Here is a 65539-nt window from a genome sequence, read left to right on the forward strand (position 1 = left end):
CGGGCTGAACCGGTGAAGATCGAGATGTCTGTCTCCTAACAGACGCATTCAGACGTCGTGATATTGCATGTCGAGCACCAGAACCCTCGATCTACATAAAATTAAAAAATAATCCGATTTTAGTAATAACAATAACCACAATAATAATAACAACAACAATAATAACAACAACAAATACAAATTAACAACAACAAATATAACCTTAACAACAACAATAACTAACAACAACAACAACAACAAATACAAATTAACAACAACAATAACCATAATAACACTAATATCAACAACTATAATACTAATCATAATTAAAAATATTAATAATAGTACTACTAATAACACTAATAATAATATTATTATAACAACAACAACAACAAAAAAAAAAAAAAATTAATCAACAACAATAACCATGAAAACCCTAATATCAAATTAGTTTAATAATAATACTAATCATATTTTTAAAAATAATAACACTAATAATAATTATAATAATAATAATAATGATAATAATAATAATAACAATAATAACAATAATAACAATAATAATAATAATAATAATAATAATAATAATAATAATAATATCAACAATAATAATAACAACAATAATAATAATACTAACCATAACACTTCAAAATAACAAAATCCAAAAAAAAAAAAAAAAAACAAATTAACAACAACAACAATAACCTTAACATTAATAATAAAAACCTAATATCAACAAAATAATAAAAATTATCATATTTTTTAAAATATAATAAGCACAATAATAACAACAACAATAATAATAATATCAACAATAATCACCATAACACTTCAAAAAAACAAAAAAAAAAACCAAAATCCGAAAAAAAAAATTAACAATTTTATTAACGGGCCAAAAAAAAAAAAAAAATAAATAAAAAATAGGAACTTCCGCCCAAAAATTCCGGAAGTTCCATGGAGGATCCGCCTGGAATTTCCGGATCCTCCATGGAACATCCGGAAATTCTGGGCGGATGTCACACTTCCGCCCAGAATTTCCGGATGTTCCATGGAGGATCCGGAAATTCCAGGCAGATCCTCCATGGAACTTCCGGAATTTTTGGGCGGAAGTTCCTGGATCCGAAAATAAAAAAAAAACAAATACCTCGTCTCCACCATCGCCGCCGCCGCCGCCGCCCCTGCCACCAGCGCCGCCGAAGGTCCTCCCTCCGAATCTCAGCCTAATCCGCCTCGAATCACCCATTTTCTTTTGTGTTTATGATGATTGTTGTTTTTTTAAAACTTGAAGAACAATTTTGGAATTTTTTTTTTTTTAAAAAAAATTGTTTTAGAGAGTTAGAGAGTAAGAGAGTTTGAGAGTAAGAAAGTTAGAGAGAGAAGTAAAGAAGTGAGAAATGTTGGTTAGAAAGGAAAAACCGTATTTATATATTAGGGGTAAAATTGGAATTTCAAGAAAAAAGGGGAGCGTTACCCGATAAAATGGGAGCGACAAATAACAACCCCCTCTAAAAATACAGTATACCAGAAATATCTCCCCCCAAATTTCCCACCCTCCCAAAATATCAGCTCAGCTAACTCGCGAAAAACAGAAACAGCAAAGTTAGTTAAGATTTAAGCACAGAAACTACGCCGGAATTTCAATTTCCCGATGATTCATCGCCGTAAACCCTAAAAATCCGATCAGATTCACAGAAATGAGCCGTAAATCAGTCAACAAACGAGAAAAAATCGATCGAGTTACGACAACGACAACAACAACGACGACGACGATGAGAGTGAAAAAGGTGGAGAAGAGATTATTGAAGTACGATGAATTGCCGGATTATATGAAAGATAATGATTTCATCTTAGATTATTATCGTTGTGAATGGCCATTGAAAGATACATTTCTCAGCGTTTTTTGTTGGCATAATGAAACGCTCAACATTTGGACGTTAGTAATTTTGTTAATTTCGTCATTTTTGTTTTCAATTCAATTGTTTATTGTTAATTTTTGATTGTTTGATTTTTTTTTTTTTTTTTTTTTTGAACGGATTTTTGATTGTTTGATTTGTGTATTATGATGTGAATTAGGCATTTGGGAGGGTTTTTGATATTCGCGGCGATGGCGGTGGCGACATTGATGGAGAGTTCTAAGGGTGATGGAGCTTTTTCCAATTTTTTTAGGTATTTTTTTACATTTTATTTTCTTTATTGGAAGTTGAATAAAGTGTTCATTTTTATAATTTGAGTTGTTCTATGTTCATTGAGGTGAAAGAAGCTTAAGAAGTTTATAATAAGTGCTTAAATGGTTAGTTAGTTAGTTGCTTGAAATTTTTACTTTTTTGAGTGTTTTAGTTTGATCGGCACATATGTCATATGTCAATGCGGAACTTTGACTAATGATATCTTTACTTATAGGGCCTTTTAGATAGATAGAAGTGTATGTTTTTGCCAAAACTAAAACTAGTGTTTTATTGGCCTTTGTTTGCACTATGGTTTCTTACTATTTTGAAGCAAAGGATATGGGGGAAACAAGTACAAATTATTACCTAGTGATTAGAGGTAACTTTGAAATAGGTTTGTTGTAAATCTTTATTGCCTAGGGGTGTCTAATTTGATGCCGGTCTTTTAATCAAACATTAATAATGTAATCTTCATGTACTTGGAATTTATAATTTTGAGATAGGTGTATAAGATTGTATTCATATTCGTTTACAAAAGAAAAACACAGGGTTTTTAGTCTTTGACTTGTCTTCCTTAATGCAAAAATAATAATAAGATGTATATCAAAACGAAACTAATTTCTCACGACTCACAGCTACATTTTTCTTCTGCCCTCCCCTTCCTTCACTCCTTACTCTCTTTTGATCAAATGATCTAGTTTTGCGCTATTTAGGATATTTTTTACTTGCCATGTTTCCATTATTAAGCTGGTGGTGAGTTGATTACGTGTGGTTCTATAGTTCAGCAGGGTGAATCTATATTCACTTTGCCTCCTTTCACATCCTCTCCCCTTCTTTGACCCTTTACTTCTTAACTTCTTTCTTAAATGCTGACAAAAAAGCTAGCCTATATGCCAAATTCCACCAAGCAACTTATGGCAGTACTCCTAGACACATTCCATCTTCAAGAGGCTGTATCAATTGACAAATCAACCAAAATCAAACCCTTAAAGATAAAATTATAATTAAAAATTATAGCAGACATCATTCATTGTAATTTGGGGGAAATCTTGAGTAGCTATATATCAACAATTTTTTTTTACCTTGAGAACTCATCACCTCATCTCAATCCAAGTTGTTTATAAGGAGATTAAAAATGGTGCAAGGATAGTTTTTGAGTGGTAACTGGTAAGTCTATAGTTAGGAATTGAAGGAAAAGCTATAAGCCTTTTTACAACTTAAAACAACAAATTATGAAACAAGATCATGATACGTATTAATTGACCAGATAGAGGACTGAGGACAAGAGAAAGAATGATGTACCTATCAGGGAATTTCACTACGTACAGATGTATCTGCACAATACATTTAGAGAGAGAGTAGTTGCATTTTTTCGGAGAAGAATGCCTACTAATTGATTATCATGATTTATCTATCATGTTATTGCTGTAGGATAAAAAAATTGGTTCCCTTTGGCTTAATTAACGTACTTGTCTTATTTTATTAATTTTTAGTCTAAAAAATTACGATTAAACGTTGACCATATACTTACATTTTTGTACAAGAAAATACATTATCAAGTGAAATATTCTATTACATGTCACAATGTGTATGATATACAATTTGAGATACTTAGTATTAATTAAATAAAAATAAAAGCATTTGGACTAATTCTTTCTGGTGTAGTTTGATCCATTCTGATTATAGCTAAAATATGTAATAAGTTTTTGAAATGAGATGAAGAGAACATAGTCAGCATGTCCAGTTTTAAAAAATGTACGATATAATCTAAATCTTTGTTTGTCGGCCCAGGACTACTTTCATTGCAACACCATTGATGACAATGTTGACAATGAATTGGAGCAATGGCTCGAGAAATATAACTCAGGTGAGTTTCACTTATTTCCACTTCCATTTTTGTATATCGTATGTATATCAATGTGTCATTTTCATTTTGAGCCAACTTGGTTCAAAGTAAGGTCTTGTACAATATGAATTAAATTGAATCATTAAGGCCAAGTCAATTTGTTTCAACTCAATATTTTCAAGCTTATAAAGAAAAGAGACATTGAGTAGATAGATTAACGTTCGTTTCAACTCAAAGTTTTTCTGAGGAACTGATTTTGACACTCTTTAGTTTGATTCTGACATTTTTTTCTTGAGTAGAGCATTGAAAACTGTGCTCTCACAATGGGAGTGCCCAAATAGTTTCCCTTTTTTCCCTAGACTAGATAATTCCCTTAGACTCATCAAAGAAACAATGAAAATCACTATTGCTATTGATACTTCTTATAATTGATAGATACACGTCGATCTAGAAATTATCTTCATTTGTAAAAAAGAAGCTCCATGTTATGTAATGCAACATAAGGCTGAACCAAGTGTCATTTCAAGGTCAAAGGTCATGTCTTATGCACATTGGCCGAGCGTTGTGTTTTGGTTTCATCATTAGCACTTACTCAATATGGAGCCTAGAAACAGTGTAACTTTGGATTGAAACAGAGTTATTGATTCTAGGTGCAGGGACTCCTTAAGCATTAAGTCAATATACCTCTGAGGCTCTGAGTGAATATATTGATTCTTTTTTGCCTTCTCCACTGTAATGTAAAACTTGACCAGATCAATCTTTCAAACTCTTCAAGAGAATATGTCAGCCAAAGAAAACAGGCCAAAAAGGAAACTAGTTCTAGTACAAGTTTAAAAATTCATAATGGCATTTTTATTTGGTTAAGTCTTGAACTGAACTCATGGTAATGCTTATTTCTCCTGCAGGGTGGACATCATAGGAACTTCTCAGATTCCTCACTGTTGGACACCAGCGCAGAAGGCACTGAACTCGTACCATTGTGGCCTTGGTTTGTCTTTCTAGCAGGGGCTATGTGTTGCTTGGTTTTCAGCTCTGTCTCTCATCTCCTTGCCTGCCATTCAAAGCGCCTGACCCGCTTCTTCTGGAGTCTTGACTATGCCGGCATCTCAGTCATGATAGTCTGCTCTTTCTACGCCCCAGTTTACTACTGCTTCTATTGCCAACCTTTGTTTAGCCTTTTATATCTCACTTCCATCACCATTCTTGGCATTCTTGCTATCATCACTCTCTTCACTCCCTCTCTCGCTCAACCTCGTTTCCGTGCTTTTAGGGCCTGCCTCTTTCTTGGAATGGGCTTCTCTGGGGTGATTCCTTCGGTTCATGCAGCTGCACTTCATTGGGATCATCCACAGCTGTTAGTAGCCCTTGGGTATGAGGTTCTTATGGGTATCTTATATGCCACCGGAGCTTGGTTTTATGTCAGTAGGGTTCCTGAACGATGGAAACCAGGTTTCTTTGATCTTGCAGGACACAGTCACCAGATCTTTCATGCGTTTGTTGTTGGAGCAGCTCTCACTCATAGTGCAGCCATTATGATACTTCTGCACTGGCGACAGGGCATGTCTACTTGTTTTTAGTTTGCAAACAACAGATAACAGCAGCAAAAATTCAGCTGTTTGGATTGTAATCAGGAACTTGTAGCAAATATACATTCTATAAAGGATGGTGATAGAAGTACTAAATCAATTGTCACTCAAGTTTGTAAAGTAAAGGCGGAGAAGGAAATGTTGGAAGAAGCTCCATTACTAACTGGTATATATAGCTAAATAAGCTTATTGCTTCTCAGAAACCTCATTATATTTTGTAAATCTTTAATTGATGGGGTCTTGATTCTTAAAGAGGACAATGATAAATACTTTTGTTTCAAGAAACATCAATTAGCTATAGGTAAATTTCATGCTTCATTTTTTAGTGTATGAATAATGTAATATTCTGAGCTCAATGCAAGTATCATGGATATGTATACGAAGTATATGATTGCAGAAAACGTTCTATTCAATTGAAAGCACAGCATTGCATATTAACACTGTTAAAAAATCTTTTACAAAAGGACCTTCAGCCACACCCTAGGGCTGAAGAGGAAAAAATGAATGCAAAATTGCCCAAAAAAAAAAAAAAAAAAAGAAAAAAAAAAGAAGTAAAACACTTTCCCAGATCTATCTTATTCTCTACTTGTACATTAAACAATTTCTATCAGCAAAATATTACACAAATTGCACTACATTGGATTATTTGTATTGTCTAGCATAAAAATGGAGCAGTACATTGTGCCAATGGTATGGTTGAACCTCATGCTCGTGAACTTGAAACACTCGGTATACACTACTTCCAAGTATAAACCAAAAGCACCTGTATAATGTATGCTTTGCATAACCAAGTCAGATCTGAACCAAAAGCATACTGCTTTTCAAAATATGCTCCTATTGATCACTTGTTAGACTGCTGCTGCACATCACGGGGCGGCGAAATGTGTTTGCAGAATTCTCTCTATCAACAAAACTATCTTGTTAACTAGTTACCTCAACAATTTCAACGTCATTGTCACTGTAATCTCCCCAACATTTACTCGGTTTTTTCTCAACTACGGTATGCTCATTTCCTGCTTCGGCGGCCACATCAACATCATCAGATAGAGCTGCTTTTGCAACAGGAAACTCTTTAGTCCCAGTTTTACCATTTACAGCTTCAGGTTTTTCTTCCCCTACTAGCTTATTCGACGCAGCTGTTTCTAAAAAAGGGTTCCCAGAATTTTCTTCAGTCACAACCTGATCATTGTTTTCAGCAGCAGTTTCAAACGAAGTTTTCTCTGATATTTCTTCAGTCACAACCTGATCATTGGTTTCAGTAGCAGTGTCTGATGAAGTGGTCTCCAACTTTTCTTTAGTGGCAAGATTTGCAATCTGGTTGTTTACAGCAGCAGTTTCGAACGAAGATTTTTCCGATTTTCCTTCAGTCACAACCTGATCAGTGTTTTCAACAGCAGTTTCAACAGGTGCAGCATCAGTGGATTCTGAAGAACCATTAGGAGATCCAGGGAACCCATTTTGAGCCTCTGGAATGCCATTTAAGGAGGGAAGGTAAGTATTAGGCGATGCAGCAACACCATTTGGAGGCATAGTAGCATAACCACTTGGAGACACTGGCATCCCATTTGACGGACCCATATAACCATTTGGGCTTACAGGGTATCCATTTGGAAGCCATGATGGAACAGGAACAAACTCCGCCGCATGTGGGTTCATTATTAAAGGAGGATTGAAGTGGTTTACATCCCCAACATGTTCTCCATTGTGAATTCCAGGTTTTAGGCGGTTCCCCCTGTTCCCAGACCTGTTATAATTCCCAGATAACCGTGGGCCATAAGGAACTCTGGCAGTAGCTGATTGATGGGGTGATCTACGGACAGGATTAACAGCCATCATGGGTGTTATGTTTACTGGTGGGGGTAGTAGTCCACCATGGTCTTTGAAACCTTGAACTGGCACGGACCCAAAAACCGGTACTGTCGATGGAGTATAAGGAGGGGCTGATGCAGAGAGTTTCTTGGTTGATTCCTTCCCACTTTCTTCTCCTTCCTGCTTCTCCCCTTCTGTTGGAGAAGGAATTCCATCGCTTTCTACTGTTAATTCAGCGCTGATTCCACTTGAAAGAGGCTGAGAGTCCGATGAACCTGCTGCCTCTGATTCTGAGACTTGTGTTTTTTCTGTGTCTCTGTTTTCCAAAATTTCATCATCTTTCAAATCTGAGGTCAATACAGTACTCAAACTTCCAGCTTCAGCACTTGTTTGGAACTGAGATTCTGTATCCTTGATCATACCGGTCTTAACTTCACTTGGCAGTACCTTTTCTGGGCCATCTCCAGATTTTCTTTCATCAATACTGGTAGTTTCTTCCACTTTCTCATCCTTAGGCCTCTGAGCTGTCTCTTCATCTGTAACCTCAACTGATGCTTTTTCTTCAGATTGAGTTGATTCTGGACCAGTGATCTCCTCCTTAGTTGATTGTTCTGCAACTGCCTTAACTATTGTTCCAGGTGGGGCAAGAGCAACTTCTTTATACGAGAAAAGTTTCCCACCTGTCTGAATATTAATTGAACTTGCAAGAGGAGGTGACTTGGGAACTTGCTCAACCAAAGCTGGACTAACTGGTGCAGGCTTGGCATTTACCACTTTCTCAGTTGCAGCAACTGAGGTGGCCGTGTTATTTTGCTTTGGACTAAAGCTTGTACTCTTGGTAAATTTTTTGGGGACTGATGGACTTATGACAGAAGACTCATTTGATGGAGTTTTCGGGGATGTAAAATTTGCACCTTTCCCTCGAAATCGAGTGTGTTGTTGGTTCACAAAATTTGTATTGAGTTTTGCTAAGCTTGGTCTCCGTGAAGTAGAAGGCTTGCGGCTTGTAGTTGACCTGCTTTTAGGAACAGCTTCTTGCCATCCTTCATCTGAAGTGTCATCTTGTGACTGATCATCATTCAGGATGGTTACGGTTTGGACACTCAGATTGTCTTCTTTTTCATGTGCAGGCTCAGAAAGATTAGGTTCGGATTTATTTTCCTTGTCATTGCTGCTCTCAGCTTGATAAATGGGTGATATGTTTTCATCTTTGGGTGACTCATCTTCAACTATTTCCCCGGTTTGCCCAGTTTTGCTCTTGACCTGTAAGTTTATTGTGTACTCTGTCAGTATCTAGCATTAATACTGAGACAATTTTGGTAGAAACAAATAATACTATAATCACCTTTGCACGAGCTTGTTTCCTTTGGGCTTCTCTCGCTCTTAGTTCTGCTTCTGGGGTTATATAGTCCAGAAGATCCGATACACTGTTTTGGAGTTCATAAACCCAAACATGATACTTTAGATGAAAAGATGAGCCTCAAAATAATCTGACAATACAAATTATTCATTTCTGGAAGTCATACTCAAACTTCCTGTGGCCCGTGAAAATACTATACAGATACTCCTTCCAGTTTTAATAGGCCAGATTTAATCCAAAGATACTTTTAAAACACTGAATTGAGATTCCATGTATACTCTTCTCGACATAAGTTTTTACATATTCACCAGGCCACAGCCCACAAGTAGTATGGGCAGGTACCGCAGGTTAAAAGTTTAACTTGCTTAATTAGAAAGGGCATACCAAAATATAAACCAGCCCTATAATTAAGGGATATATCCATGGAAGTATCAGATAAAGTAATAAAGGGCAATAACATCAAACTGAAAACAAATTGCTATCATTCTTCATTAATTTATATTTGCAAGGCAACAAATGATGAAGACTTGTGCACTTATTATGCAATTAGTTTTGAGATAAGATATTGGAAAGTTAGGAATCATTGAAATATTGAATACCTCAGGTGGCCTTTGCTAGAAATGGAGGCATCAGGCTTTGGGGTGCCATTACGAGCAGCTTCCTGCTGCTCTAGCGCCTTGGATTCAAAATATTCAAGCCATGCAGCCGCATCCTACAAAAAAATTTATGGATTGAGTCTATGCTCTGAGGGCTGTGATGACAAATCTTGAAGATTTCAAATATATTCACCTGAGTTCGTAGGTCTTCTGATCCAAGTTTTGCCTGCAGAATTTGTAGAGTAGTCTGCTCGTGCTGAACACTTAAGGAGTAAGCCTCCATCAAAGAAAGAGCAATAGCAATGGCATGATAACTCGCTGCAGTCTGTATGACAGAGATGGAAACAATGGTTTAAAGTATGTTTGAGTACAAGATGAGTTGAGTCTGTTGACTAAAGAATAATAATTGAAACAAGAGAGGGAGATGAGAAAGAAGACCTGGATATGATCAGCTCCAAGCAGTCTCTGGTTACACTTTAGAGCCTCATGAAGATATCTCAATGCAACATGAACATTCCCCAAACCTTCTTCCATCATCGCCACATTAATATATGTGGCAGCAGTGTTTGGATGTGAAGGACCACAGGTTAGATGCAACAGATATAGTGCACGATTGACATATCTGGATCAGCAAAATATGATGAACAGTTAGGTGTATTCAGCAACTTTCGGAAAAAAGCTATATGAATCATGCACAACAGTAGAATACGGCAATGGATGCACAACAGTAATATAGGATTAATCATAGTTTTGGTACTATATGCAGCAGACTCAAAATGATTGAATAGTAACAAGAAAAGACACCACTTCAGACTATCTTAAGAAGATGCCCCCAAAACTAGAGATTATTTCTGTATTTCTAAAAGGTCATTTTCTTTTTTTCCAAAAGTTTATATATTACTCTAGTGAATTTTATTTCTTTTTTTTACAGGGAACATCCTCAAAACATTTCAAGGCATATGCCAAGCCAATCATATAACACACCACCCATGAAAGATTGGATATTGCCCCAGGTTCAATAAGACTAGGAAGTTAACCCAGGCTGCAATCAGAGACGAGACAGGGGATGTTGAAATTATAATGGAGATAAAAGGGGAAAGGATAATATAAACTTGTATTCAATCCAATTCATAAAAGATACAAACTAGCCTTAAATAGAGAGTAAATCAACTTAATAAAGCTAATAATCCTACAAACAAACAACTAATACAATTACTACTAATAATGTGGAGGTTACTCCCCATTAGTCCATCACCACACTAACTTAATAAATGCAAAACTAGTAGTAACTAAAAATAAGAAAGTACTATCTTCCACTAACCACCATTTTGAAGCAGTACATCCAACAAGGGCTGCAGGTGTGCATCAGGTCAGCGAGAGGTTGTGTGCTGAGTGTACAGAACCTACTGCTGCCAGCTTTGGTGTAAGGATTGTGAAAAGGCTTGGGTTCAAGAATTACTTAGAGAGCCATGCAGTGAATGTAGGGCAAGTAATTCACAATGGTTGTATGGTTCACTCCTTTAGACTTTTTTTTCAATGATGTTACCAAAGATAGGCTACACTTTGATTTGTTAGTTACTTCTCGTGTGAAAAGGGTCGGGAATGCTGAATATGGTAGCCCACCTAGTGGAAGGATGGGACGCTAGTATTAACTTGGTACAGTGAATCTCCCCAACGTGACGTATTTGGTGGAGCTTAATAATTTTTCCATTAGGAGAAGAGAAAAATAAATAAATAAATAAAAAATAAAATAAAAAATTGATCACAGTTGTGTTCAGCATTCTTGTTTGAAAAAAAATTCCGAGTAATAACTAATCTCCTTTTCTCATTTAATATTAGAAATAAGAAACTACTTGCAATAAATCTAGAGTTTGAACATTGCATAAACTGAAGCCTATGTAAAAGCTCTTAAACAACAACAATAATAATAGGAAAAAAAATAAATAATAATAAATGCTCACTTCAGGGCTAGTTCTGTATGCTGAAGACGGTAGTAAAACACAGCTAAATCTCCATAACTCTTCATTGTGTCAGGATGATCAAGTCCAAGCTCTCTTTCATTGATGTCCAATGCTTTTTGCTGGTAAATTGTAGCCTACATAATATCACGTAGATCAATTAAAGCCAAATATTAGTAGTGAGAAAATGGAAGATGTTGGTACTTTTTTCAGTCATGTTATTCATGAGGATGCTGCTACTAGGAATACTATTTACAGGAAATGTTCCGGTCCCTATTCATCGCATTTAGAAGATGCTTCAGTGTTTGAAGCTGAAGTATTCTCTGATAAATTCAAGTTCTCTAATTTGTATGGCTTATTTAGAGGAATTGTTCAGGAGCTTCTCATAGCAGTTAGCACTTAGCAGATGCTTCAGTGTTTCATGCTAAAGTAAACTTTGATACATTAAAATTCTCTAATTCATACAGCTCAGAATAGTTCAATGCTAGTGCTACAAGCTTAATTTGAGCAGGAACAACAAACTTTGATATGTAAAGAACCTAATCCCTTGGTAACATTTAGTACAAATTGCCCCAAAAGTTGAATGAGGGTCAACACTCAAATGCCTGAATTTGTTATATACATATATAAAGTTCCTTAAAACTAGACTTAAGTTCACAAGTCACATACCTGATTGAAATCTCCAGTATGGTAGAGCACAACCGCTAAAAGACTATATGCTCCGGCAGTCATGCGATGATAAGGACCACAAACTGAAACAAGCTTGGAGAGTGCCTTCACATAAAAATAGGAATTAGGACTATCAGGTTTAGTAAAAGCTTTTCTTAACTTAATTTGCATGAAAAAGAAATTATCAAAACCTTAGTCCCATAGTTGACAGCATCTTCCAATTTGCCTTTGTCCAAGGAAGTTTTTGATGACTCTAGCAGGGTACGCCCATCAGCAGAAGAACAAGCGACATGCTGCAGAATCGAACTTATAAGTAAATACAACAAAAGGATATCTTTAAAAAATTAAGTAATTTTTTGCGACCTTCATTGTACCTTATATACAGGAATCATGCTTATGATGTCCGACTTCCTAAATGGGCAGTTGGTGTCCACTTCATAGTCTCTTGGAACAAGCTCAAGTCCAACCTGCCAAAAATGACTCCAATATGGTTTAGTGGTAAAATTCTTCTAACTACTCTCTTTTGAAAAGTTGTCACCTTTCACAATAATTATTTATGCTTGGATTTCTGAATATGCCTTAGTTAAATTCAGAGGCGGGAAAACATGTCCGAAATCAGTCAGTCAATCACAGCGATCTTAGAGAGTAAGACATTGAAAGTTTGGGACAAAGTGACAACAAATTCAGGACGGAGGGAGTATATGACATGGTTAGCAAAATGAACCTTGTGGCTAAGCCCACGGAGGATGGCAAATTTTCTAAGATCTTGGCAGGTTTCTTGTTTCCACTGCCAACCAAACCTCTTCAAAAGAAATGTTTCCACCCATTTCTGTTTCAGGTTATCATCATTGACAGTTTCTTCATCAGCACTCTCAGAACATGGTGATCCAAGCAATACATTTAAGCATGCTGCTACTGCACTCGATAATTCAGAAGCATCATTAACTGCCGCAACAACAGCTTGCAATACATGTTTATAGGCTCGAACAATCATTTCATGCACACACAGAGACTGTACATGTGGGAGTTTGTCTGCAAGTTCAACCTGGAAAAGGAAGCAAAAACAATAAGATATGGTGTTGAAAATCATGCTAATCATTAAGCATAAAAAAGTCAGACTGAATATAATGAAGATAACCAAAAAAGAAAACTCCTTTAATTGTCCAGAATTAAAGAGGATGCTATATGCAGACAATGAAAAGCATGGACTGAATTGTGGACTGTTGACAGTAGATGATCTTGCATCTCATTCATAATTCGCTTAATCAGTCACTAGAATATATTGGAAAAGGATCAAAATAAGGTGAAAACAATGTGCAGATGCAAAATAGAACAAAATCATTTATAATCTCTGCCCTTGCTTAATTTATCATTAGTGGAAGTTCCATCCAGAATAAAAATTACACACATGGCTCTAATTCCATATACAGGCAGAATAATAGCTTCACCACTCCCTGACTGCTCTTTCTGTACACTTCAGGTAACGTCTTACAGATCAGTCAGCAGACAAATTTTCTATTATTCTCATATCTAAACATATTGTAAGTAAACTACTAGTATTATCAATAAGCTGTACGATATAAATACAAACATCCAAGAAAATTCTGTTTTGACCTCAATATAGGCACAAACATGTAAGCAAATCATGTCCAGTTCATTTAATTGTATATTTGGGATGGCTTAAGTGAAAGTCACATCCAAGGAAATTCTAAAGCACTGTAGCATTATTCTAAGTATCCAACAGTCAAACGCCAGAGCAGCCCTGGATCAAGTAACTCATCCAGGAGACCAGGACAACTATTAGTCCTACATGCGGAAAATGGAAACAATACTAAACATAGAGCTCCTACCAGAAAGGACTAGAAATAACTAGAAAAACATGGAGGAATTACCACTCGTCCTAGAGAGCACATCTTCAAGCCCCTTGTATGCATAAAATCAGTTAGTGTCCTTCCATCAACTGGAGATAATTCCAGAGAGGCAAAATCTGCCACCTAAACAAATGGAAGTCATAATACGCATATTAAGCAGTTGAACTTAGATCAAGTGAAATTAGGAAAACAATAAAGAGAGAAAGACCAACCAGTTTCGGAAGGGCTGTATCAGCATAGTATTTATGTGCCATTTCAATAAGTTCATCAGGTGCCTGACAGTGTAAATGGTATAACATCAGTATGGATCATCACCACACTAGTCTTTTAGGTTATCAACTGAGTCAAATGAACCATGAGAACTTCCCATGCACTTAAAGCAACACAAGAAAGAAGCAAAACTGAATTTTATAATGATTCATATGGAGATGACCTTCAAATGAAGACCAGTCTCTGATTCTTTCAAACGTAAATATGCTGTCTCTGAAATTAATTTTTTCCACAGGCTTTCTCTCTCCGCAGCAAGTTTCTCCAGCTCCTTCTGATCAGACCCATCTGATTTTTTGCTCATGTCTAGTCCATTTTCTGCAGTAACTTCTTTACCGTGCTCATTTTTGTTGTGCTTTTCATCAATTCTCTTTTTAATTTCCTTCAATAGCACCCCTTGCTTTCCAAGACCCTTTACAACTGGCTCAACCTTAGCCTCCTCAGTCTTCTTGGACTCTGCTTTTCCTGATGCCTGATTTTGCAAATGCTGCACCCAACAAGCACCAAGCTCCCACCTTATTGGCTTCACAGTTCTAGTACTTTCTGCCTCTAACTTTGATATACTCTCAGCCATCACTTTTCTGACCAAAAACCTACCAGAACGCAGTTCTTCTTGGTCGGTACTTTGTGATCGCTGAGGAGAAGTAGATGATGGTGATAGTGGCTTATGCAACAGCATTCTCAAACTGGTAAAACAGCCAAGTTTAGAATGAATTATTAATCATTATGCCACAGCTGCCGAGATGTTTGAAGAAACATAGCTACTATGCAAAATTTATGCACTAACCTATTTACATTCAAAGCATTGGCACCACCTTCAGGTTGGTCCTCAATCTCAATGTCTTGGGGAATAGGTTTTCCCTCCCAATTTACCTCAGAAGAAACTTTCACAACAGCTGTATAGCCACAATGTCTAACAACAACAACAGCTAGTGTAGGAGTGTCCTGGCATAATAAACAGACATTTTGATCATTTAAGCATTATTACAAAGAAAATAATAGAACTCTTAAATCGGAATATCATAGCTTCAGATGATTGGAAAATACTAACATGAACTGTAGCACTCTCATCAGCAGTTATTCCTTTGATTAAATTTCTACGGGCAAGCTCTTCTTGGGGCAATCCAAGAACTTGACTACCATCATTCTTGCAGTCTAACTTTGTACTAGCATCAGGTACATCTTTTGAAATCGTAATTAGCAAATCTCCAATTTGTTCCTCATGTACATCAACAGGAATGGTGGGATTGCTTTGGATGATATTCTTAATAGCAGCAACAGCTTTAAAGACTGAAACGTCGACAAATAAACTATGGAGGAGAAATGCTTTCCTGTCTCGGATTTGCCTTTCCTCTGCTGTTTTGCAAGGCATTGCTGCCAAGATTGCAAACTCTTTTGCCCATTTTCTGTGGTCATGCTTCCCGTCTCTTCCTTGGCCCCCTCCATTCCCTCCCCAGTTTTCATCTTCCACAGGAAGAGGTGGGAAAATAGAAGGGTTATCAGCAACCACTGGAGGGACAACCCATGTATTTGCGCGAAAACCATAAGGTAGGTTTCCAAACTGAGAGGAAATATTCAAATTATACACTTATCTCCTCTTAAAGTCTAATTTGGCAATGATATTGAAGTCTAATTACCTTGTTATGTTCCGTAAAAGCTTTCATAAGAGCCTTGTATGCCTGCATAAAAGGAAGCAATTGAGGTAAAGAAAGTCGACAGTGCAACTAAACAATAACCTATCAGCAGGTGGTAACATCACATTACCGCATCAAATACACGGCTTATTTGCTGCAATAGGCCAACCACTGAGTGACAGCTAAGGTGTCGTCGCCCTGAAGGATAGAATCCTTGTCGAGAAGCCACAATTGTCATAGGTTTTCCACTACAAACGCGGACCTAAAGATATACATGGCACATAAACTCAGCTATATTAGGCTATAAAGAAACTCTTAATGAAAGAAAGAAACCTGCAGGTGTTTCAATCAAATAGTAAAGACTAATCAGAAAATGCTTACATCAATTTGAAAAAAATCGTCTTCTGTTTTGTCCTCAAGGAACGGGCGATTAGATCTCCTAATATCTACAAGAGATATAAATATATATAATATAGGTCTTCGATCAAGATGTGAGTGGAAAATGTAGCTAACAAAAACATATTCAAACAATGTTGATGGAAAAAATTGTTGTTTGACATTAATTTGGAGGTGCACAAATGATAAATTCCTACCCATTTTACAAGAATGCTATTGCTTGTTCATCCTGCTATTATTTTTTTTTTCTTTTTCCATCCAAAATTAGTTCCTTCTTAGGAAAACAATGATCAAACATGCACCTTAACACCCAATAGAAAAAGACAAAAAGATTGGTTTGTGAGTACATTCATGGGCACTAGGCACTCCCATGGCCAATTTTGAGGCAATCATAATGTTTGTTCCTTGAGGTTCTCTTCAGAAGCTTACAGGAGCCTCAACATGGACTTTAAAGAGTGCAATTATATATTCTAAATGAGGAGCATCCTAAGCTATCCCACAAATGAACCTTGAATTTGATCTCAAATAATACTTCTCTAAAAGTAAATTGGCTACAAGCCTACAAATCTCTCAAAACACAGAATAATCCCAACTATTTGAAGTAGAGGGAAAATAAAAACCTAAAATATCATATTGAGATTATTAGGCCTTATTATAAGGTATTATTAGACCTTATCATCTTATGTGAACTTATTAGCCCTTATCTTATTAACATATTAACCCTTATTAATATAGAAAAATACTCCATTTGCTCCAAATTAGTTTTTAGACTTCACCTTTCCATTTGTCCCAAATTAATTTGACACTTGTATTTTGGAAAAGATCCCACTATTACATTAATCCATTACTCTTCCACTAAATAAAAGTTTAACCATACCTTTCATAGCTATCTAATTTTTAATACTGTACTCAGAGTCTCAGACTACTCACTACGGAGTATCTTCTTTCATAGCTACTTTTTCAATGAATTAACCATTGATAATCAAAGAATCTATCACTTAAAACTATGTGTCATAAAAAGTGTCTAAGCTCGAAACTAATTTGGAATGTATGCCGTACATCAATCTTTCCTCTTTTATTGAAGAAAATTAATCAACTTACACTTAAACCCTACATATTTTACCCCAAAAATCTTCATTGCATGTGTACTTCATAGCTTGCAAAATGCAAGCAAGAATATTTTTTTTTTTTTTTTTGTGGCTAATTTGCTCATATGAAACTTCCAAAAGAGCAAATGATTAGATCAAGGTACAACTAGTTGTAAATAAAATCCCAACTTACTACTACTGAGACATATAACAAGTGTGTTCTTTTTCATTACTTTCGATTATTACATTTTTTAATATATAATACATGAGCATTGAATATTTATTTTTATATAAGCATTGTACTTAGAGCAGCTACAACTGTTTACGATTAGTATGTTTAGTATTTTCAATTAGATGGCTCCGGGGCATGCCTCGGGTCGAGCCCACGTGTTTTGGGATTAGTTAGGCCCATCCCTTGGCCCGACCCATGAGTTACGTGTTGGGATGAAATTTTCAAAAGATTGGCCAGTCCCCAAGCCGTGCCTATGCAAAATTTCATTGATTTCAGTGTGCTTTTTCATGTCAGGCTAGGTCATGCCGTGTCTTGTCGTGCTTCTCCCAAATAAAGGTGGCTCAGGCTAACATAGTAATGTGCTGTGCTGGGCCCACATCATGCCCGTGCCATGCTTTTTTCGTGCTGGGCTTTGTGCCGGCCCGGCCTAACCAATGTCATTTTTAGTTGTAGCTAGAGACATGCTTATAACTTTGAAAATCCCCTATCTACTAGCTTAATCATTAAAGCTAAAAAAAATATGAATCTAGTTCTTTTTTATATATAGGATAAAAAAAATAGCTTGACTAAGCTAATTTGCTAGAATAATTACTAGGGTCCGTTCACTTCAGCTTAATTTCACTTCAGTTCAACTCCAATCACTTCAGTTCAGTTTAGTTCACTTCAATTCAGCTCATTTAAGTAAATATGAACAGACTCTAGTCAAAATAAAGGGTTGATACATCAATAAAAGTAAACTTAAAAAGCTAATTAGGATATTAAGGCTCCTTTAAATTACAAGTTACATAGTAGTAACTAACCACTGACACAAACTAGCTTAATTGCTAATTAGCTTATCATTGGAATTGCTCTAAGTTGTAACGAAATAATTAATTAAGCTTGAAATAAATGATTAAAGAAAAAGAGAGTAAAGAGAACTAACATTGAATAGGAGGAGTGAAATTAGAGAAAGAGAAGAAATCGTAAAACTGTCCCAACCGCGGCGGCGGACACATGTTCACCTCTCCGGCCGCCGCCGCATCATCTTTCTTCTCATTTTCCTCGCTTTTTGGGCCGGGTTCTTTCTCTTTCCGGCCCGATTTCGGCCCGAATGCTGTGGTGCATGCCACGATATCCAGTAGTCGTCTGACATGTACAACGGCGTCGTTTTCGGTATAATCCTCTGTTGAAAAAAAAAAAAAGAAAAAGAGTATTAGGTGTTAGATTAACTGATTAAGGAATGAAATGGAGCTATTAAGAGAGGATTAGATTAGAAATTACCTTCGGTGATGGTGAGATGACAAGGTTTGAGAGAAACAATTTCCACCGTATCCTTCAGTTTGGGTCCCCTCACCTGTTTTTAAAAAGGGTATAATTGGAAATTAAAAAATTTTCCTTTACAGCGTCTTGTGCGCTTGTAACCGCTTGTAAAACAACAACGTAACCCCTTTAAAACTGACTGAGTAACTCCTTTAACAACGTAACTCCTATAATACTGACCGAGTAACTCCTTTAACACTAATTGAGTAACGCTATAACGCTGATGAAATAACCCTTGTGAATTATGATGACTAGGCCACAAGATGTGACCATGCTAATTTTTACAATATTTTTATTATTTTTTTTTTTTTGATGTAAATGAGGGTCAAGCCTATTTATTAAAGCAAGGAAATAGATCAAACTATAAGTCGTGGCCAAGCCACTCCAACAACATCTTCCTAAGAAGATTATTTATTTTGATCGGAAGAACGTTAAAATGATTAATATCCACTTCTAGAATGACCCTCATATTAGCACATTGTTGCGACCTCTCATAATTAAAAGAATTAATTTGAAAAAATAAATAAATTTAGTGTCAGTTCCAAATTTAATACTTCCTCCGTTTTTATTTAGTTGCAACACACCCCTTTGGCACGCATGTTAAGGAAGATATTAGACTAGGTAAACGGATAAATTAATTTTCAAAATTCTAACACCTATAAAAAGAAAGAGATAAGTTACTACGGTTTAAATTTCATAGCTTAATTCATTCTTTTACCTAGTTTAATCACCTCATCGTTAAGCGTGATAAAAGGTGTGTTGCAAGTATAAAAAAAACAGAGGAAGTATGTAGTACTCCACAGCTAATCAATAGTTTAATACTCCTAGTAGCGAGTGTGCCACATTGCTAATGCTAAGAGCATACTAGGCCATCAAGATGCTAAGCATGTCGTGCACAAGTTATACCAACCTTACACATTCTGAATCACAATATTTAGACACAACAAGCAACCACTAGGGTAGGTGGTGTGAGGGATGGCAATTTAATCCGAGTTCGATTCGAATTCAATCCGATTTGAAGAAAAAAATCCGCAAATCCGTTTAAAATAAGTCCGAATCCGAATAAGAGGCTAATCGGACTTAGACCCTACGCAAAGGCTAACGGACTCCGATCCGAGTCCGAATCCGAGAGTATGAGCATATGCTTTATAACTTGGACAACTGTTTGTTTGTTTTGTAGCAAAATTTTGTTATGTAACTTAGTTTATAATTTAAATATATTATGTTTATACTTTACTTGGTATGAGAATACAAGCAATTATAGGTACATGACATTACAAAATTTTTTTAAAAAAAATAGGATTATTTCGAAGGTTCGTATAAATAGACCGGATTCGAATCCGAAATCACGAGTCGGATCGGATTCGAACTCGAATTTTTCAAACTCGGATTCGAATCAGAGTTTAGGGTCCGTTTACTAAACGGATGAGATTCTGATTTAGCCACATCCAACCCGAATCCGATCCGTTGCCATTCCTAGTCCGATGGGCGGATGGCTTTGGTCTTGTGATTTTGTGAGTACGTGACAAGTTATGTTAACGTGTGCATCGTGTGACATGATTCCCTATAATTTCTATTTGACTATTTTAAATGTAATAGTTAAGTAGAATTTTTCTAGAAAATGAAATATTATGGAGTCATTTAATAAGAAAAAACATAGGATTATAAGAACATGTAAAATTGCGAAAGATTTTTATCAAATGCTCCCATATGTAAGGTTGTGTACTCTTTATACAAATTGATTAGACATGACTATCCTTATATTTGATGTTGTATTTACACCTTATTAAACCTGATTTTTCTTTACTAGCTTTGAAACTAATTTTTAACATGAACATAATACACCTTGATTGAGTAGAATCACGTGAAGATTTTTACTTTCTACAATCAACCTAATTATATGCATTTACTATTTTAATTTTTCAAATATTGGTTTCATTTATTTAACCAAACAACTACCATACACGGAGTATAATCTTATAGAAAAGGAAAATTTTAAATGATATTATTTTATTAGAGCTTACATTACTTTCTTTACTTTTTCAGATTATGCATGTTTATTAAAAGCAAAGGTACTCAAGTCACACATAAAATTATGAAAAAATAGGTAATTAAAAAAAATTATGAAAATATGTTGCATATTATTTAGCTAATTATTTAATTTAGTTCTGTTGGACATTTATAGGTAAAAAAAAAAAAAAGTACTATTTTCCTTTTTTTTCCTCCAATACAGGCATAATAAATTTCGTAATTCAATGAACAATATAATAATAATAATCTCAAATTACATGCAATTACCCGAGCGTCATCCAAGTCAATAACTAGTTAATTATGTAAATTCCCAAAAATAGAATATATAGTATGCACAATACACTGATCAAAATTTTGTGAAAATAATTTAATGGGTAGGACAAAGTTTAATCATATATTTTAAATGTTGTCTTTATTTTGAAATAAATGGAGTTTAATTGTTAGCTATTGGAGATCTAATAGCATAATTGCACTCATTTCATTTCCACACAATCACATCCATTTTCATTCTTATTGCCCTTATGATGGACAATTTTTAAATGATTGTTCAAGATGGAGTTATTAATTATTAGTCATTTAGTGATCTACATATTAACAACTAACCCACATTTGACCTACTATGGTCTCTGGAGTATATCATATTTATGCATTCATCAATAAATATTTTGTCACACCAAAAGATATACTAACGTGTTTAAAAAAACTTCATATAATGAGAAGGTACTGTTCCTTTACATATAGTAGCTAGGAGGTTAAATGGCCTTATTTAATGGCCAAATTATTATGTGATAAGCTATCACACGATATATATTAATTCGTACAAAATAGTAATTGTTTTTTGTGAAAAAATTGTAAAATTAGGGTATTGTCATTATCGTGTATAATAAAGCTAGTCATGCCCAAAATTCACAAAAGCCAACTTCAATTCGCAAAGAGTGTTTATTTTGTTCTGTACAAAGTCTTATAAAACGAGTGCATTGTATAGTTAGTTTAATCATGCCCCAAATTGCATAACAATTAACTTCACATAGAGCGACTTTTATGTAATTTGAGATAATTAAATTACCCGGTAATCAATTACGACGACTATTGAAGAACAAATGAAAGGAAAAAAAGAAATTAAAAACAAGAAGCATGGTCCAATAAGGAGAATGTAAGTAGAAAAAAACGAACCTCGTGAGATAGGGAATAATTGGTTAAATGACATGTCTCAACATGCACTGCTAACAGCTTTCGCACATCCAAAATCTTATCAGTAGATATCCCCTACATCCAAAAGTGCCCACACAAAACTTAGCGAAAATCTCATCCTCTAAACAACTATTTATTTTTCCAAATTCTTTTAACAAATCTTTTTAATTTCAATATATGTTGTGTATATAATTAACGAGTTTATTGTATTGCAATAAAAATAGAGCGAGTACGTACCTTGAGGGTAACTCGACTGTCATTTGGAGTGTCAACTGTTACTTCAATTACCGTCGGTAAAACTGTATAATTTTTTTTTTTTAAAAAAAAAAAATTTAAACTAGTTACGTTCAAACTTAATATCGAGTAGTAATAACGAACCCAAATGAAAATGAATACATTTTAACTGCTATGATTATACGTGTAATGCCACTCACGTAATACTTGAAAATTGAACAAAATCTTGATTATTTACGGAGTATATTTCAACTATAACAAAATAGATTCATTTTTAGCGTTCAAACATTATACGAAAGAATATTTTTTACGTGATGCAACCAATTAATGTTCAACCAAACGTGACTTTTAATATATTAATATTTTAATTTGATTCTCTACAACCTTCGATTTTTTTCTAAGGTCGTGAGAGAGTTTTTAAAATTTTGCTGACGTGATAAAACTGTTGAATTATGAAAAATCCGTTCGGATATAGAAGAAATAAAAAATTTCAATAATAAGCTAACTAAAACTTATAAAGTTATAATGAAAACATCAATACCTTTTTCTTCCTTCTTCTTCTTTTCTCCTTTAGCCTTATTTTGCTTAGCCTTACTAGCCTTTGGAGCCATATCTTACAACCTCTCTTATCTCTTCAAACTCTCTCAATTCAACAAATACTCGAGTTCATAAAACAAAAAACACAAGACTTTTTAATTTGGAAGTTTATCAACAAAAACCATGCATTGAAGCAAATATAGCTAGCTCGATTCTTGGAGGCGAATTTTCGAGGATAACAAATGTATTTATGAACAACAATATAGTGATGAAAAAGATATCATAGAAAGAGTAACATATATAAGCAAGACATGAAGCAATAAAAGGAAGAGAGAAGGCTAAAGATAGAAGCTAAGATAGGAAGATAAGGTAAGAGTATGTAACGAGAGAGCTAGCACTTTGAAGTTTAAGGGTGGTGTTGTTTTAATTGGAAGAACAAACAAAACTAATAAAATGGTGGGAGGATGTAGAGAAGGCCAAATTATTAAGGACCATACAATATAATTTTATATTTTCTAGTTACTTATATACTTAGAAATAAATAGGTGACACAAAGTTGAGACAACATTCACATTCTATCTTTTATAATGGCTATCATTTTCATGTATGTTGTAGTTGGATGGGTCACAGTTTTTTGGGTGAAGAAAGTTTTGTCCAAATTTGGGAGTGGTACTTTGGTCTTGGGGTGATTGGGTCATTGGGAGCTGCGGCTTATCAAAAAGGATTATCTGGATAGTTTCTAGCCTGTGGCCTCTTAAGTGTGGATGCCATGTGGCGACGAAATTTTAATTAGTGGTCGTGAGAGGATTATTAGTTACAGAGTAATATCGCTTCTTTAGTTTATAACAATAGGTAATGTTGCATATATTTTATGTTTGAATCTATTAAAACTTTGCTTACGAACAATTTTTCTGTTACATTTTTGTGAAACTCCTCAAATTGGAGTGATTTCCATAAACCTATAACCTATATGGAAAATCCTTACAAGGACATAGGAGATCGATGGAGGGAATGTCCCTCCATCTCCCCCCACAAGTGGTTGGGGGCTCGATCCTCATCCCCCCATTCCCGTAATAGGGTGAGGAAACCCCCCCCCCCCACATATCTTAATGTTTTAATTTTTTTTTTCTGGAAAATCCTTACTCATGAGTCTTACAATCTTACTGCAGTATCTGTTTTGTCTGCTTGTGGACGTAATTAATACATTATTAGTGACCTTATCATTTGTGTATGTTCTTTATTGTTGCTCTTTATTAATATCTATTGCAAATGTCATAATAATATACCAAAGGTTCTTGAAAGAGCATATACAACACTACAACATTCACCTTTTATATTTAGGATAGGACTTTGATTACTCATTTACCTAAGTTTAATTTACTCCACTTTTATTTCAATTATCTATCCCTTAACTGTTTTTAGGGTTGTTCACCCCTCCAAAACTGAACCTGACCAAACCAATTTGGACTAGATCGAAAATAGGAATTTTGAATTTCAAGAAACGGATACCAGACCATTCAAGCTAGGACTAGACTGGAAAAACCGGTCCAAAACCCAAACCGGACAAAATTTAATTAATATTATGAACAACCAGGAAAAAGAATAAAGGATAAATTCAAAAAACTAAAAATTTTCTAACTTTTTCAAGGACAATCTTAATCATTTATAAAGATTTTATGCATAATTTAAAGCAAAAAAACCGATCCGGTCCAAGACCATTTTTTTATGGTTTATTTTGGACCGAATCGATTATAGGTTAATTTGAGGACATGGACACATGGTGTGTTAGTGAGACAATACATTTTTAAACGTTAACTCGCGCTTCTTTAATATTTGTGCAAGTAGCTGCACTGATCCACAGTTCGTCAGTGAGGAAACAAAGTATATACTTCCTCCGTTTTCTTTTGGATGCAACACACCCTTTAGCGCGGTAATTAAGAAAGGTGGGGTTTATATGATATAATAAACTTTAAAATAGGTGAGTGGTTGTTAGGAGTGTAATTTAATGGGCCATGTGCTTTAAAATAAGGGATATTGTATAGTTTCCCTAAAGTAATTTTCCTTTTATAGTGTGTTGCAAGTATTATGACATTTCCTTTTTAGCGAAGTGTTGCAAGTAAAAGAAAACGGAGGAAGTATGTAACTACTACTCAACATTTAATATCTTTTGTAATCACTAAAAAAAAAATGTGATTACAGGATTATTACATGTCATATTTTGAAAATTCTAACATGAGTTCTCTTTAATGAAAATTCTCAAAAACTTATCTTTGAAAAGTTCCATTGTTAAGAATTTAGACAAATACATACGACACGCCAAATCAACTAGACATAACTAAAACATTTGCGTTAATTATTATGCAAAAGTTTTTGTTGATAATGACAAATTATACAAAGAAGAAAAATGTTTATGTTTAAATTACCACCTCATTTGCTAGATAGTTTAATAAATATAGTTTAAATCAAGTCTATATTTTCTTCACAAAACACAAACTTATGATGAAGAATAGATATCAACATATAGTTTTCAAAAAAAAATAGATATCAACATATATACTTATTAGTTTTCACTTGAACTTAGCTTCCTTTGATATACTTTCAAGAAGGCACTGTTGAGAGAGCCTAACCCACCTCAAATTTGACCCGATGCGACTCATTTATCATATTGTGATACTCTGTTTTCACACTATTTGAGAATTTTTATTTTTTATTTTTTACACAATCCAAAATATAACCAAAACTAACCAATTGACCCAAATTTGTTTCAAAAAAAAAAAAAAAAAACCAATTGACCCAAATTAACAAGTCTAAATTTAGGTAGGTTGAATGATTAAACAATAAGGATTTCCCAAGTTAAACTATAATGATAGTCTTACCTTTTCGGCTTTACCCCATCAAAGTTGAGTTTATAACTAATCAAGAGCCTTATATAAACAATCAAATCCACCTAGAATCATCAAACTTATATTTGTTTCAAAAATAAAATTATAAACCACTTAAACGAAAGTGTCCATTATACATTCGGGTGTATCTAAAATTAAAAAACACTCAGATTTATAATTAAATTGTAATATTAGGCTATTATATCATCCAATCGTAAAATGCATTCCTATTATTCCGTAATTCAATTCGAAAATTTTGATCTTATACTCAAAATCATAAATCTTGATTTAAAACATGAACAAACTCAAGATAGTCAAGAACAACTAGACACTAAAAAGTGTTGGTGTATATTGCTTCAAATTATTAGGGATGTTGTGGTTTCCTATCTTTTAGTTAGTTAGTTATCACTAGTTGCTTAATATTAGGAGTCAATAATAGTAGTTATTATTTTAGTCAATGTTAATGGTCATAGTGTAGTAGTACGTGGAGTTTGTTTCTCCACTTTGAGAATCATGTTAGTTAGTGGGGCTAAATAGTACTCCCTCCGTCCCTAAATTACATTCCTCCTTTCTATTTTTGGTATTCCAAAATTACATTCCTCCTTTCTATTTTTGGTATGTTTTTTTTAGTAAATCAACTCTCTTTTTCTGTTTTATATTTAATGCTTTCTCACTCATCCTTACCTAATCTCACTCATAATACTTGTGCCAAATTACAATGAATATGATTAGTTAAAATTTTTCAATTAGGAACATGTGATTGGTCCTTTTTTTTTGCAAAGGATTGATGACATGTCATGAATAATAACTACTCTATCTTTGTACTTCCCATTGCACTATCTAATTATTGTATTTGTCTTATTCTTCCCTCCTTAATTCCCGTGTAAATTTCCAAAGAGAATGTAATTTAGGAACGGAGGGAGTAGGGATTAGTTGGGGTTAAGGTTAGCTTATATAAGTCGTAGAATGCTTTGTACTTTGTCAAGTTAATTATGCAGTATTATTATTATGAGTGGTTTCATATGTTTTCATTATTGTTTTCTCCTTCTCTAATTTACACAAATAGCACTAACAAAAAGAGTAAAAACCATCACCCCTAAATTAACCAACACTTTGCTAAAACCTCAAAAACCCTAACAATGGCGGTTCTCCAATCCCAAACCCAGCAACACCAAAACCTTCAAATTCATCGTCTTCCTCAATCCAAATTCATCGATGCAGTACGATGGTTACCCCCATTTTCCGCCTTTGACAAATTTGTCGTATTCTCTTTGTTCGACCCCAATTCTTCATCTTCAACAATTGAACTTCACTCTCTCGATTTCCCCAATTCCGAAAACCCTAAACCCATTCTCTCTCCTCTCTCTTCTTCCTCCCCTTCTCTCTCTAGAACTTCCTCTCTGAAAACCTCACAATCCCTAATTGCATTCTCCACATTCTCAGGTTCCCTCGATTTTCTCACTCCTAATTACTCCTCTTCTGGGGAGGTAACCCTTGATTCATCGCTTTCTTTGCAGGATGATGGGTTTCATGTTGGACCCATTTCGTGTATTGATGTTTTGGAGAGAGAATGTGTGAGTGTTGGGGAAGATGGGAGGGTGAATATGGTGGGTTTCGGGGGTGGGAAGGCGAGTTATCGCCGGGTTTTCGATAGCGATGGGCTGGTTTCGTATACCGCGGTGAAATGGGCGTCTCCCATGGAGTTTGCTACTGGTGGGTTGGGGTGTAGTCTTCAATGGTGGGATCAGAGGAGGAAGCCTGGTGAACCTGCATTGCAGTTTAAGGGTAAATGGTAAGAGAATTCAATGCTATTCAATTCTAATTTTTGGATTATACTTTTAAAGTTGTTTTTAGCTTGATTGTTGTTTGTAGTTTAGTGTTGATCATTATTGGGATTTTGGTTGTTTGAAGTGCTCTCGCTATCCATGTAGTTACTAAATTATAATTAGTTGTTTCGTCTTCAGAAATTCTATGACTTTCGATTGGAATGGTGATACTTTTTTCGGACATTCTATGATAGTGTATGTTACTAATGCTATAAGCAGGAGGAAGTATTATGGATTGTTTCGTTTGGAGTGTTGGACCCTTTTTATGTAATTCATAAGTTAGCTAGGAATTTGGATGTGGTTTCTCATCAGATTTTAGTGTAAAAGGGTTGTACTATGTACTTGCAATGGAGCAATGATCAAGAATAAGACTTGAAGTATTTTTTGGATTTTGATGATAAATTTGGACTGATTTTGATGATAAATTTGTACTATGTACTTGCAATGGAGCAATGATCAAGAATAAGACTTGAAGTATTTTTTGGATTTTGATGATAAATTTGGACTATGTACTTGCAATGGAGCAATGATCAAGAATAAGACTTGAAGTATTTTTTGGATTTTGATGATAAATTTGGACTGATTGTCTATCACTGGTGAGGCTTCTACAGTTCAAATGATCTAAAAAGGAAGAAAATATGCAATGTAGTTGGAATTAGAATGTTCTCGTGAAGGGCAAGTTACTCAATATTTATGGATAAGATTCGTTATTAGCTTTTTAATGGTAAAGTGGTGTGTTCAATGTCTTGTATGGACTTATCCTTGGATTGTGGGGGAAAAAAAAATAGCCGCTATTGTTAAATACACATGGAGGGTTCCTATCCTTCCTGGCTTATCTAGTTTAAAAAAATTTCCTTATCTGAATCAGGAGAAAATTTTGGATTGACTTCGTATTTCTTAGAGTACAAGCTGAAGTGACTGAATCATCATATAGTGAGTAGGCCTGGAGATCCTGTTAGCAAATACTTTCTCTTGATATACATGATTATACTTTTGGTTATGATGGGTGATTTTTAACTCTAAAGAAGTGTATATGTTGAAGTGTTTATTATGTTCATATTTTGGAAGCAAGGCTCAGTTGGGTGTGCTGAAAAGTTATCTAAGTGATAGTAAAATAAATTAAAATAAGGTGAAAAGAACAAAAAGAAGCTTGTTACTGCCATGGACTGCTGGATTAGTGACTGGTAACCTTCATATTCTGATGAAGTACGAAGTGACACAGAATGTATGTGATGATTATGGCGTGGATTGTATATGCGCATTGATTTCACATTTTGGTTTAAAATATAGAAGTGGCATGCTACTAGTAGAAATACAATGGGTGTCACTTTTATCTAGGAAAAAAAAACTTTTTTAATTTTTATTTACTTGGCAGTTGGCACACACTTTAAGACTAAACGGACAAGTTAATTGAAAATTTTTTAGCAACGATAAGACAAAAGTGTTTTTGCACTTAAAAATACAAAGGTACGAGTCTATAGAACAGATCCTGTCTAGACAAAAGTTTTAAGTTGTTATGGTTTAAATTTTATAGCCTAGTATGTCTGTTTACCTTTTCAAATCACTTCTTCAAATAGCGTGCCAAATGACGTATTACAAATAATAATAAAAAAAAAAAGAAAAAGAAAAAAGAGAAGTGTATAAATCCTTATGAGCTAAAATTACGAGTGTTCGAAAAATTTACTAACACATAATATTGTAGGTCTCAGAAAACTGCTTCCGGAGTTGTGCATTCCATCGATATTCATCCATCAAGGAAGCACACCTGTATGGTAAGATGAACTTTTAATCTGTTGCTGGTGTAGTAGAGTTTTCTTGTTATCTTCCCCTGTGTATACTATAGCCTATTATATATGTCATATAATGACATACTATTAAGCTGGAACCTTTATTTATGACTTTGATTGGTGTGGTTTCTTTTTTTGGTCAGAGGGGAGGAGTGCCACAATTTATGCTTCTTTGCCTCTCTTCTGTAGTCTAAAATTTTCTTTGAATCTTGTTCTATACTTCTATATGATCTTGATCTAGAAGGCACTCAATAGCTAGTAACAAAACAATTTTGAAGCTTTGATTTCTTATAAATGCTGAAAGTTATAGCATGCTTTTAGTTTATTGAGTTTTTGTTACGATAGAACTTTGTAATTAGGTTATAGTACATTCCTGCAATTGGAGATGGATACTGTTGAATATTCTGGTTAACAGCTTATGAGGTTCACTATGATGGCTTGTGACTAGGGGTCTAGGGGGAGGCATTGATGGGAAGGTGAGAAGATGGGAAGGTGAGAAGATGGGAACTGTGAGAAGTAGAGAGATTTTATTTTGGTTTTTAATTTTTTTGGTAAGAAATTTCAAGAAAAAGTAGTCAGGTTAATACTTGTATAAATTAAATAAGGAAACAGCGAAGGCCATAATTTGCTGCCTTTTTGAGCCTTAAGATTAGACCTCCATTGACACTATGCACTGAATTCTTGGAGTTAAAAAATTTGTGACAAATTATTAAGATTGTGGAAAAAAGTTCTTACTCTTTTGCTTTACCGTATTAACCTGAATAAAACCACTTATTGATTTTTATTTGTTCATATGCATATAGTAATTCAAGCATACCTTTATTGTTCTGCCTTTTTTGGTTTCTTATCACGTAATGTTTGAAGGCAGGAGGCTCCTCTGGTACTGTTTTTGCTTGGGATTTGAGGTGGCCACAACAGCCAATTATTCTCTCTGGAGTTGGGATTGGCGAGAGACCGTCCCAGTCAATTTCAGAAAGTGAAGTGTGGGAGGTACAGTTTGACTGTCACTTGCAGTCTTCAAATACTGCCAGTGTGTCCTCATCAATGTTGCCTGTAATGATGTGCTCTGAAGAGGGGATACTTGCTGTCCTTGAGCCAGGTATAAAATTAATCTCCTGATATTTGGTCATTGATGTGGTATTCTGGCCTATTACTTCATTCCTTCCAGTCTCAAATTCCAGACTTCATCTTCAATCAGCTTAAAATTCTTTTACAAGTTCTAAAAACTTTGTAAGTAGAAGTCAGACGTCCAGTTTGATGCTAAGGGATATATGATAAATAAAACTTCTTACAGGCCACATTTCCATTTTGTGCAGTCCAAAAAAAAAAAACAAGCCACTATAAATTCATCAATTAAGATTTTAAAGAAGGATTGCTTTAGCATGGTGTTGTTAAAATGTCATAGTGAAGGTATTAATTTAAACCACTTTATGAAATTTCCAATTAAACGTGATCTTTTATTTAGGGATGTAATTCAGCTTAATTTTAAGTTGATAATTCTCTTGAACTTAAACCAAGGTCTGATTTTCTGCTCCGCATGTTTAATAGGTGCAGAACCAATTGAACTGTTGGAAGAACCCTGTGCCATCAACAGCTTTGACATTGACAAACAAAATTACTCTGTAAGTGGGAGCATAATATGCGGTTGAAAGTGATAACGCATTGAATTATATATTGAACTAAAATTTCTCACTGTAACCATCTTTTTATTGTCCTGCAGGATATCATATGCAGTTTGGAATGGGAATCTGTTGCCATAATTTCAAGATCATAATGTATGGTAGAGTTTTGTAGAGCACTTGATCACAGTTGAATTTTGCTACAATTATATGTAACTCAAGTACCAGCATGTTCCTTAGTATGTAAGGTTGTATTCTATTGATCCTCGCTTGATCTGTTCGATTTGTCTGTATAGATTTTGACTAGCTGTATTCAATGAGCTCTCCTGGAGTGCCTGTTATCTTGATTCTTCTGCATAACTCAGCTATTGTGAAAGTTGGGAGGCATGTATGAAGTAGCTTGACCGATCTCTTTCCCAAGCTCTTTAGAGTTTAATAGTATTGGGGTTTGAGAAGATCTTGACCTTAGAATAAGTCTTATGTCTCATATCCAAATAGCCTAAGGAAATGGCAATGAAAACTAACAACGCATTGTCAAATAATCCACTTGTAAATAAATTGATATACAATGTAGAAAATTTAAGTAATATGTACCATGGATAATTGGATATGGTAGTCTAACCAACAGAGGAGTGTATACCTATTAACCTAATCAAGTAAACATTAATATGTAAATCAAAGTTTATAAAATGGCATTAGACTTGTGTCCAAAAAAATAAATGTCATTAGACAATCATCTCTAACAAGAAGAAATTTAGGCACACAATTGAAGTAAACATAATGTGTAAATCGAAGTTTATAGAATGGCATTAGACAATCATCTCTAACAAGAAGAAATTTAGGCACACTGAAATAAGATTATGTATATTATTCAAAAAATAAAAAAAAGAAAAGATTATGTATATGTAGCTTTAATCCTTTAAGGGGCTAGTTATAACAATTAAATACATTTTTGGAAATTTTTAATCGTATTTCACTATTTATATACTTGTATTTTCTTTTAAAAGTCATTGATTGTTAAGTACTCCTTCCATCCCTTAAAGATTGTCCCATATATTTTTTGAAGCGTCCCTTTGATTTGGCCCTTAACATTTATGGTATGTTTTACCACTTGCTCTCTCTCTCTCTATATATCTTTCTCCCTAGATCTCTACTCATGTGCATAATTTTACCAAACCACCTACACAACTTTGTCCAAATCCAAATAAAGCACTCGTAAAAGCTTATATATGATACAATCTTTAAGGGATGAAGAGAGTAGTCACTTTATTGTATAATTATATGTAATTTAGTTTTAAGACTTTCAACTATCAACATGTAGTAACTAGTAAGTTCCCACACCCGCCTATATCATTATGTCTTGCATTCACAAAATAAACTTGGATCTTGCATTCACTAACAAATTTTTAACACTCTATTTTTCATTTTTGATGAGATGAGTCAAAAAAAATCCGTGTTGTATAGATGCTAAGTTGTGTAGTATGGTTATTCTGTTGTGAATTTATCATTACAAAGTTTAGTTCAATTCACTTTAACTTCGTTCAATTCATTTTTATTTAATTCAGTTTAATTCAACTACATTCAATCTAATTGTTTCGTTCAATTCAACTCACAGCTCAACTTCGTGTTATTTTTAATACAATTCAGCTACAATTTATATAATTGTTTCGTTTAATTCAGCACAACTCAAATTCATGAATATTATTTTCAAAGGCCTAACTTGAAATTTTTTATTTCGATTTTAATTTTCTAATATATGACGTGGACACACAAATAACACGTAAGCATCATCATATCATCACATATCATCAATCTATCCTGTAACCACAACCTCAACCTCCATTACTCTCTTCAACCTCAAACTCTCTCACTTTCTCTCTCCTCTCGAAACCACTGTGACTGGCACAACGATAATGGCAATGGCTTCCGCAACAACAACAACAATTCTCTCACTCAAAACCCCATCTCTCTCTTCTTCCCCAACTCGAAGCTCTGTTGCTCAAGGCATTTCTCTTACGCATTTCAACAAACACTTTAAGAGCACTCTCAATCTCTCTTCTTCCCACAGCATTTCATCTTCTAAGCTTCAACCCATTATCCTCCAGAATAAGAGAATCTCCACCGTTGATTCTTCTGTGTCTACTTCTTTCACTGTTTTCGCTGCTAAAGGGTACAAGATGAAGACCCACAAGGTAAATTCTTTATCATTTTTTAATATTTTTTCTGGGTTTGGTTAGTTGGGTGATTTGGGGTAGTGGGGTTCTTTTTAATTCATTAATTGTGTGTTTTATTTGGTTAATTTTGAATTATTTTTCTGGAATTTGGGGAATTGGGTGATTTGGGGTGGTTGATTTCTTGTTTCATTGATTAAATTTAGGTTTATTTTTGGTATTTTTTGAATAATTGTAGGCCTCAGCGAAGAGATTTAGGGTGACTGGAAAAGGGAAGATTGTGAGGAGGAGAGCTGGGAAACAGCATCTTCTTGCTAAGAAGAACACTAAGAGGAAGAACCGTCTCTCCAAATTGGTATTCATCTCTCTCTTAATATTTTGTTAAAATACATTACATTAAGGGTATCTGAAATTTTAGTAATTTAGATGAAATTGGTTCTCTGGTACTACTGAAATTGTGGTTGGTATATTGTTGTGGAACTTGAATTATGGCTAATTTGAACATAATCTGACCTCTATACTGGAAGCGTGTCCATTTTACACTCGGGTGTGCTTAGTGCTCTAGGTTCTCGCAAGTTTAATAAACTATGCTAATTGGATGTGTAGTGAATTTTGCATCATTGTTGTGCAAAAGCTCTATGCAACTAGGGTGCATCGAAAGCAGTCAGTTAAGCATAAGGGCAAGAAATGATGGCCGTTTTTCATTATTTGTGACTCTTTTGTAGTTTTGTATGCTTGCTGCTTAGAAGCTGAGTGAAGAGAGATAGGCTGAGTGAAGAAAGATAAGAGTGATATATAATGACTTTCTGTGTATAATTGGTGCTCCGTTTTCAAGCTTTACATGGGATAACAGAGAGCTAATTATCTTGGTGGCCTTTTCAAGTTGATATACCCTTTATTTTTTATGAACGAAGTATATTTTTTCTTTGGAGGGAAAATTTAGCTTGAAGGTTAAGTGTGTGCATAAGTTAAAGCTTGATAAAAAGTTAAGGACCTTTAGTATTTGAGACTTGCTTCCTAGGAGGCAGGGAAATGGTAATGAAACATTGCACTAACACCAAGGAGTCTTACAAATGAAATCATGTCTTTATAACCATGGAGTTTGGTATAGAATGACTGAAGAAAGATGACATATTTTTTTCTTGTGACGCCTTATAATGGACATTTATATGCTTCATGTAAGGTCTTTGATCGCAAGATTATATTATTCATTACCATTACAATTATTTGTACCTCAAACCATATACTACTAGGTTGAATGAAAGAATGGATAATATCAACTTGGGTAGGGATAAAAAGTATCAACTGATTTCTGTAATTCTATACCTGAGTCCTGAGGAATGATCACTTTGGTGGCTCTTTGAAAATGTCTTACTTTGATATCTGCCCTCTACATTAATCATCGTTTTTTTATTGTTTCCAAGGTTGCATCTCTCTTGACAAAAATTTACTGTAACTGTTGTGAACTTCGGATATCTTTCCATATACAATTTCCATGCAGAGTTGTTGAAACTATTAAAACAAATTTCAACCTTTATTTATATAAAGTGGATTTTTCCAATTGAATAATACAGTCTCTCGCAAATTTATTGTGAGTCGTTATAAGATATCCCTCGAAAAAAAATTAGAATTCACCCAGGAGTTATTGTGAGTCTGTCTTGTACAACATATATTCATGGAATGTTGATATTGGTTTTCTCTACCGAGTTGCTGAAACTAGTAATATTTCCCAACACTTGCCCTTTTATTTTTTCAATTCATACACCATAGTTAAATTGTTTAGTTGCATGCTGATTTTGCTTTCTCTTTTTGCTTAAATCTGACTCGTTCTTTTCGCTGAATTAATGCTCAGGTTCAAGTTGATCGGAGTGATTATGACAATGTGATCGGCGCTTTGCCATACCTGAAGGTAAACCGGAAAGTATAGTGGAAGCAACATTTCCATCCCCTGATGAAAGACCAGCAATTTTCTTTCCCTCTTTTGTAATATTCCAATCTATTTAGCAGCAAGCTTTTGTTCTAGCTAGTCAATTACATTCAAGTGTTTTTGTTTTCCTGTTCTTCTTCGGCATATTCTTGTAAGTTATAACTAAATGATTATTCCAGGAGCAAGTTTGTGGCTAGTACAAGATGAAAATGTTTAAGCTTATATCAAAATGAGTTAAAGAACATGAACAGCTCCCCCATATCAGAGAATACATCGTTTTTACTCTCTCAAACCTCTCCTTTTTCTGTGATGTGTTGAAAATCCCTCTTCATATCTAAACTACCTAAATTGCCAGTGTGCCATCCTAAAAGATAACAGACCTTGGTCCTCCCTATGCGACTGTTCTTTGAGAAATATGTTTATTTTTAAATTTTCTCCTTAAATAGGCAGTATAAGATCAAATATCGATTATCTTTTTATTAATTTTGTCTCTAAATAACAGTCCGATATTATTATGGTGTAGAGATAGACAAAATTATAGTCATAATTGACTCTAAATAATTGCCCTGTATTATTATGGTGTAGAGATAGACTGAATAATCGACAAACAATTTAAATTAGACTTGATCTAAGATTTTGTTACGACTCCCAAAATTTAACCTACTGATCTAGTTGTGAACATATAGTGTCTCGTGCATATATGGTAGATCATGCATGTACTGTCATGTCATTGTTAATATTAGCCCACTTGAATTCCATCTTTAGATGTAATTAATCATTCAAATCATCAAATATAACATATAAACTTATTTTGACAATGATCTAGATGAGTAGCAATTCTAGCAAACATGCAAAAAATAACTTTATGGTATTTGAAAAAAGGCAACTTAACATTTCTCACACAAAACTTTTTTCTTAAAGACATCTCTTATAAACAATAATATTTTGCCACATGTTTCACATTTGACATGACATGACATACAATTTGTGTGCTCCTTATCAATATACAAATAAGAAAAATAATGTAAACAAGGATTCAACAATAACTTCATTTGATTAACCCTAGTTCAAATTTAGCTCAACTCCAAATTAATTGAAGCACACCTTAGTTCTTTTGTTTAATTGTTCCAATCTATTTGCAATAACTCATCATATTTTTCAATGCATAGTTTGAATGTCCTATGATTAAAATGTAGTCAAATTCGACAAATATGGCAACTAATACAAAAATGCTTATTTTTTTAGCCATTATTTGATGAGTTTATATTAAGCTAATACTTCTCCTTTTCAATTTTCCATATTAATTAAGGGCCTTTTTTGATTGACTGAATTGAGTTGAACTGAACTTATTGGAGCTGAACTGAACTGAATATTTTACGAGAGAGGGAAATTAAGATAAGAACTGAACTGAACTAATTGGAGCTGAACTGAACTGAATATTTTACGAGAGAGGGAAATTAAGATAAGAACTGAACTGAACTAATTGGAGCTGAACTGAAATGAAAATAAGCTGAAGAAAACAGGCCTTAAAAGGGCCAAGTATATATTAGCTTACTCTATTGATCATTTCTCTCGGATTAATGGGGATGAGCAAGATTTTATTTCTTCTTTTTCGCAAAGTATTTTAACCCAAAAGAAATTGGATGTATGATAGTACACGCTTATGAATAAAAATTAAAATAAAATTATCTTCTTCCCTTGAGAAAAAAAAAAGACTTACAAGAGTTACAACACGATAGAATTATAATTAACGTATTAAGTGTTTGAAATATTAGAAACAAATAATGAAATATTTATATGGTTAGGTAATACGAAGTACTACGTATATATTAACGAAAGATTTATTAATTTCCATGATACCCTCATAGAACTAATGGAAATCTGTAATACCTAAGTGTTTTTATTATGGAGTACCTTCAATGCATGAATGCATGATGCCTATATACCTAATTAAAGGAGGAAATGAGGCATATGGCTTATGACATCATCCTTACCTCACAAGTCGGAGTTTTTTGGCTTGTATTCATCAACACTAAAAATATTCATACATTGCAAAAAAAAAAAAAAAAAAAAAAAAAGGCATAAACATAGAAATTTAATTTAGCTATATTTGGTTACTTCTCAGTTTCTCATGATTACCAATTTACCATATCTAGCTTCCATAACCCGTATGAATTAAAAAGTTACTAACTAAAGATCGCCTAACTTCTCCAACCTCACAAATCACAAACTCCTTCTACTCCATTCTATTCATATGGAAAGAAATTCTAGTGTCTACAACACAAGAAGCATTAATCTAAAACATTCAAAAAGGTGAATTACAAGCTCAAAAAATATAACAATAAAAGAGTATAATGAAGTCTTAGAATTAATTCTATTGTGGCAACCAGTCTCTCCATGTCCAACCCAACTATTCCATTGAAACATCCCAAAATCGAAATGCTTTCCAAGTACTTTGGGATAGGCCAGTCTATTCCCTCTAGCCTCGGCTCGTTGCATATTTTTGGATCAAATTCTACAAACTTTGATCATAAACTACTATAGTATTAATAATCTTGGATCATAAACTACTACAGTATTAATAATCTATCTATAATAAAAGAGTTACAAAATCACGTGACATGTTAGATTCTTTTCAACGTACATCTATTAATATCAAATTATTACGGATATCAATTTCACATATGCGAAAATAAAGATAACCGCAATTTCAAAAATCTCAATTATTAATTTAGTCAAATAGAAATAAATCATTGCAAAACCAATAAATCCAAGTAAATTGTACTTCCATTGTTTCCCATTTATCCAACCATTTGACAACTAAAACAAAAATAACTGATCTGTCACCTCATTTTTCTTCTCACATTCCAATAATACTAAGGGTCCCACAATTATCCAAATTACAACTATCACAAAATCCCCAAAATACCCTTCCATCACCCAAAACCATACCCTAAAATCTTAATCCCAATAAAGGGTATACTAGTAATTTCACCCTCATACCCACCTTCACACGTGCCTAACATCACCGATCAAACACCCACTGAAATTCCCAAAATACCCCTGCCACTACCCACCTGACTTTCCGTGATGGATAACGCCACCCCATATATAAATAACTAAAAAAAAAATTAAAAATGAAATATAAAAAATCTAGGGTTTACAGATTCTCTCACCTAATTTTAATTTTCCCCCAAATTTTCGACGATTTTGTTTTGTTATCTCTCAGATTCCTTTCGATTCTTGGAACTCGCCGGAGATTTCGAATTGATTGGATTTTGATTTCTTCAATTTGAATCTGATTTTCAATTTTTGTAGATTTTTTTTTTTCATTTCAATGGTGCATTTCGAGAGTTCCGAGGATCGTCAACGGCTGTCGCCGCCGTATGCGGCGGCGGTGGGTGTCGGAGAAAAGTCTCAGGGGGTGAAGTTGGAGATCGAGGATTTTTTGGAAGAAGAAAATGGACCCTTTAATAAGAAGCAGAAACAGCCTCAATCTTCGTGTTCTGATCAGGTTGAAATTTTGGTTTTTATAATTCATTTTGAGATAGGATAGATTTTCTTGAATTGGGAAGTATTAATTAAGGTTAAATTGAATGAATTTGGTCAGTGTTGTAGTTGATTTGGATATGTTTGTGTTTTTTGTTATATTGGGTATGATTTGTATGAATAATTAATTCATTGATTTGAGTGTTTTATTGTGATTGATGATGTGGTATCGGTGATTTGGCGAAATGATAGAGCTAATCCGATAGAATTTGTTGATTTTTCGTGTTTCGGGTTTGAGTGGAGGAGGCGGGAAGATCAGATAAGAGGATATTCCACATTGTCATATAAGTATTTGATATGATTAGTCAGGTATAAAATCATGTTGTTTATGGGGAAGATTGTTATTAGCTAATTATGAAATGGTATACTTTGATGATGAGTCACTTGATCAGCCAAGTGATCTAAAGATTGAGCTAATCCGGTAGAATTAGTTGATTTTTCGTGTTTGGAGTCTGAGGGGGAGGAGTTGGGAAGGATAGAAAAGACGATATTCCACGTCATATTTTTTGTTATTATTATTAATTTATTAGTCAGGGGTAAAACCACATTGTCTATGTGGAAGATTGTGTTTGAAATGATTTACTATGATGAGTCACTGGATCAGCCAAGTGATACAATGACCTTTGCCCTTCGATTAAGACATTGAATGCTACCTTCTGTGGATGTTTCGGAGGAGACATAATTTGGGATTATTGAGTAGTTGAATTGAGATGGAACAAGGATGCCTTTATCATCATGCTAATGCACTTAATTTGGCTTTCACAAATCCTCTACTCGGACATAGATATCCCCGGTTTTATCATGATTGTTCGTTTTGTTGGGGTAAGGTGAATATAGTCATTAGTTTAGTACTACGTATTACACATGTTGGCTGCTTTTGTGAACCTTTACCTGAAAAGGATGTCTCTGCTCAAGGTTAATGTTCTACTTCTGTTCACTTTTTTCTCTGAAGCTTGGCCCACTCCTACCCACCCTCACTCACTTTCTCTCTCTCTGAAAATATTATCCGGGATGTAGGGAATATCTCATTAGAAATTGAACAAAGTCGGTATCTTTAAGTGGCTAATGATGGTATTTAAGTGGAAGTGGTGATTGCTGGCATTTTTTATCTTCTAATTTTTTGTAATTGATTGGAATGTGAAATGGAAGATTGGGTAGGAATGTAATATGCTGCATTGTCGTGCTTATAATTGAGAATCAAACATAATTTAATTTGAAGAATTGAGAGGAAAGTACAACAGTTGCATGTCAACATGCTCACTGTTTTCCTCTTCTTTTTCAAGCTAACATGTATCATATCAGGAATGAAAACTTAAGATAAATTACAATTATAATGAGAAGCTGGAAACTTGTGGAGGGAAGTACAGTATTTACTGTTTTAATGGTGAATAAGGTTGCTTGTGAGTTGTAATGCCAAGGATGTCATCATATGTCCAAGAATAGTTTCTTGCTTAATGCTTCTAACAATTGATTAATGATTATGGCCTTTAAAATTTTGAATTGCTTTAGATTTATTTTGAAGGGTAGTTGTGTAATTTTTCTGTATCATTGTGTGTGTGAGAGATAAATTATACACGTTAGATCCAGTCATTTATGTTTCAAAGTTAGGGTTTTGCCAGAATATTTAATGGAAATATCATGCCACATGTAGGAGATAATTATAGGGACCTAATTGCCAGACCATGAACAATGTAGTAAAGATATTGCTTTGAGCCATGAACAATGTAGAGAAGATATTTCCTTGTGCCATGAACAATGTAAGGTAGGAGGAGAGGGAAATAAAATGTATGTTGATTTTTCATGAGAAAAAAGAATTTTTTTTTTTTTCCTTTTTTTTTTTTTTTTTTTTTTTAAATTTAATTTAAATGAGATGGAACAGAAAAAGAGGATATGAAAGGTCTCTATTTATATTTATGTATTTTAAGAATCTTTAAGGATAGAATATGGAAGATCTATATAAGTTAATAATTTGAACTTCGCTACATTATTAATTTATATTGAACGATTTGTTTTCCTTTTAAAACAACTAATCTATTCTCATCCTATTCTTGGGGTGCATAGGTTAGAGAAAACACTAATAGAATGATAGGTGGTCACAATTTATATGAATAATGTCTTCTTATTCTTGAATATTTCAAGTGTAGGCCTGTGGTTGGGGGGGGGGGGGTGGAGGGGGATTAGGAATCATACTACCAGATGATCTTTCACCTTAAATTGCAACGTTGATATGCCTTTGGGATGTACTTTGGTTTTGGTGAGAACATATGTATCACTACTCATTGTAGTACGTTTTACTCCGTAATTCATTTGATTTCTTTACCATTGAGCAGGAGGTTGAGTATACCACGTACGTAATAATTGAATAATGGAGTGCTTCCAAGGATTGCTTATTAATTCTTGCTAAGTGGTCTGTTTAATATTCCTGTTCGTTATCTTATGCAGTTCTCTTCTGGAAATGATACATTTCCTGCCCCATCTTCACAATACAATCCACTAGAGGAACCTAGTCCATTGGGTTTGCGGCTGAGAAAAAGCCCGTCACTTCTTGAGTTGATTCAGATGAGGCTCTCTCAAGGTAAAACTTCCACTTTGGGATCTGCACCCAGTGATGATTCCAAGTCTCGAGAGAAAAATAACACCAAAGGCAGTGCCCTTCCTTCGGACAAGCTTAAGGCTTCAAATTTTCCAGCTTGCTTTCTGAAGATAGGCAATTGGGAGGTAAATGAATTTTCCTATTTTCTTCTTCTTCTTCTTCTTCTTCTTCTTCTTCTTCTTCTTCTTCTTCTTCTTCTTCTTCTTAGTAACTATATATTTTTGTTTTACATGTGATAGTAGCTAAAAGTTTTATTTTATGGCAGTATACTTCTCGATATGAAGGAGATCTTGTTGCAAAATGTTATTTTGCTAAGCATAAGCTTGTCTGGGAAATTCTTGAGGGAGGCCTTAAGAGCAAAATTGAAGTTCAGTGGTCTGATATAATGGGTTTGAAAGCAGACTTTCCGGACGAAGCACCTGCTACCTTGATTGTTGTGGTATGAATATAAAAAAACTTTTTATCTCCATGTGTATTATGTAATCTATCTATCCGGGATTCCATAATTTAGCCTCTAGTTTCTGAAGAAGGCTTCTGTTGTTCTTACTCAGCTGGCACGTCAACCTCTTTTCTTTAGAGAGACAAATCCTCAGCCAAGAAAACATACACTATGGCAGGCTACTTCAGATTTTACTGACGGACAGGCTAGCTTGCATAGGTTAGCCATTGTGTTACTTTAATTGAAGCGTTGTTGGTCACTTGGTCTTAAGTCTTTGATATAGCGGTTTTTGAGTGATTGGATTTTGTTTCATGAGTCAACTAACTAGTATATACTTTGTCTGTTTATTTTTATTTGCTTACTTAGAGTAATCAAATACTCTAATTTGACTAGATTTGATGATTTATGCTGAAGAAAATACTCTTATAGTCGTGTGATTTTGTTATATTCGCACCATTCGCCTCAATTTATTATACTTTAATATAATAAAATATTTTAAGTGATTGAAGTAATGCATTGACAAGCTTGAAATGATAAGTGTTGCAATTAAAAAGAAACAAAGGAGTAATATTTATCTAGAACTAGAATTGCTTGAATGTTTTGGTGATCCATTACTTCCAACAGAATCTGTTGCTTCAGAGTAATGTGTGTGTCTGTTCTTTCTTTGCTGTATAAATATTTATGATGTGTCAGTTTTGGGCTTTGTGGTTGGTATTTTGAAATGAAACTTAGATTAAATGGGGATAGACCTGTTGTAATTGAAGAAATAAGACTGTAGTAGGGAATTAGAGTGGAAGGTAAAAGAAAAAAAAACCATAGTTTGCACTTAATAGCCGTTGGTAAAATATTCTGTTGTGCTCATGTGTTTGCTACTAACAAAAACAACAATTGAATGAATTTCTGAGGTGTTAAGAGGTCTGGACATTATGCTGTATTATGCAGAAAGATACTGAAAAATCCACTGCCATTGCTGGTCAGGGATCTTAGAAACTGATTGACCACATTAATGAGACTTCTGACCCGATTATTAGTTTGTGAAAAGCTGAATATTATCTTCAAGCTTTGCTCTGACCAGTAGATTATGGGCTTCTTTGTAATCATATATGGGAATACATTTAAAATAGATCTTTACATCTTTGTTGGAATAACACTACGGACCTTTACTGCTCTTAGTTTCCGATCATTGCTCAAAGCCTGATGTATTTATGTGCAAGGAAATGATGCTTCTGCAATTAGACAGTATCTTCTGTACCTGTCAAAAGTCACAGTTATCCTAGTGTATAGTTTCCAGTTTTGTTCCTGATTTGCTTGATGATAATATTGTTTTAGTATAACAATCTGATGAATAAGACTATCTATTACGAAGTATATTGTAATATGCATTTTCTTAAAATTGTGTAACTTTTTAGGTTTATTTATTTTATATACTAACTTAATAAGTATTTCAGCTAGGGAAGATTTGTTTATTTATTTTTTTATTTATTTATTTTTTATTTATTTATTTATTTATTTTTTTTGCGACTGTAATGTTTCAGGAAGCATTTCCTTAAGGTGCCCTTTGGTCTATTAAACAAGCATTTCGAGAAATTGATTCAGTGTGATGTGCGTCTTAATTTCCTGAGCCGGCAGCCAGAATTAAGTCTAGATTCTCCGTACTTTGATTCTCAGCCTCCTGTTTTTGACGACTCGAATGAATCTAAAAGCCATAGTTTGGATCAGATAGAAACCAGCAGAGGACCTAGCGTCTCAATCTTCGAAGATGTTGGAACACCTTTATCCCAGTCATCATCTCTCTCAGTCAAACAAGATGATGCTCTTCATGGAGCATCTGAGACTCTGTCACGTGAGGCTACTTCCCCAAGCTCAGGTATCCTTTATTACCGCAATGTATGCTGAGATTTAGAACACCCTTGATGATGATGAATTGATGATGTGTTTGTCTGAGTTTGGAGATGATGTCTGGAAATTTGACATGGATTCCTCAATAATTTTCCTGCTAGAATTTCTTTTTTCCCCCTTTCTTTATACATTTGTATGTCGAATTATAGTAGGACCTGCCATTATATTTTACCGGATGAGGATTTATTTTTCCAGGGTGGGGGGAGGGGAGGGTGGGGGAAGGGGAGATAGACCTGGCAAACTGAGTCATACCGATATGAACTGATCTATGATTTAATTTGTTTAATGTGATTGATTTGACGTAATAAGGATTATTGGCAATAGAATTAAACATGATTTGGCCTGATTCGACTTGAAACATATGCAAACATGATTTGGTATGATCCATATTGGACCAGATCTGAACAACCCGTTTTCCACTTCTTGGCGTGCATATTAACCAATTTGTGGTTATGGTTCCTGTTTTAAATGCTCTTTACCATTTAAATCCTCTGTTTTAATCTGTGGAAGTGCAGCTCTATTTGTATGTCTTATAGTCTCAGCATTCTCTTACTGGCTTCCCAATTGCCTGTGGCATTGTGCTGATCCATGGAAATTTTTAAATATTGCAAGGTTGCAATTGACTGTGTTTGTGTCTTCTCTGTTTTATAATTCTAACTGTCATTATTAGTCTTGGAAATTATTTTCCTTATGTTATTAATTTTCATTGTGATCATATATATTCCATTTCAGTGATGGATGTGTGCGTGATGGAAGTTAGTTCGAGTAGCCAATCAGGCAAACCAGAGGGATCAAAAAGCGTTGAACAGCTAATTATGCAAGGAATCCGCCCATCTATGTCAATGACTGACCTTGTGAATCATATTGGAAATTGCATTACGGAACAGCGGAGTTCTGAGGATTCTAAGTTCACAGAAGAAGGATCTAAATCCCATAATAAAATGATTGAGGAAATTACCCAGCACCTGCTCGGTGACATTCAAAATACACCATGTTCTGATGAAAAATTTCTTATGTCAAGGGTCAACTCTTGGTACTCCCTCATTCAGAAAGATGGCACCCCTGTTCAGAGTTCTGTTGTAACTGAAGAGGGAATGGACAGAAAAGCCAATGACCATGAACCTGAGTTATTGGATCAGAATAATAAAGGTAACACAACTGCTGCTGAGGGCTCTGTTGGAGATGGCAGCCAGCAGATACCAAGTATTCCAAGAATTGATTCTTTTGGGGATTTGCTCCACCATCTTCCGCGGATTGCTTCACTACCAAAGTTCTTGTTTGACATATCTGAAGATGGGGATAATCAAGGGAGATAAACAAATGAGAAGTGTTATCTTATACTATCATTGTTTATGGGTATTGCAGATTTCTTACGGGGTTTGACAAATGAAGTGATTTCCTGTTATCTGGAATCTGAATTCTAGATTGCACCCCAGAATTTATTGGGATTCAGAGATTTGGGTTGATGATGAATCCTGGTATATAACTGTATAAAATGAACCACAGATGGGATAGGCTATAGTTTCTTTCTTATGTTTCTTGTCTGCAAATGTTTATGTAGTTCATCTTAGTACTTTATTTATTGGAATCTCAATTGTGATTCTTGGTTTAATGAGCATTAAAAGTTCTTGAATATTATGCTAGCTTTCTCTCTTGATTGTGTAGTTTCCGATCCTTATTTCGTATGTCAATCCACAGTATTTACTTTTTTTTAAAGGTAAGAAAAAGAAACATTAGGAAGCCCTCTTTACTAGGGGAAACACACATGATTTGTGTTCGAAACATCTGCCAAATGCAGCAAGCATTATGCAATCCCTTGGGAATTTCATCTTCTTTGCAAAATTTTTAACGTATTAAATCTTACAAATTAAAAGTTGATAACTAGAACAATCACGTAAACTGAATAATACTGAACAAGGTTGAATGAAGAGCACATATTATTTCATATATCTTATTTATTGTAACATTCAAGTGAGATCAAGTCATCAAACAATACCCAATATGAAAATATTGCTGTTTCTGGTTGAGTTTTGATGAGCCTGGGCCTACACTGCCTCTTCTAAAAAAGACTATAAACAAATTTTACCAAGATTGACAAAAATGGCGCAAAAGATCCATACTAAGACATGAAACTTTCGCAAAAAACACACGGGGGATCTCCCTGCTGCCCTTCAAGTTCACCGAGATTTAGGCAAACATAATGGAAGGAATGCCCACAAGCCAGGATTGCTACAACAGGTATCGTGGAGAACTCACCCTCACCATCGTAGTCACCCACACTGTCTGGTGCAACCCCCAGGTCTTCCTCACACAGAGAGCAACAAACTCCAATTTGGATATCAGGTTCGTTATAACCTGTACATGCAGGAAAAAAAATCATCATTAAAATTCCAATTACATGCCAAAACCAAGAAGCTTTGGGGATATGATACAAATTTGAAGTAAGATTAGAGGTTTAAGTTTTATTGCTTAGCTAATACAGAGTATAAGTTTTATTGCTTTTGCTCAACTTAAAGCCAGACTTGGTTTTTTCTAACCTCCTAGTTCAACTACAATACCACACAAGGCACACATTATTCCTCGGAAGCATAAGAGTAAGAACAACAAACAAACTTAGGTTATTTCACAATCCCTGTATATTTATTCTGACAATGAAAGAAGGGAGTAGACATACCATTCCATTGTATATGATACCGGTAACTCTCTGATTCCAAATGTAATTTGCTGGTAGAAGCTTTATGTTCAGTCTTCTTTTTCTGAACTTGTTTCCCTTTAGAAGATCGTTCTTTAGGTGAAGGTGGAGGTTCCTTTCCTTCAACCTGTTTTTGAATTGCAGACTTCTTCGACTTGCTAGTGGAAGGACTCGAACCAGTCAATTTTGAAGACTGTCTAGTGGTAACACCAGGAGGCTGCGATTGCTGTCTTTTTGCTGAAAGCTTCTTCCTATCAGTGGACTCCGGTTGAGCTTTTTCTCTCCAAACCTGCTGAGGGGATATGATCTTTTCTTCTGTTTTCTTAGCAGGCGTGCTAGGCTGTTTACCAATCCTAGGAGTCCGAGTCACCTGGGCTGTTTCCTGTCCACCTGCTAATACACAATCTAAATGCATCAGTGTGAAGAACCACAAATAGTTAAAGAAAATAACCAAACACTACCATTGATAAAGGGTAGCTTCTTGTGAGCTAAAATTACAGATACTGTCGCATTAGACTGAAGAAATCAAGTGTAAAACATTAATTAATTGATTAAAGAAGCAAAATTGCCATCATATACTACGGATTTTCCAACACAATATAATAATATATCTAGTTATATTGTAGACTTTGGCAACCTAAACATCCATATTAAAGGGAAATTTTAAAGCAAAACAAGCAAAAAATGTTAGATTACTACCTCCTGCATCTTTCTTTGCTAAACTAGCTGCAGTGCGTTTAAGGTCTCTCGCTTTCCAGACAGTGGAGTTAACTGTTTTCGTTCCAGATTTCCTGGGTTCAGTCTCAGTAACACCACAAATAGCAGCTTTTTTGGCAGCCCCTGAAGACTCCTCTGACTTCTTATTTTTATTTGAACTGCATGACACAGGAGTGGCACAACTTTTTATTGCTGCATTTTCAGATAATCGTCCTGAGCATGTTTGTCTAGCAGTACCAAGAACACGAGCAGCAGACTGTCTTTCTTTTGCAGCTTCTTTCTCTCCCTTGTTGGACATGGTATCCTGAGATCCTACGAATGCAGGGCCTTCGCCACAACGGGGAGAAAATATCACCCGAAGCAACAGTTTCCTCAATGCTCACTCATTTTTAAATTCTGACAAACTGCAACAATAAAAATTTGCAATAACATTAACATTTGTTCCATACATCCATTCCAATATCACCAAGAATGCTCTCGGTTGCATTTAATAATTACCCTTCACACGTTTTTTCAATCAATCATTGATTGTTGATTATAATCATCTTTTCATGAATCACAAAGTAATTTACAGAACATTATTCTGTCAGAAATTGTATATTCTGCGACATAAATGATAATTTCTTCATTACTTTACGCCCTGACAATCAGAACTTTTCAAGAAACTCGTCTTTCTAATGATTAGACATAATAATAATACTATAAAATTCTACTCGATATTAATTACCAATCATTAATTAACCTAATAATTTAGAAGAAAAAAAAAAAAAAACCCAGAAAAATTCAGTAAAAATTTCAATAACCCAGATAACATAATAATCCAAATAGTCTAAATTCAATTCAAAAACAATTAAAAAAAAAGGATTTTATTAATACCTAGATAATTAAATCGTAACAAAAGCTACAAAATTGATGATTTAAACCAAGAAAACAGTAAGCAAGAAATCAAATTCAAGGAAATCCAAAATGAAACTAAAAATTAATACCTGATTAACGAGTAAGAAAGCGATTGATTGAAGAGAAAAAGAAAGTAAAAGCGGGTTAAGGGAGTCAGCGGAGGCGTTGAAATTGAAAAGGGCGAAATTGGGGATGGAGGGAACCTTTTTAAAGGTATCGGTTAAGTCGGTTAGTCCTCAACTTTTTTTTTTTTTTTTTTTTTTTTTTTTTTTTTTTTTTGGCATACATAGGTTTACTTCTCAATCATGTGGGGTTGGGTACATTGGTACATACATCCTGGTTGTCGATGTACGCTTGCACGTAAATTTGTATTTAAAGGTGAAAACCGACATGATTCGAAAGATTTTTTAGTCAAAATTAATTCTAATTTGGTTTGACTTGAGAAATTTCATATCGTGGTGTAATGTGAAATCAACCCAAAATCAATCTGAAATCGTTTTAGTCCAATAATCTATTATATCACATTGACCTCTTACAAAGTAGTTACAAATTACAATCCAAATAATCAAGCCTGTTAAGGAAATTGTTTCCAACCCGAAATTGAAGTATAACAATTTTTTAGTACACTAACGTCTAGTCGTCTATAATGCATTTTATACGAATTTGAAAAGGAAAAAAATTGTCTAAATAAGTAAATATATATGCATGAACACGCTTTTCACTCTTGAAAGAAAGGGGATAACGTTTTGCTTCAATGCTTAAGGAAATATCACTATTCTTTGGTTTAGGTTGATAGTGTTGTTAAGATAGATTTTTCTAGGAATATATGAGTTTTAGGAAAGTTAGAAGATGAAGCTTTCAAAATAAATATGGTATTTGGAATGAAATAGCTCATCTTTTCACTTTAATTTCATCACAGTAATCAAGCCCTAAACAGAAAATCTTACTCTAGAAGTATTAGCAACAAGTAAAAAAGTTAGCAAATTTAAAAGTTCTATAAAGCACTATTATTAGGGGTGAGCAAAAATTCAGGGTACCCTAATATGGAACCGGGACCTGTTCGAAACCGCAGGTTCCAAACCCGGAACCTGTTGATCAGGTTCCGGTTCCGGGTAATAAAATTAGGAACCTGTTGCAACAGGTTCCGGTTCTGGGTAATAAAATTTTGAACCTAGATACTGTAGGGTACCCTGTTAGTACAGGTTCCCTATAGGGTACATGAAACCGGAACCTATATGGTATTAAATATTCTAGACAATCAGTGTTGGTTTGTTATATTTGAAGTACTAAATTAAGGGCCTGTTCACATTTACTTAATTTCAGTTCAGTTCAGCTCCAATCAGTTCAGTTCAGTTCAGTTCAGTTCCAATCAGTTCAGTTCAGTTCGCTTCAGCTCTTAATTTCCCTCTCACATAAAATATTCATTTCAGCTCAATTCAGTTCAGTTCAGTTCCAATCAGTTCAGTTCAGTTCCAATCAGTTCAGTTCAGTTCAGTTCAGTTCAGCTCCAATCAGTTCAGTTCAGTTCAGTTCAGCTTAGTTCAGTAAATATGAACAGGCCCTAAGTCGTAAGCTTTTATTGTGATCATCTATTTTAAAAAAAAAAAAAAAATTGTCACAATTTATCAAGTAACTATTAAGCTTACTTTGATAGACAGGGTACCCTGTTTAGGAACCGGAACCTGCAGGTTCTAGTTCCTGTTCCCAATTCTTAGGAACCTGTTGCAACAGGTTCCGGTTCCGGGTCCTGATAGTTTTACAGGGTACCCTGCTACGCTCACCCCTAACTATTATTATGGCTAGTACAAACGTGTGCAACAAATAAATTGTAGATAATCTTACTTTTGCAAGAAAAGGTGAGACCAAATCTTAATAATAAACCAATTTGAGAATTATTGAAGTCTGAAAGCTTGGCTATCATCATAGACTACTACGAGTACTTAGAGGAAACATACTTTTTGTCAAAATTTGGAGAAGCCTTTTTTTTCTTCTTGTGTACAAGTTCATCCTAGTTTATGCAGACATCACCCTAAACACATCTTTAGTTTATGACCTGAATTCTGAAATATGGAGTTACACAGACGATAATGATAGTTACAGCAACTTCGTAGCAGCTTACCCAAAAAGCACTTAAATAAACTTATCTGAACTTGTTTTTTTATTTATTTTTCGGATGTATTAACAGTTATATGTATTTCTTTCTAGTAGAAGAAAAAAATATAATCTTGAGCCTGATGGAAATAAAGACCATTGAAAAAAAACTAACACTTCGTACTTCGTACTTTGGTTGATTCAGTGCACAGCTGACAGTTCTATGCTAAGTAACATTATTTACAAAGGGAAAAGTCTAGACCAAAGTCACCATTCAACTGTACAGGAAACCTCTGATAAAGACGAGGGATCTAAATATTTAAAGTTTCATAATATGATACACAATTTACAGTTTCTATTTTTTTTCTTTTTTTCTTTTATTATCCCTACTTCCATCATGTCTGTTAGGATTATTGCCAGAGATCAGGAAGGCACTGGCGAATGAATGGTTGTATCAGGTAGCATAGCAACTGTTACGATGAAGTATTCACATCCCACAGGGAGATGAGTAGCTAAGGTATCAGATGATGATGATGATGATTTTTTCAAGCAGTCAGCTTGATCTCCTCCACTGTTTTGTTCATGCCTTGGTACACCTGAATGTGGCTTCACAACACGTCGCTCTATATGGACAATCTGTCCGATAATATAGGCAGGTCGATTAGGAAGATGATCAGTGAACAAGGCAACAGATTCTGGAGATAGAAAATAATTGGGGCAGTTACGGCTTATTGCCTCGTAATACCCTGATGAATTGAGGATGAAGGCAGCAATCTCATGAACCTCAAAACGACAAAAAGAGATTTTTTCCTTATTTGCCTGTTGAAAAAAAAAAAAAAAAAAAAAGGTTCAAGTCACACTGTAAATGGAAAATTCAACAAATAAAACTCACTGCCACAAGATTCAAGAATAGTGTATCTGATTATCTGATAACCATGATTGATTTTCAAGGGAACTCCAGATAACCATGATAAATTTGCCTATCTTAAATCTTACAAAAAATATATAAATAAATAATAACCTTAGAATAAGCTAGGCATGTAACATGGAGAAGGCAGAGTGCCAGACGCTCAACCTGGGTAACTAATGAAGCAAAAAGGATAGTGTACGCAATGAAACTATGAAAGTAATCAGAAGGCATGTCTGATTTCTCTATGTTTCAGAATTATATAACCTGTCAGCAGTCAACTTTTCAGAGTAGACGAAGGAAAGCACTTGATGGTGCAACATTCAAAATTGCTAACTTGTCACAAACACCAAAAAGACACAATAGCAATAGGCAGGTCAAAATTTGGTAATAGTAAAATGGTTGGGGAGACTCAATTTGACAAGCATCACAGTTCACTATATAAAGTATGGAGAAAAATCTTATACCCAGTAATTGCTTTGTAGTTTATATCTCACATGCATTGCAAGGAAAGGGAAAAATGGGAAAACATTTTTTTTTTTCTTTAGGAATGATCATCAATCTCTTTTAAATGGATTTGAAAGTCAGCAATGTTTAGTTTAGAACATTTGATTGCAATGCAACGGATCATTCTCTCATTTTAGTAATCCTACTTCTAAGTTGTAATTGTGGAACATTAGGTTGAGGCGTTGAGCCCATGCCAACTCGGTCAAGGGGATAAAGAAACAGCCTCTCTACAACTACATAGGTCTTCAATTTTGTGCATCCAGATGTCAACCAATCTAACTTGATGCAAGGAGTCTAGAGAGAGACAATGAGTAAATGGTATATAGTATGGCTGTATGGAGTCTAGAAAGAGGCAATGGATAAATGGTATGTGGTGGTATGATAAAGTCATGATCAGGAAAATATATACCTGTTTCTCATGTTGATGCTTTGTGTATAATGTCTTGACCAATTCTTTCCTCTCTTCCAAATCTTTTGAGAGCTGTTTGTTTGCAGCTTCAGCTTTCGAATACCTATCGAGCAGCTCAGCACGCTGCCTCGATAAAATACCAACTTTATCAGCGAGGACCCTTATACATGCACGGAACTCAACATTACCGTCATCTTCACCATCACTTACAGAACTGTGATATTGCAATTAAAAACTAGTCAGCCAAGGATGAATTCGATAGGATGTTAGAAAATATGTATCTAGCAGAACATGTAAAAATAAATAACAATGCACATATAAACAGAAAAACAGACTCCCTCTCAATTGGTTCTCACCTGGCAAGAGATTGAGCTAAAGAACGCAGTGAATCGGCAAAACCAGCAACTCCTCCAGAAGCATTGACACAGGACTTGAGTCTTTCAAAAAGGCCACGCATTTTCACAGCAGATGCACGCAGGGTATTGTATTCTGAAGCTCTCCGGTCAGCAGCGCAAAGATGAGTTTGGGCTTCTTGCCTAGCTTCATGCAGGCAGTTCTCTAGGTGAGCACAATTCATCTGTGGACAAATCCAAGAGAATGAGAAAAAAGTTTAAACAACAACATTAATTGTCGGGGCTTTGATGCATGTTGGAACAGTATGTCTCATATTATTTGGAGTGAAAGTAACCTGGATTAAGCCACAAAGGAGCTTAAAGAAAATTCCTAGTAAACAAGAAATAATGTTGTATGTAATTGAATTGAATTAACAAGCAGAGTAAAGAACAAGTAAATATACACGCATAATTGAGAAGATCAGGCAATTGTAAATATTGTAATAGCTGTACCTGTGATTCATCTAGAAGCTTCCTGCTATTCTCCAACTCTACACCAAGCTTGGATACATCCTCCAAAGCAGATTTAAGCCTGTTTTCAGTTTCCGTCAGTTGATTTGCCTTGTCCTCAAGTGCACTTTGCAGTTCCAGCACAAGATCAGTATTGACCTTAGCAGCACTCAGACTAAGGTCAGCAGGAGCCTCCGAAGGCAAGACGCCTACAGAACTACTAGTGGCAAGCAGCTGCTCATCTCGCTGTGGATCCATCATAGACGAATCTAAATGAGGATTCTGGATTCCAGAAGAGTCAGTCATATTCTCGTCTACTTCTTGGGCTTTGCTAGTCATCCTAGGGAAAAGTTCATCTTTTGCATCAGCTGGGTTAGATGTACAAGATATCTCATCCATGAGATCACCAGATCTACAAGCAAGTTGTCTCTCCCCATGATCCGAAATTCCTGACCTGCAATCATCTGATTTTGACGAGTAGGTCCCATCATTATTGCCCAAACCTTTCCGAGCCTGCATATACTGGTCGGACAGTTGCTGAGCCAACTCTTCAATCCGTTTTTCATATGATTGACACTGCTGGTGTTTGGCCTTCAACATTGATTCAAGATGTTTTATGTATTCGTCTTTTTGATGCAATGCTTCAGCTGTTTTCTCAGCAGCATTTTTCAGCAAATTATCTATTGTACCATCATCTAGTGAATCATATTCCACTTCAGGGCTGAAAGAGCAAATTTGTGCAATTGCTGAAGCAAGGTCAGCTCTCAATTTAGCATTTTCAACTTCCATTTTACTGGTTCCAGCAACATCTACCAAGTCACACACGTCAATGTCTTCATACTTTTCATGGGAAACTACGGCATTTCCTTCAACATCTCCAGAATAAGAACTGTTGTTGGACATAGAAAGTGAGGTCCTAGAAGATCCTGATTTTTCACTCTTGAATGGTAGTCCAACCAAAGACTCGGGTGCATAATAGTCAATATCCCTGATGTCAATATCAAGCAAGCTAGTGTCAAAGGGAACAATATTCACATCACATTGGCTAGGAGTATCAAACAATCCCATGGCAGCTAATACATCCCTTGGTATGAATGAGCTTTGTGCCTTTAAAAATTCCTCTCGTCTCCTCACCTCATCCTCCCTCTTTGTAGCAAGTTTTTCAGCCAATTGTCCTGCCATGCCCATGTAAAGCTTCATTGAAGCCTTTCTTCTCACTACTTCCGCTAGACATGATCTATAAGCAGGGCCGATACCACGAACTATCTTTAAGCCCTCAAAAACAGCATCCTGACGTTTTATTGCCTCTGAGAAAGCATTAAATTGCAAACGAACATCTTTTATGGTATGTTGAATATATGCAATCTTTTGCATATAACTGTGAACAAAATTGTTCATTTCATTCTTTTTAGTTGTGCAGTAATCAAGCAGGTCCGAAATTGAACTGTCACAAGCTGTCATCTTTGGAAGATGATTTTTATCATGCACATCATACATAGGACCCAAAGCTGAAACTGCATCATGAGGACGGAGAGAAGAGGACATCTGGCTTGATAGACAATCATCCACCAATTTCTTGACTGTGCTAACATCCTTGCTGCAAAGGGGAAAAAAAACATCATTTGGAATCAGAAATCCCTTAGCATAGCAAAGGGATACCAAAAAAAAATTAAAAATTAAAAAAAAAATTAAAATTAAGATTAAAATTAAAATTAAAATTTTTAAAAATTAAAATTAAGATTAAATTTAAAAAATTAGGCTTAAGACATGCAAGAGACTGTAACAAAATGTACATCAGTCAAATTCAAGAAAGACAATATTCACAAATAATGCACACAATAAAAAAAAAATAAAAAAATAAACCATTTGAAAGCCATGAAGCATACGAACAACAATCTCATGTAACGATAGCAAACTTAAACTTTAAAATGGCAGAACTTACAACAGACAATAATGATAGATAACTTAATGAATAAATAAAAAGAATAAAATAAAATTAAAAAAACAGGTTTCAATTCCAAAGGGAAGCAACATGGCAAAGCTAAACAAACCATCATATGACCAAGCGTCCAAGCCTAATCATCAGCCAACCACAAGAAACTCCTAACAGCAGAACATTCTGAAAAGGAACACATGTAAACAATCTTGACAAGGCAATTATATAGAGGGACTTTCTGTAAGACCCTGGAATGAACTAAAGGCAATTGGGCTGCCCTTTTGTGACATAAAAAGTATAAAACAATATGATGTGACTTTCAGCTCATCTATGGACGGGGGTAACAAAAAAAAGTGCACTAGTGACTGCCTGTTAACTTGAAATTGAATCCTAGGGTCTACCAAAGTAGTATTCTAAGACTAATGAAAGCTGCAACACCCAAGTAAAAAAAAAACGTGAGTTATATAGCTGGTTCTGAGTGAATAAATAAATCCCTTAAGGCAATACTCTGAACACTGCATAACCAACACAGTAACACCCAACCATTGTTATTCCTTTATCCGAAAAACCTCCTCCCAAGTTCCAATGCACCAAGATTTTCTAGAACAATTCCTAGCTAAACCCTTACACACACACACCCCTTTTATCCTCTGCAACATTTAGCCAACCTATCGAGCATCATAAGCAAAACTTTACACAAGTAAAGGAGATGGAAAAGGTGTGGAATACTAAATTCAGAAGCTGCAAAAAAGAGATTATTAGATGGTTGTGGTCAGGACTTCAGAAGATTCATGTGGTGCAATCGCGCAATGCATATGTTGATATGGAATTGAGGTAACAAGAGAAAGGAATAAGTCCACAATGAAGGGTCACCAACAAGGATGAAATGACAATTTTCAAATTGAGGATAAGGAGAACAGCAGACTGCAATTGTTTGGCCATGTGTCCGACACTGACTTTACAAGTTTACATAGCACCAGTTCATAGAATCAAAAAGTGCAATATAAAAATATTAAAAAGTTGTAGGGGACAAAAGAAGACCAAAACAGGAGGAGTAAAGAAGGACATGAAACAAACAGGTCTTCAGAATGATAGTCCACAGGATAGAAGGTAAGGGAATGAGGAAGGATACATATGTAGAAACTCACAAGGATGAAAAGCCATCTTAGTACATACAGCCAAACCCATCCATTGGCGAATAAGGCTCTAATATTGTTGTAGTTATTTACATGTAATAAAAATTGTGAATTCACATTATGAAAATCATAATGGAAACATCTACAAGAAGAAAGATAAGATAAAATAAAAACTCAATGTCTAGCACTCACAGTAGTGGCATACCCACAGATTGCAAAACACCTAATCACTTGCACCACACAATCACACATGACTAAACCCTCAATTTTTTATTTCAACCAGGAATCGCCAATAAACCTTATCACAGTAACACCACAAGCAAATGACTTAGCTTACCCAGAACATGAAATCACCAACATCACACAAGACTAGATGATCTTTAGTTTGACACTTCTTTAAGAAACTACTCACAACCTTATCAAGTTATCTCAAAATCTAGACTTTAAAATAACAAATGAACACATCTCTTGATGTTTCTGGATATCCTGCACTTACAAATTTTCAAGGGAAAAGTCAAAGTTGTCTTGTAAAGTAGGTGAACGAATAAACACGAAATTCCAAACTCTCACAAAATCCTCCTTCCTTGCTACAAGGATGACAATAGAATAACACTCTTAAGAGTATGAACATCGAGGGGTATAATCCTCCTCTTAGCACTCTCTCTCCTCAAAAAGTGCATCCTACTTATTTAGAAACAATACAGAGAATCCTCTAGCAAAGAGGGTCAGGAAATATCCTCCTCCTAGCAAAGGACTGCACTTCTGCTCTAGTGCTTCCCCTCCATCACATACACGTGGTGACATAGTCCCAAAGCAAAAACAATTTATGGTGCCCTTTTGAAACAACGCCTTCATATTTTTCATCCTAAAGTGCCATTATATTTGGCATCAGTTACCTTGTATCAAAAATAAAATCCTAGGTTGCACTGATACGGATACGGGGACAAAAACGGGTACGGATACGGGGACGGGATACGGCAAATTTTTTTTTTCAAAATACGGGTACGGCTCGGATACGGAAAAAAAAAATCAGCAAAATATAAATCCAATAAAAAAAAAAAAAAATATTACCATACCCACTACCAACATTTTGAGACTCCATTCAACTGCACAATGTAAAAAAAAAAAAAATTACCTACTGACATTCTCATTTAATGTCACTACAATTCACTATATTATCAACAACAAATAAAACAATTAAAAAAGAAAACAAAAGACTTACAGAAAGAAAGAAAGAAGAGAGTCAGAAAGAAAGAAAGAACTCAGAAAAGCAGGATGCCTCGCAGGTGGGTCTCCAGCGAAGAAGAAGGTGGGTCTCCGGCGCCGCCTTGAACCAGGCGTCGGTTGTTGCAGCCTCCATGTGAGTCTCCGGGTCGCCGCCGTCAATCAAATCGCACAGGGAAGGAGAAGATGAAGGAGTTCGAAGTTTTAGGGTTTGTGAGAATTGGGGGAAATCGAGTATGAGATAAGTTTTGTTCTGATTTGGGGTTTTTTTTAAAAAAAAAATTGGGCTGGGCTTCTTGGGTACGGCGGAATTTTGGATTTCCTGTACCCGAAACGTATCCGATCAAGACCCTAGCCGTCCCCAAAATGACGTGCCGTACCACTTTTGATGGGGATGGATTGGGGACGTATCCTAGCCGTCCCCGTCGCGTACCCGTCTCCGAGACGTTTCGGGTACGGGAGACGGCAGCCCAGAGCCGTACCCGTGCATCATTGAATTAAAATCCCTCATTTCTCCCAAGTTAATATAACTTCACCAACCGGGGACAACCTATTCACCTCACAGTAAGAAGTTACATATAAATGCACTATTGTAGCCAAACATGGTTGGATTGATTCCACTTGCGATTTGGTCTCAAACTTTTTTTTTGTGGGGGGAGAAATTTATTTGAACCTTCACCTTAAACCATCCCACAACTCCAAAATGCAATCATTATAAAAATTAAAGACTGAACTCATCAGCTCAACTCAAAAAGGAGGACCTAATTACTTTAAGCAGACACAAATATTAAAGAATGATAATCCTTATTTAGGAAAATCCTTCTTAGCTAGAGGTAGTAAGAAAATACTCCGTAACATATATATACTTCCCATATATAGAGCAATTAAATCCCTCTCATAAGAGCTGGATAGAAGCAAAGTTTAGCATTTAGGATCCCACCCTAAATAAGGTCCACAAAAAAGTATCAAGAGACAAGACTTCACAGTGCCTAAACATCTCAAAGTAAAAAAAACAAAACAAAACAAAACAAAAAAATAAATAATTATTATCCACATGGTTCAGCAGCCAAAAGAGAGGCTACTGGGTATACCACCCCCACTATACCAAAAAAACAAAGTGAGAAGGACCCACAACTTGGTAATACCTGAGATCATGGTAAAGAGTCTGAATGAAGAACTTCCAACCAATGGCAAGAACTAAAATGACTCCTAATAAGAAAATGATTTGCCTCCTACATTCACCATTCCTCTAACTAACCTCACCTCACAAGAATTTAAAATGCCAATGAGGAGCCTCATTCCATCTTGTTCCTTGCTAGCAAAAGCTCTCTCAAACTCTACTACCACTCATATATCATAGGAAAAAATAGAGCACCCTTGCAAACCCTTTTGGTTAGAAGGAAGGGGTTAGATGAAATTAGTTTTAGTTAGGGATAAGACTAAAATTCTATCCATGAGTAAACAAAAAAAAAATTCTGCAAATAAGTTAGATCTGCCCGTCTCAAGCAGAGAAATCAATGAGCTTGTAGGAAGTAAGTTAAGTAAAATGAGTTCTTCAAAAACTACTCGTCTTAGTGATTAAATTACAATGCTGCCTTTCTATTTATACTGCATCTATATGAATTCAAATCTGCATACTTGTACAAACAAACTTCAGGCTCATAGTCATTCATTTAAAGTAAATAAAAATCGAGTAATCAACTAAATCAACAAGAACCAATAAATAAGCAGAGAAAAGAATAATCAGAATTGTACTAATGTAGTATGGCAAACATATAAATCATAGGGTATAAAAATATAAATGATATCATCATCCTATGAACAACAATTGACCAAGAACTAACCTCAAAGATTGCATAATACTCCGCTGTTCATTGATGTGGCAACATTGTTCCTTGATCATCAACTCTAGATCCCTGATTGGCAATGAAGCTTTGCTTGAAAATAGTTCTTCAACATCATGTTTCAATTTTCCAAACACGTGCTTGAATTGTGAAACCTTGTTCTCAAACTGCTTGTGAGAACTGTTACAGTTATCCACCCATTTCTTCAAGTTTTCTTCCTTCACAAGGTCCAAGAGACACTTGCGAGAGGAAGTTTGCAGAGCTGGGATAAGTTTGCAAGATCTCAATTTTTCGATTTCCCTAGTAAAATTCGCTAACAGATCAGAATGTGTACGATGCTGCTGCGAGTAACACTTCAGAAAATCCATGTAGTTTTGATTAAGTATCCTAAAAAAGTAATCCAAGTTACGCCTCGCAATCTCTATTGCCCTTTCCTGCACCTTCTGCTCTCTCAGAAGCCGCTCACAGATTTCAAATTTCTCAATTGTCCGAGAGTATATGACATGCCCACAATGGTAATGGTATCGAAACTGCCGCTCATAGGAAGGCAACGCTTTGAGTGCAGGATCAACAGCATTATCCAAAGGGTGAGCATCATGGTTTGAAGATGGTGGAGTTGGCTCAGGAATGACATGGATTTCAATTTGTTCTTGTGGAGGGCGAGCCGCATTGGCTTGCAATCTCGCTTTGTTGAAACAGAACACTTCTTGTTCATCAGATGGTAGTTTATATGCCCCAAGCACCTCATTAGACTCTAACTTCATATCCCCACACAGAAGAAGCTGATCACCACATTGAATCCCTGCCACTGATTCAACAAACCTTTGAACTGCCTCAACAACAGTGGAATCATCACAATCGAGCTCATACGAATGCCCATTTTCGGCAATGTGGATCAATAGCTTCCCCTTAGCTACATATCCACCGGTGACATTCGAGCTCATCTTACCCTCACAACAGCGAGAACCCTCTATAAATCTATTCAGCCCCAAATTGCCAAGCTAATTGGCACCAACCTCTATATAGAAACCTTGCAAATGTTCACAATAACTTATCAGATAACCCGATGGAACGAATCGCAAATCGATCAAACAACTAATTGCAACTCCAAAATCACCTAAATTCTTAAACTAAAACTTATCCAACCCTAAAATTGGGTAGACAAAACACAAATCTATAAGCAGAAACCTAGCTACAACTACAAGCAATTCGAACTCCGATTCTCAAGCAAACCAACAATCAGCAAACAAAAACCAGCAAATTTTCAGCGCAACAAAGAAGCTTTCACCAATATAGTTCAGAATTCTCAATACCCACCAGATAAAATCAAGAAAACAAACACACCCATCAACAATTTCATAAATAAAACCCTAAATCATCAAACACCCACCAACGAATTCGTCAAAAAAACCCCAAAATCTTAAACACCCATGAACCAATTCAGCAATTAAATGTCAATTTCACAGTCAAACAAACAATTAATGAACTCAGATCGTCAATTTCCTACCAAATTAAGCAGAGAAAATATCTGAAAACAGAATAACAGAATTCTGGGAATTTAGAGAAGAAAACGAACAAACAAGAAAAAGGAACTTGCCCCAAAAGATAAAAGTTATAGAGGAGAGAGAAAGAGATGTACAACAAGGGTTTCACGTAACCTGGGAATTAGGGTTAAATAATTGAAGGAATCATGAAGATTTTGAAGGGTAATTTGATTAGGTCTTCTGTAATTCTACGTGTGATAGGAATAGGAGTAACAAGATAATAATTTGAATAAAAAAAAGAATTTAAAATTATAAAAATTCCACTCTTTCTGGAAATACCGAAGCTTCGGCCATAAGTAAGAAACAATAACTGTGTATGTGAATGTAGGAGAAGAACTTCTCACTCCTCTTTCTCTCTCCTCTCTGAAAATTGATGAGAGAATACAAACAAAGTATCAGCTTTATCCATTTCAATCATTTCCTTTTTCCTATTTAACAATTATTTTTCCGAAAAGGGATATCGGGAAAATAGAATTAGAAACGTTAATAACATTGATCGATACATGATTATTGATGAAATTTTAAATAATAGTACTTGTTCATCTTGTGAAATTTATGTAATGTCTTGGACTTGAGAGGATGAGTTGTTACTTGTTAGTATGATTGATCATTTAATATAATCATCTTAGTAGGACAAATTGTCATGTGCTTAAAGACGTTTTCCGTTTCAGATGTAACAACAATTACATAAGAAGAAGTAGGGCAATTTCACAAATTGTGTATCTTATAAGTTTTTTTGACAGGGTGTATCTTATAAGTTAATCCAATATGTTTAGAGAGCTACAAGGGCGAGATGAGAATCGGTCTCAGATCTTCTGGGTATACACATTGTATATATGATATATTAATATACACTTATTCACTTGAATTTCGTGGGTGATCGTACATGCTATTGTGGTCTTTTAATAATAAATTCATACAATTTCTTAGATTTATGTCTCTTTCCTTCCCCCATGTTGCAATATGTTGTATCTAGAACAAAGGAAATTACGATTTTATTGGAATAACAACCACTGAAGTCTAAAATGAAACATTTTTCATAGAAGTTATCTCTTTAGCTAGTAGTTATATTGTATGAATTAAATTATGATTGTTCTTGTTGTAATAAAGGTTCAGCAACATGATAATTTTTTTTATTTTATTTTTTCAATTAGGAACTCCCTAATTCCTATTAGTTGATATTACTCTTCACAATGGTCTACAAATTGCAATCACAAATAAGCCTTACTAATTTTTAGGTTAATTATGTAAATCAATATATTGCTTACATACTTAATGATGAATTTTTCAAGTTGTCCATTAATTAATACAATACTACATATCTTTTACTAGTATATTTCATTTTCATATTTTTTTTTTACCCTTTTTCCCCCAACTCTTCAAAATCTCAAGAAAACTTTTTTTAAAAAATAAAACTTCTTATTTTACTTTTAACGCAGTAGTGTATGCATTGCATAAATCAAAAGACTAGTTCTTATTACCTTTCAATATTAATTGTAACTCTTCAAGAGTTTTGTCGTTTACACCATAACTCTTTTTATTTTTTTGCTTATCATTGTTGGAAAGATGGCTAATAGGGAAAGAATTAATTTTGCAAACCAAAAGGAGGACAAAAATAAAACTAAAAATCATGCAAATGTAAATATGTGTAGGTAAATAAGGAAATCAAACGTATGAATTATGAAGAAATCCACATGCACGAGAAGTCCAATTATTGAAGAGGACCACGTAGAGTAGCATGACAATTATACACATACAACTATACAAGAACATGTGATTACAGATATTAATTTGTGTTTTAGTGAAAAAATTGTCATTGTCTTTTTTATAACTTTCCGCAAATGTTTGTTTGATTTTATACCCCACTTGAATCCCAATTGATAGCAATTTAGGAATCTCATAATAATGTAGATTCCTAGCTAGCCTTACGTTTTAATGTTTCATGCATGTTCTTCTACTTTAAGATTTGTTACATATCATGCTAAATACATGGTGTATGTGATATTCAAAATATACATCATCGTGATTGTATTTGTGTTTTGATTTTATGAAATTAATTAACCATATTCAAAATTCTATTTTGATGAAAGCACTTTAAGTAGTAGTTCGAGGTTCCAGTTACCCCTAATTAAGCCAATTGAATTAAGGGTAGATAAAGTATTAACAGTTAAAAAAATAAAAATAAAATAAAAAAAGACGCTTTTAGTGATAGGTTTAACCAATTCAAACCACTGAGCTAATTAGTAAAAGAAAAAAAAAATAAAGGTAATGTAGTGGTTGATGTAGTGTTTAGTGGAGAAAGTAACTTTTGTCAAAAGCTAGAACTACTAGCTTTTAATTGAAAAGTAGAGATGATTACGATGTTAGTTTTTTTTCCCCCCCCCCCCCCCATATTTTTAAAGATAACAAGTAGTCAACCACTATTTTATACCATACACACGTATACTTAATCATCTATCTTCACAATTAACAACTTGTTGACAGTTAATAATTACTCCCCACAACTAACAACCACCTCCACAGTTACATTTTGTCGAACACCCCGGCCCCTAAGTACTTCCACCATTTAAGGGGGTGTGTTGTTCATAAATTTTGGCATAAGGTCTAGATTTGGAATAGTTAAAAGCCTTAAAACTCATGCCTAGTATTTATCTAAGAAAATTTCAAAGACTAAACTCATACTTAATTCAAATTCAAAAGGCCATGTGTAAGGTTCGTTTATAAACCCATAAAGTCTTAAAAACAACAATTAAATTCAATGTATTAAGAATCTAGTTCAATCTAATCACGTATTCTAATTTCATTTCTATAATTTCAAACTCATACCATTTGTGAACTAATGGCACCCACTAAAATTTTTGGCTGATTAAAAGGGTAACTACTCCGTATCTCCTACCCTTTCCTCTCCCACAAACCATTTCTTATACTCCTTATGAGGAAAGATAAATCCAACACTTTCTCTTCCCTCCCTTTGCATTCAAAATACACTATCCAATCATACAACTCATATGGTATAGTAGTAAGTATACCGTGGTAAAAAAAAGTTTAGGCTCCACTGATATAGTAGCTTAGGTTTGTGTTCATTAATAATGACTTATATCAAGCCGAGTCTATAAATTTCTTTTAAAAAAATGAGCAATTAATAAATGGACCTAACTCATAGGGCCTGTTCTGATTTACTGAACTGAACTGAACTAAATAGAGCTGAAATGAATTGTTTATGAGAGAAGGGAATTAGGAACTGAACTGAACTGAACTAATTGGAGCTGAATTGAACTGAACTGAAATTAAACTGAAGAGAACAGGCCCTAAGTAGTAATTTGACTAAGGATTGTTATCTCACAAGTCACAACCATAATGTTGTGAGAATGTTGCGTGACATCAATCCCCACTAGAGACAATTTGGATGTGTAGATTCTTTTACCTTTCCCATTTTTTAAGGGTCTTGCCTGCTAACTTAAGTCGGATTGACCTGTGAGAGGTTTTGATCATCTAATAGAGACTTAGCCTGACAAACCATTCATTGGTAAAATCAATAATTGTGTATAAACCCTCTTTTACTTCTTTGTATATAACTCCATCTATATAACTTTACTTCTTGTGAGTAGCATCATTTTAGTATAGTTGTAATCTTATTAGTTACTCCATGTATACATTATTAATAATCTCATTTGAACTAGTACATTTGTCAATTGTTATCATTGGGTAGAGCCACATTGATAAATTCACGTCCAACCGATCCCACAAAAAATTGAACAAATTTGAGATTTTTATTTTTTAAAAAATTCTTAAAAATTAACCCGAATTAAATTCATTAATTTTAGGAAAATTTGTCAGAAAAAACCTTTTTAATGGCTCATTTTGCAAGAAAAAACCTTTTAAAGCATTCTTTGTAAAAAAAAAACCACCACGACGACTTTTTTTGTATAATGAAACCTGGGCCCTCTTTTCCGGCATTGATTCCTAATTTCAGGCGTTGACCCTTTACTTTTCCTACTTGCTGCCAATTATTTGGATATTTGCACTCTCCCTTACTTTTTCCTCTTATTTTCCCCCCAAACTAATGAGAAAATACAAGTTTCTCAACATGAGAAACATTGTATGTTTCTCAAAAGGGCATTTTCATATTTTTATTCAAATTAGCAAGGTTAGTTGTGTCATTTCAGCAAATTGATAACCCACAAACACACTTACGCTCTCTCTCCTCAACAATGGAAGTTGAGAATTTTTCAACAATAGATGACTGAAAAGTCGAGGAATTCTTCAACAAAGGAGGGAAAACTCACAAAATCGACAAACACCTACCATTTGGGGTTAAATATGCCCTAACTTTATACATATTTTTTAGGGGTTTTCATTAGATTCGGCGGCGAAGTCGCCGGAGATGGTGGTGTTGGGGTGGGGATGGGGTTTGTGATGGTGTTAGTGGTGTTTGTTATGGTGTTGGATTTGTCAGCCATTGATGATGGCAAGGTTGAAGAAGATGAGAAAGATTGAAGAAGGAGAAAGAAGATGGTGAGTCAGCCACAAAAAAACAATAAAATATTGGTAACTTTGCTAATATTTACCAATTTTGCCATCTTGAGAAACATCAATGTTTCTCAATTGAGAAACTGGGTCAAGCCCCAAACTAATCCCCTTTAATCTCGCTCTCTCATTCCTCCATGAATACTCTGCAAATTAAAGCCATCCAATCAATTTGGGTTTCAATCTCTCTCACCTTTGCTGCTTTTAATTAATTCCTCAAGTATTAAGTAAGGTAAGTTTATAATCATAATTTTTTATCTGGAAATAGTATAAAAATTGGGGCTTTTTTAAGAGTAAAGCAAAACTCACTTATTTATTGTTGTTAATGGCTAAAGGAGGAAGAAAGGGGTCGCTTGGACGCAATTCGAGGTTTCCTAGTTACAGAGTGAATTATAAACCTAGGTATGTTCTTCAATTTCGTGTTCAATTGCATAAATTTTTTTAGGGTTCAACAAATTAAGTCGAAAAAAAAAATTTACCTAATTGTTGCATGTTGTTGTTGAATTTGAACTTTGATGCATGAATAACACCCAAAAACTTTGATGAATTCTTGAATTTGTTGAGTAGAATTGTTGAATTGTTGCCCTAGCTAAGTTGTTGAAAATGTTTGAATTTTTTTGTTTGTTGTGTTTGTCAGGTGATGAATTCAAGAAGAAAGAAGAACAATGAACCCTTTCAATGGTGAATTCATCACTACAATTGTTGAAGAAATGTAACAAAAACCCTAATTCACCTTACAATTAATCAAATTTGGGAGATGATTTGCCCTAATTACCCAGATGTGGGCTGGAAGTAGGAAAAGTAAAGGGTCAACGCTTGAAATTGG

General features: G+C 34.8%; 7 protein-coding genes across 8 annotated transcripts; 4 read left to right on the forward strand and 3 right to left on the reverse strand.

Annotated features, from left to right (window-relative positions):
- The first annotated feature begins 1489 nt into the window (after positions 1–1489).
- LOC145612664 (heptahelical transmembrane protein 2-like) lies at positions 1490–6127 on the forward strand. Its single transcript, XM_081667987.1, has 4 exons — positions 1490–1912; positions 2053–2145; positions 3936–4011; positions 4896–6127. The coding sequence occupies exons 1-4, from the start codon at positions 1674–1676 to the stop codon at positions 5565–5567; spliced, it is 1080 nt and encodes a 359-aa protein (XP_081524113.1). The 5' UTR covers positions 1490–1673; the 3' UTR covers positions 5568–6127.
- Positions 5965–23218, reverse strand: LOC145612663 (protein REDUCED CHLOROPLAST COVERAGE 2-like). The gene is made up of 23 exons (XM_081667986.1): positions 22753–23218; positions 22215–22276; positions 21960–22052; positions 18717–18789; positions 18379–18618; positions 16122–16186; positions 15871–16002; positions 15744–15785; positions 15158–15667; positions 14894–15051; positions 14273–14792; positions 14052–14114; positions 13861–13962; positions 12693–13013; positions 12343–12435; positions 12160–12261; positions 11969–12073; positions 11303–11436; positions 9780–9963; positions 9535–9666; positions 9345–9457; positions 8731–8812; positions 5965–8648 (listed from the first exon to the last, which is right to left on the reverse strand). The coding sequence occupies exons 1-23, from the start codon at positions 22820–22822 to the stop codon at positions 6498–6500; spliced, it is 5547 nt and encodes a 1848-aa protein (XP_081524112.1). The 5' UTR covers positions 22823–23218; the 3' UTR covers positions 5965–6497.
- Positions 23219–26709: 3491 nt separating this feature from the next.
- LOC145611445 (nuclear pore complex protein NUP43-like) lies at positions 26710–31222 on the forward strand. Its single transcript, XM_081666775.1, has 5 exons — positions 26710–27422; positions 29159–29228; positions 30108–30342; positions 30792–30865; positions 30964–31222. The coding sequence occupies exons 1-5, from the start codon at positions 26770–26772 to the stop codon at positions 31015–31017; spliced, it is 1086 nt and encodes a 361-aa protein (XP_081522901.1). The 5' UTR covers positions 26710–26769; the 3' UTR covers positions 31018–31222.
- Positions 31223–32678: 1456 nt separating this feature from the next.
- On the forward strand, positions 32679–35156 carry LOC145611446 (large ribosomal subunit protein bL35c). Its single transcript, XM_081666776.1, has 3 exons — positions 32679–33054; positions 33272–33388; positions 34886–35156. Exons 1-3 carry the CDS (start codon positions 32776–32778, stop codon positions 34958–34960), a joined length of 471 nt encoding a protein of 156 aa, XP_081522902.1. The 5' UTR covers positions 32679–32775; the 3' UTR covers positions 34961–35156.
- A 2963-nt stretch (positions 35157–38119) lies between these two features.
- On the forward strand, positions 38120–45075 carry LOC145611630 (uncharacterized). Its single transcript, XM_081666974.1, has 6 exons — positions 38120–38474; positions 40952–41227; positions 41368–41541; positions 41654–41760; positions 43077–43408; positions 44173–45075. Exons 1-6 carry the CDS (start codon positions 38298–38300, stop codon positions 44754–44756), a joined length of 1650 nt encoding a protein of 549 aa, XP_081523100.1. The 5' UTR covers positions 38120–38297; the 3' UTR covers positions 44757–45075.
- Positions 45076–45367: 292 nt separating this feature from the next.
- On the reverse strand, positions 45368–47968 carry LOC145612328 (uncharacterized). 2 transcript variants are annotated; one of them, XM_081667700.1, is made up of 4 exons: positions 47836–47968; positions 46832–47253; positions 46115–46522; positions 45368–45795 (listed from the first exon to the last, which is right to left on the reverse strand). In XM_081667700.1, exons 2-4 carry the CDS (start codon positions 47145–47147, stop codon positions 45560–45562), a joined length of 960 nt encoding a protein of 319 aa, XP_081523826.1. In that variant the 5' UTR covers positions 47148–47253; positions 47836–47968; the 3' UTR covers positions 45368–45559. The 2 variants fall into 2 exon arrangements, with proteins under 2 accessions (XP_081523826.1, XP_081523825.1); XM_081667699.1 differs by having other exon boundaries at positions 46115–46525.
- A 2028-nt stretch (positions 47969–49996) lies between these two features.
- LOC145611519 (autophagy-related protein 11-like) lies at positions 49997–60574 on the reverse strand. Its single transcript, XM_081666857.1, has 5 exons — positions 58643–60574; positions 52506–54099; positions 52017–52237; positions 51661–51874; positions 49997–50656 (listed from the first exon to the last, which is right to left on the reverse strand). Exons 1-5 carry the CDS (start codon positions 59584–59586, stop codon positions 50261–50263), a joined length of 3369 nt encoding a protein of 1122 aa, XP_081522983.1. The 5' UTR covers positions 59587–60574; the 3' UTR covers positions 49997–50260.
- Between the last annotated feature and the right edge of the window lie 4965 nt (positions 60575–65539).

Source organism: Chenopodium album, chromosome 24 (genome assembly GCF_948465745.1).
Source record: "Chenopodium album chromosome 24, dcCheAlbu1.1, whole genome shotgun sequence".
Classification (NCBI taxonomy): Eukaryota; Viridiplantae; Streptophyta; class Magnoliopsida; order Caryophyllales; family Amaranthaceae; genus Chenopodium; species Chenopodium album.

Excerpts from the sequence above, each read along its gene's own strand:
- LOC145612663 (XM_081667986.1), bottom strand. The coding sequence starts at position 22,822 with ATGGCTCCAAAGGCTAGTAAGGCTAAGCAAAATAAGGCTAAAGGAGAA. Across the intron at positions 16,187-18,378 it reads TTTCACTCCTCCTATTCAAT|ATATTAGGAGATCTAATCGC; the intron begins GTTAGTTCTCTT and ends TATCTCTTGTAG. Across the intron at positions 15,052-15,157 it reads ATGAGAGTGCTACAGTTCAT|GACACTCCTACACTAGCTGT; the intron begins GTTAGTATTTTC and ends TTATTATGCCAG.
- LOC145611445 (XM_081666775.1), top strand. The coding sequence starts at position 26,770 with ATGGCGGTTCTCCAATCCCAAACCCAGCAACACCAAAACCTTCAAATT. Across the intron at positions 29,229-30,107 it reads CAAGGAAGCACACCTGTATG|GCAGGAGGCTCCTCTGGTAC; the intron begins GTAAGATGAACT and ends TAATGTTTGAAG. Across the intron at positions 30,343-30,791 it reads ACTTGCTGTCCTTGAGCCAG|GTGCAGAACCAATTGAACTG; the intron begins GTATAAAATTAA and ends CATGTTTAATAG.
- LOC145612664 (XM_081667987.1), top strand. The coding sequence starts at position 1,674 with ATGAGCCGTAAATCAGTCAACAAACGAGAAAAAATCGATCGAGTTACG. Across the intron at positions 1,913-2,052 it reads GAAACGCTCAACATTTGGAC|GCATTTGGGAGGGTTTTTGA; the intron begins GTTAGTAATTTT and ends GATGTGAATTAG. Across the intron at positions 4,012-4,895 it reads GCTCGAGAAATATAACTCAG|GGTGGACATCATAGGAACTT; the intron begins GTGAGTTTCACT and ends TTTCTCCTGCAG.
- LOC145611630 (XM_081666974.1), top strand. The coding sequence starts at position 38,298 with ATGGTGCATTTCGAGAGTTCCGAGGATCGTCAACGGCTGTCGCCGCCG. Across the intron at positions 41,228-41,367 it reads TGAAGATAGGCAATTGGGAG|TATACTTCTCGATATGAAGG; the intron begins GTAAATGAATTT and ends ATTTTATGGCAG. Across the intron at positions 41,542-41,653 it reads CTGCTACCTTGATTGTTGTG|CTGGCACGTCAACCTCTTTT; the intron begins GTATGAATATAA and ends GTTCTTACTCAG.
- LOC145611446 (XM_081666776.1), top strand. The coding sequence starts at position 32,776 with ATGGCAATGGCTTCCGCAACAACAACAACAATTCTCTCACTCAAAACC. Across the intron at positions 33,055-33,271 it reads ACAAGATGAAGACCCACAAG|GCCTCAGCGAAGAGATTTAG; the intron begins GTAAATTCTTTA and ends GAATAATTGTAG. Across the intron at positions 33,389-34,885 it reads AGAACCGTCTCTCCAAATTG|GTTCAAGTTGATCGGAGTGA; the intron begins GTATTCATCTCT and ends ATTAATGCTCAG.
- LOC145611519 (XM_081666857.1), bottom strand. The coding sequence starts at position 59,586 with ATGAGCTCGAATGTCACCGGTGGATATGTAGCTAAGGGGAAGCTATTG. Across the intron at positions 51,875-52,016 it reads TTAGCTCAATCTCTTGCCAG|TTCTGTAAGTGATGGTGAAG; the intron begins GTGAGAACCAAT and ends GCAATATCACAG. Across the intron at positions 50,657-51,660 it reads AGCATCAACATGAGAAACAG|GCAAATAAGGAAAAAATCTC; the intron begins GTATATATTTTC and ends TTTTTTCAACAG.
- LOC145612328 (XM_081667699.1), bottom strand. The coding sequence starts at position 47,147 with ATGTCCAACAAGGGAGAGAAAGAAGCTGCAAAAGAAAGACAGTCTGCT. Across the intron at positions 46,526-46,831 it reads AGCAAAGAAAGATGCAGGAG|CAGGTGGACAGGAAACAGCC; the intron begins GTAGTAATCTAA and ends ATTGTGTATTAG. Across the intron at positions 45,796-46,114 it reads GTATCATATACAATGGAATG|GTTATAACGAACCTGATATC; the intron begins GTATGTCTACTC and ends CTGCATGTACAG.